The sequence below is a fragment of the Maniola jurtina genome, chromosome 15 (genome assembly GCF_905333055.1).
Source record: "Maniola jurtina chromosome 15, ilManJurt1.1, whole genome shotgun sequence".
Classification (NCBI taxonomy): domain Eukaryota; kingdom Metazoa; phylum Arthropoda; class Insecta; order Lepidoptera; family Nymphalidae; genus Maniola; species Maniola jurtina.
In genome coordinates, this window is record NC_060043.1 from 9,618,996 (window position 1) to 9,673,920 (window position 54,925).

Below are 54,925 nucleotides of genomic sequence, written 5' to 3' on the forward strand. Positions count from 1 at the left end.
AGTACCTACATATTTCATCATCATCATCAACTTATCACCGGCTCACTACTGAGAACAGGTGGCTTCTGGAACAGGTGAGAAGGATTTGGCCATAGTCTATCACGCTGGCCTAGTGCGAATTGACAGACTTCACACACCTTTGAGAATATTCTGGGGAACTCTAAGCCATGTAATTTTCCTCACCTTTTCCCTTCACCGTTAAAGCAAGTGATATACTTAATAAATTGCTAACGCACATAACTCCGAAAATAGGTGGGTGCCTGGAATCGAACCCCTGACTCCCCCGACATTCCTAACTACTAAGCTATCACTCGCTTCGAAATTACTTACTTATTTTTAACCCCCGACCCAAAAAGAGGGGTATTATAAGTTTGACGTGTGTATATGTCTGTGGCATCGTAACTAGCTCCTAAACTAATGAACCGATTTTGATTTAGTTTTCTTTTGTTTGAAAGGTGGCTTGAACGAGTGTTCTTAGCTATAATCCAAGAAAATCAGCCGTTTGAAAGTTATCAGCTCTTTTCTAGTTACTGTAACCTTGACTTGACGGGGGTGTTATTTTTTAATTTACACTTGTTAATAATACTAACAGAATAAGACGTAATACTACGGTATTTTGAACTACTGAAGGACTGTCTACATGGTTGTTAGTACTTAGAGGAGCCTAAGTAGAGGAACTAAGGGTTAAAGAATGTTAACGAAATCTCATATTATTTTTCAATACCTGCCTAATTTTATGATATACCTACATAGGTACCTGATTTGAGTGAATTTTTTTTAGGTAGGGTTAGGATGGAAAATGAAACGCATAGAAATGTTGAAATTAGCCTATATTATTTCTTATTCAATCATAAAACTTAATTAGTAGTTATAGTTTGGTTCAGGCGGGTGGTGCGGGGGAAACGGAGGATGTCCAAACGGCGGTGGCCCGCGTGGGGGGAATTGGGGTCTGAAGGATGGTGGCGGAGGCCTCCACGGTGGAGGGGGCCTCGCGCCTGGTGGAGGTGGGGGCCCAAAGCCAGGGGGCCCGAATGGTGGAGGCGGGAAGTGGTGGAATGGTGGCGGTGGCGGAGGCGGGCCTGGTGGTGGTGGAGGCCCCGGTGGTGGCATTGAAGTTGGTGGTGGCGGGGGTGCGGCCATCGGCAGTGGTGGTGGTGGCCTGGCGTTCATTGGCGGGCCTGGCGGTGGCATTGGCGACGGCGTTGGCGGCAGCGGTGGCGCCATCAGCATTGGCCCCATGATAGTTGGCGGCGCATCTGCAAACAGCTGGTGAGGACGGTCTGCATGTGATAGCGGATTTTGGGCGGCGAGTAATCTGGAAGACGAGGTTAAAATATATTAAGAAGCATAATCATAATGTTGCCTTTCTATCACATTAGAAGAAAGAAGAACTAGTGCAGAAACCTCGAAGATCTATAGAATCTTCTAAATTCGAGTCGAAACTATTCAGCGTTAAAGTAAAATGGACCTTAGCTGTCTTGTATTAAAGCTCAAGTTCGTCCATACCGCTACAGTTGGCGCTCCAAGCTCAAGCCTTGCGAAATTAAAATCCATGGTACTGAATTTTTGACTTTAAAGCCAACTTTAGGTCTATTTTAATTTGACGTTGTTGTGTTCCGAATTTATATGCTAGAACTCTTTCAAAGTTGGCTCAGTATAAGGAGAGACAGGAAGTATTCCACTGCCTTTAGCCCTTGATCTCGTGGTAAATAAGGACTAGAACGCCATATCACCTATATGACCAAAATTACTGGAGGTGTCTCGGGTCGATCTCTGTCTAGATGGTTAGTTAAACTTCTGGTAGGTAATAACTAATAACATACTATCCTTACTCTGTGACGTTGGTCAGGTGTAAAATCTCATATAAGCACACTGAACCCTAAAAATATCATACCTCTCAGCCGCAGAACCGTGTCTCTCTCCCTTAACATCCTTCTTGAAAGCGTAGGATACAGATATGGGCCTGTTGCACAAGTACTGGTTATTCATCGCTTCAATGGCGGCATCCGATGCTTCGAACGACGCGAAGTTTATGAAGGCGAAGGCTTTCGAGTTGCCGGTCTCTGGGTCTCTCATGACCTGCAATTACAAGACAAATTATCAACTAGGTAATGCCAACGACTTCGTCAACGCGGATTTAGGTTTTTTTTGAATCCCGTCCACCCCCAGGATGTAAACTAACTCTGCACTAAACATACAAATCAGTAAAACTGTTGAGCCATGAAAAGCTAGCTGACAGACAGAGACAGATAGTCTTTAGATTATACAAATATTTGAAGTTTAATACAAGGTTTAATATTAAAGAACAGATTTGAAGTCCAACTTTCAAATGTAATTCCCTCGGAATATTGTTTTTGTTAGTTACACCTGCTTTACACCCACCCCTTCAATTATCTATGGAACTCTAAAAGATCGAGGCCCAACTCACACTTGGTGGGTTTTAAAAATCCTGTGGGAACTCTTTGATTTTCCGGGATGCAAATAAATTCTATGAATATTGTTGGGAGATGTAATAATATTAATTTCATACTAGCTACACAATACAGCATAAGAATATCTCTTGAAGATGAAGTAAACTTACCTTAGGTGTTTGTAATATAACCCCAAAAGCGGAGAATGTGTCGTACAGCAGCTTCTCATCAACCTCAGGGTCCAAGTTACCGATGAACACGTTTGCACCAACATCAAGGTTCTTTTGATGCGCTGATGCCTTATTCACTCTCACTGGCTTACCATAAAGTTTTATCATATTCATTACCTGTAAAGATTAATTATTATAACATCAAAAACAATAACATCTTCAGAATAATGTTGGGACTGCCTCAGCACTGTAGTGCATCCGGTATGTTTGCGGAGAATTGTGTTGATGGTTTCTCCGCAGTCAGACAGGAAAGGATCGCCTCAGTCAAAAGTAGGCTGGGGAGAAGTCTAACCCTGTACCGAATTTCGTCAGAATCGGTTAAACTGTTGGGCTGTGAAAAGGTAGCAGACAGATAAACAGACAGACACACTTTCGTATTTATAATATTGTATGGAGTATGGATATTTCGCAATAATATTACAAAATTCAGATGTTTTGTTTTTCTTGTCTCTGTACTTAAACATATTTTCATCATCTCAATCCATTGTCAGCTATCAAGAATGGTAACTAATGACTAGCGAGGCATCATAATATTATTTACTAGATGCTGCCTGAACGTTATAATGTGTGGATTTAGGCTTCGAAAAATCTTGTGGGAACTCTTTGATTTTCTGGGATAAAAAATTATCCTATTTTCTTCCCTGGGATGTAAGCTGATGCTGTACCAAACATCAAAATTGGTCAAATCTAAGGTGGTTTGTGAAAAGCTAGCAAACAGACACACACTTTCACATTTTTAATGTGGATAAGTATGGATTGGAAAGTCTAGTATGGATTATGTAAGTACTTACTTTTATAGCATAATCAGCATCCTCCTCGCCCATAAACTCCACAAATCCATAACCCTGATGAGTCTGTGTTACTCTATCTTTTGGCATGTGCACATTCACTGAAATTATAATAAAATTACATATTACATATAAAGATATAGCTTAAATAAAATATTGTATTATAATATCTCTTTGTCATTGCTGCTGCTGGTGAAAAAAAAAAAAACAAGAGGTAGGTTTGAGGGTGATAGGCCTAAATTTATGCTGGTGGCCAAACATTTTAAGTCAGATGAAATGTTTCCAACTTCTGATATAAGGAAGAGATAGGTTTGAAGGTAGTAGGTTCAGGTAGTTTTTCAAAAGACCCAGATCGTGTAAAGCATGGTTAACCTTAATTTAAGAATCCAAACTACAACTACAGTCTTCAAGAATTAAATAAGGCCTAAGTCTTAAAAAGGGCTAAAGCTTTTTTACTAGTAAACCTTTTTAAACCTCTTTGTTAAATGAGCTCTAAAAAGAACTCAGAAGGTAGAAATGTTGAGTTAAAAGACTCAAGTGTTTGGAACACTAGTAGTAGGCCTAATTTCTAGTGTTTGAACAGAGGTTTAAATGGTGTCACAAATTCACAGTTCGCGGATTTCTCGCTTTGCTTGTGCTATAAAGACATTAGCATGCCAAATTTCATGATTTTAGGTTAACAGGAAGTACCATGCATTGGTTTTGATTTGTTTCCCTTGATGGATCTTGGATAATTTCACGTAGCCTGAGGTGAGTCTAGCATACTATCTAGATTATCATCTTTCAAAGATTCTTACCGACTGGCCCAGATTGCACAAATAGCTCCCAAAGTAGACTTTCAGACACTCTGTCATCCAGACCTCCCACATAAATTGTTGCATCTGAAAATTAATCCAAAGAGTTTAGCCCCCCTCACTGGCTTCGAATGGATGCAATTTATTACTGTAATTTCATACTAAAATACCATTCTTTCTGCATCCTGTGCATCTCAAAAAATTTTCATTAACAAACAAACCTTGTCCTGACAATTATAATTATGAACACAACAAAATCGAATCAGCTAAATTGGTCAAACTGTTCTCAAGTGATCTACTTATATCGATTTTTAGGTTTTGATGCACTAACTAAAGAGTTAAAGACCACTATTCAGATATTATTATTATTAGCAGCGCATTTTTGCTCCAAGATTCAGCCTAGCTTTTCAATGCCACTATACTTGGCACCAATCAATGCAGGCAAGACTAATTAACTGTAAGATAAGGCTAATAAGTATTCTGACATTTTCAAATTAAAAAATGAAGCTAGGGCTTCGATCTCAGACAGACGCGGCAAGCCGTATAACCGATTGGTATAATGGCTATTGCAGTTTGCATATAACCCATTAACAGTAGGGAAAGTTGAATTTTGTAGTTTAATAATGTTAGCAATTTAGGCAAACTATCTATTTGATGCTTTAATTACCTCAAATAGCATTATATTATTTTGAAATACATAACCTCAAATTTAATTTGCGTTACCAACTTTTTGATATTATAGTACTAAAAACCTTATTCTTACCTTGATTTCTTTCGGCTATCGGTCCCGCAGCCATGGTCTTTATTAATTAGTGATTATTTTTCGCTAAAAATTATTATAAAGAGTTGTTATTGACATATTAACAAGCTATATCCAAGATTCCAAGCTGATAGGTACAAATCAAATTCCAAGCTATATCCATAGATTTATAGATTTCTTTACTCTAGTCTCTATAACTCGACTGAGTGAGACGGGAGACAGTGTTACCAAATCTTAAAAATATTTCCCCCAAACTCCTAAAAAAAAAATATTAACAATAAATTACTAAATTAATACCTAATTAACTCTAATGATTAAATAAAAAACAAAATTTTGTAATACAAGCATTCGTGAATAAGCATAGGCCATGGACGTATTATAACTATGGACCGATAATAAACTGAAAATGCGTGTCAATTATTTTTGTGTGCGTAAGTCATTTTGTCACTGTTGCACCATCTAGGGCTGGGACGGCGACTTTGGGTATATCGATACCACATCAAAATTAATTTTCTATGTTACTACGACGGACTACGTGCAATATATACTTATCCATACTAATATTATAAATACGAAAGTGTATCTCAGTCTGTCTGTTAGCTTTTCACGGCCCAGTAGTTTAACCGATTTTGATGAAATTTGGTACAGAGTTAGTTTACACTCTAAGAGTGGACATAGGCTACTTTTATCCCGAAAAAATCAAAGAGTTCCCATGGGATTCTTAAAAGCCCATCCGTTGTACCGATTTGTATGTACAGAGATAGCTTACGTTCTGGAAATTGACAACTTTTTACTTCAGAAAATTAAAGATTACTCACGGGATTTTTAAAAACCTAAATCCACGCGGACGATTATATATTCAGTAAAAACAAAAGTAAAATGAAACACTTTTCAAATAATTTAAATCAATTTATTACGTATTATTACTATTAACGTAGACATATTTTATGTACTTGCAATGTTATTTTTTGAGACGGAAAGTTTCTGGCAGCATTGAATATTAATTATTTACAATCTTCTGTAAAATATACATACATAAAATCTACACTCAGATGTTTTAATTATGTACCTTTAGCAGCCGATACCTGTAAATTGGCCATTTCTCAGAAAATAAGTAAGTAAATACGTTCTGGTGCTTCTGGGATCTTGCTCTATTATAAAATAGAAAGCTCTTTAAACGTCAAGAATTCTAGGTCAACAAAATTATAGAGAGCTAGACATTGAACTGACTGAGGGAAATGTTCAAAACCTTCCTTTTGTTTTATTACTAGCCAGCTCTCGAAGTGGTTTTCGTTTTTGTATAACCTGAAATTAAATGAATTTATTTATGTCTTGCTGTTACTAGTTAAAAATGCAAAATTCCTTACGATGATAATAAAATTTAAGAAAACATCAGTAAAACATGAGAAATTATTTAAACTCACTTGTACCTCAATCCTGAAAAATAATTGTTGGTCCCTTTTTGTTTAACTATTGTCAAATAAAGAAAAATGTAATATTACTATATATTTATTAGTAGATAGGTACCTACATACAATTTGAAAGTGCTTAGTGCTTACTGGTTGATGGTATATAAGATATCCTTCAAATATAGTTGGTATTGCATCTGATTTCAATTTATTTATTTTTAAACCAGAAATATGTATAACAAGACTCTTCGAAATGTTTGGAGCATAGACGAGAATATTCCTTTGGCTCCCAGTTTTTTCGTTTTATGGCCCTGAGCCACGCAGTTCTAAATTCAGGACATTTTGGAAATCTACAAAAGTATGCAAATGTTATTAAAACGATAAAAGACAAATTTGATTTTATCGATAAAGTGTGTACACATCACTAAAAACGAAGCCTAAAATAATGCATAAATTAATATTAGATTACGCTATAAAACGTGGTTTTTGTCAGTATTACACGAGATAATTACACTTATAACATGTAAATCTTTAATTTTTTGTGATTTTCGGAATAAAAATCGCGGTTGGTATCGATGAAATAGTTATTAAAGACTTACCTATGAAAAGGCAATTCAGGAACTTGGACGCCTCCTTTCTTATATCTGGAGGCACAAAACACAGCGTCACACATTTGGTTTTTAGTTTTTATCTTAATTTTAACCTAGACTTTTGTGATTTTTAAAATTTTATAAAAACGCAGCATCAAATCCCAATGTTTTGTCTCCAAATGCTGACAACTACTGTCACCAGTTACACATACAGTGCGTTGTTGCCAGACTTATATGAGCTATCGCTTTTACCCGAACGGAGGTTCCGTGAAATAGACCGAGATAACAATATCTAGTTGACAAATGGATGTACAAGAGCGGCAACAACCTATGACTACCTCTATTGTTTATACTATCTCTATGGCATAGGCTATGCATAGGTAAACACCCGCCCACACGCTTGCCAGTTTTTGTAGTTTGCTGTTTGCCACAAGTTTGTGGATCCGCCATTATGCAAGGAGTATGTATACCACATTATGCCATAAGGTGCATGACACGGGTCTGCTCGCGAAGTTCAATTTTAATTTGGGTTTTCACAATTTGTAAATTAATACGACAAAGTAGGCTGGCATTTTAATTCCAACATTGCCAGTATCATCTTCACAGGACTACAATAAAAATCTTTAGTTACTTGAAAGTGTTCAGTTTAAGAACTTAGTGAAATTAATGAGTTTGACATGAGTTAGGTACTTACAAAAATAGTCGATACTTTAACTAATTTCATAAACTGGACCCTTTCAAGTAAAGATTTTTTTATATAAACCTGTGAGAATGATACTGCCACTGACGCACTTAAAGTGCCTGCCTAATTTTTCGTATTTATAAATTGCGATAAACCAAATTACAATTTTGAATTTTGCGGGCAGACCCGTCTCATGCACCTTAATGCTGTTTGTCGCAAGCGTCTGGCGGCACCATAAGATGTAATGGTGATCCGCCGTGAATCCGTGAATCGTGATGTGACTCATAGGGTGAGATCTATAAACCGCACTCAGACTTTGCTTAGACTTAAGCCAGAGTTAAAACGAGACAGATGTATATCTCTCACATAAATCTGTCTCGTTTTAACTCAATCTTAAGTCTGAGCAAAGTCAAAGTGCGCTTTATAAATCTCACCCATAGAGTAGGATGTTATAATCCATTGCAATCACTAATGTGAAGTTTTATGTCTTTCAATCTTTACTTTAGATCATGTCATTGTCATGTCTTTTTATTTTGATTTTGACAAACCGAAGAAGTGCATGTTTTATGTTTATTTTTCTTGATGATGGTGATACTAATTTTATTGTATTTTTAAATTGTGGCTGCAGAAGTTAGATTCTGTCGTAATTTTCCATCAATGAAGGATTATATATAGATAGAAATAGGTTGAAAATGCAAAGTGCTGCAGACTTATTATCTTCATTGTTATGGTTTAAAGAGGATTCTTGCACAGAAGATGAAAATGATTCACAGAATAATATAATTGAACAATTTGTGCAGAATGTTGAGGATTTTAGTTCACAGTATGGAAGTGAAATAAGTGTGTCGTATACTGCATTTAATTTGCGTGGTCCGCCTTCAAATTTTCCAGATTATGGAGATTATCCTCAGGCCTTTGTTATGGTAAGCTTTAAAATTAGGTGGGTATGTCGAAACTCGAAAGAAAACTATTACGGAGCCATCAAATTCTTTATTCAACTCATTATGCATGTAAGGCATGTACAAACTGCCTTCTAATATTTTCTGCCTAAGTTTCGCGGTAATTTAGCACTTAGAACAACCAAAATTCTTTGCCTACAGTTTAAAATATTAGTTTTTGAACTTAAAATGAATAAGTTTGCTTCCTCTTTTTTAATATACAGCTACTTATGATAGTATTCTAACTCTTAATACATTTTATTAATTTAGGCTCTTCCTTGATCGAAATATATGCAAGTTATTTCTTATGAATAATACCTGTGAAACTTGTAATATTATAGTACCATGTTATGTAGTTTAATTTTTTTCTCTGAGAGTACAATTTTTTTTCCATCAATAGTACAATTCCTATTTCTTTGATAAATGTAAATCTATTATAGTATTGATTATTCATTGTATAGCAATATCATAAAGAGAATTAAATTTAAAATGGTAAATGTTTTTTTTTTCTGTACAGTCTATAAAAAAGTGATTAGATTTTCTGTAGCAGGAAATATAAAATTGTACCTACTATAATTGATTGTAAGTTTTTTACAATTAGTTTGTGCTCAACTGAGATTATTGTCTTGTTATTGTAAGCAATGTTGCTGTCTAGGATGGAAGGGGTATGGCAACTATTTATACAAAAAAAAAACCTTGTTTTCTATTTTCTTTATTTATTTATTATATATTATACTGTTTCTTTTGACCATATTGTAAGCAGCATTGCAGTTAATTTCAAGTTATTTTTCATTTGTCAACAGAGAACCTATGGTACTTGGTGGGATGAAGCCCCTTCAGTCCAAAAAGAATACATGCCCCAAAACAGCAGTGCTATTCCAAGTCAGGATTTCGTTGGTTTGTATGAATTTATTTTTATGGAAATGTTTTTATATGTTATGTTGAGAGTTAATTAATCATCATCATCATGATCAACCCATCGGTCCACTACTGAGCATCAGTCTCCTCTCACAATGAAAAGGGCTTTAACTGCAGTCTGCCATGCTGCCCCAGTATGGTTTGGCAGAATTTGCATACCTTTAAGAACATTAAAGAGAACTCTTAAGCATGCAGGGATGTTTTCCTTTACCTTAAAATACACATAACTCTGTAAAGCTAGAGGTGCATGCCTGGGATCGAACCCCCGACTTCCCGAATAGGAGGCTAATGTCTTAACCACTAGGCTATCACCATTAAAGGAATAAAAATAATAAAAGTAAGATAAGTGAAATATAACAATTCATTTTTTTAAACTAATTATCAACACAGAGGTGTCATTTGAGAGAGCAGTCTACCCATTAGAAGTGGCAGTGTTTGAGACATACAACCCTGGAGCTTTGATCAGGATATGGGCGTTGGGACCTACATCATGGATCTTACTATGGGAGGGAGAGCCGGAATATGCTGGTGACACCCCAAGGATATTTAATCCAACAATCAGGCAGATAAACTTTCCTACCAGGTATAATTTTTGTCCAGTTCTTATATAGGTTCTAGCTGTAATACTTCTAAACTAAAAATCTTGAAACTAAGTATACTTTTTAGTTTCAAGATTTTTATACAAATTACTTAAATTACTTATTTATGAAAATAATTATTGAAAAATCCTTATTCCTTTTCTACATTATAAAGCTTTTAGCTTTCAAAAAAAAAATTCAGCTTTCTAAGTCAAAGGAATTGGGATGAGCGTTGATAAATCAGTCAGTCAGTGGTTCAGTACATATAGAAATATTAAATAAAAAAAAGTCAATTTTCACATTTTGTATTGGTAACTTTATTTACTCTTAATTCTATTTTATGTTAATAAAAACTATACTTCAATTTCAACAGTTACCTGATAAAAAGGAAACTTACATCGCAAAAAAAAAAAACAGAATGACAAATCTTCTAAAATGTAGGGGTAGTTCATTTAGCGCCCAACACCCTTGTTGGGCGTCAAATAGAAATGATAATGAACTGAACGATGAGGAATGATGATGAACTGATGAATGATAAGGAAGGATGCTACAAAGTCGCATCATTGAGTCTAGCTTAAATCTGAATTTTCTTTTTTAAATAGGATATTAAGGTTAGAATTCAACCACAGACTACTGCCATACTACACAGAACTAGATGCAGTCCTGTTAAAGGGAAGAGTACCAGCAAATTTGGGCAACATGAAGAACACCTTTGCATATTCCACCTTATTTTACAAGAAGAAACCGCAGCCGGTTTTGGAAAAAGGTTTGAAATTTTATTATATACATTTGATTAAGTTTAGTGAGCTATGTGTGTGATCCTGCAAGTACCTATAATATTTAAGTAAAATCACAATACTCAATTGTGTCTTCCAAGTATAGGAGAGTACTCCACAAAAAGGTTTAAATAAATAGACTTTTGTTACAACACAATAACAATAAATGCAATTTAGCTTGCACAACGCTACAGCTTAAGATTCAATAAATGCCATTCTTTCTATCATATCTCTTATCTCTTTCTCATAAGAGATAAAAATGTAAGAATCCTCGAAGAGGTGCGTCGGCGTAGGTATATTTCTCGATGCGATGAGATGAGATGATGATGAAGTAGCCTATATTATGTCCGATTCGGGGATGCACGTTTATCTATATCGTCAAGATCAGTCAAATCCAGAAAAAAGTGTCTTTCTGTCTTTCAATATTTTGATTATTGGTATAGATTATATTATATGAACATTGTATATCCTTTGTTTGATATAAAAATTTGAAATAAAAAAAAATAAAAAAATCGGCCAAGTGCGAGTCGGACTCGCACACGACGAGTTTACACCATTGTGCAAGAAATAACACTTTAATTTTCATGGTGGCCATTTTGAAATTTTTGTAATAGGGTTCTGTCTTGTAATGGACGGACTGTGGAGGCGTGGTAGTAGGGTCGTGTTGTGGCATCCTTTGGGTAGGGTACCCTTAAAAATAGTTATCTTGAAGCAAAGTTATATGGAAGCAAGACAATGAAGTTTTGATGAAACACAGCCAACTAGGAAATGACTAGAGAAATGAACCTTAGCCTTGACAGTCAACGTCTATTACGTAAACTTTAACTACCTATAAACTAGCCATTATCTACCGTTTAATTGCACATTAATCTGTTTTCCTCGTTAGTGCGGAAATCTGCACTTTATGTACAGTATATTTTATAGTAACTATTGATTGTTTACACAATCTTCACCTGTGTGGTTAAAAGTCGCGACGGAATAGTTGTCAAAGGACAAAGAGTCTCAACGGTTATAAGAGCGGACTGAAATCTGAAAGGTCGGCGGTTCAAACCCCGCCCGTAGCATTATTTAGCATCAAAAAGTAGAAACCTGTTACCAGGGTTCTCAGAGGATATCCATACTTCCATACTAATATTACTAATATAATATTATAAATGCGAAAGTGTGTCTGTCTGTCTATCTGTCTGTCTGCTACCTTTTCACGGCCCAACAGTGTAAACGATTCTGACGTGGTACAGGGTTAGGTTATATCTCGGGACGGATATAGACTACTTTTTATCCCGGAAAATCAAAGAGTTCCCGTGGGATTCCTAAAGACTCATCCACTTAACCGATTTGTATGGGTACCAAAGTAGCTTGCGTCCCTGTAATCGAAATAGGCAACTTTTTATCCAGAAAATCAAACAGTTCCCACGGGATCTATAAAAATCTAAATCCACGCGGACGAAGTCGCGGGCATCCTCTAGTAAATAAATAAATAAAATTCATTTGTGTTTATTGTAACATGTAAACTATTACTAGTTGTAATAACTATGTATAGTGCGCGACAGGCCGAGATGGCAACCGGGGTCGTCCCCCCGCATCATATCCAGATTGCCATCTCAACCTGTCGCGTACTATATATGTAGGTATATGCGATTGCGAGGTTATCGTTGTTCATTGAGGAGTCTTGTTCTTTAGTTCCATCCTTCCAATTCCTTAGTTCCAAAGAATGTCTTCAAATCTTCAAACCAAGCAACCTTCTTGATTATAAAAAGTTGAAATTGGTTCTTTGGAAAAGATTCAATGGAGTAAAAATGATATATCATCTTTTTTCAGTCCAGTTAAAAATCCTATAAGAATAAGTTTAATGTTTGATTCTATTTAATGTTTTTTAATGAGGGGCGCTTCTGTCGTTACTGTTTTAATCTGTTAATTTATTGATTGAGGTCAAAAATTTCTCCATGTGAAAACATATACATAGTTTGGTACAGAAGCAATAGAATAGTCTGGTAAATTACCAAGCAAAAAAATTTTTTTTTGCAGGGATGCTGCTCAACAAAGTGTTAGCTTCAAATCTGCATGAGAAAATTGGTAACCCTGCCATACTGATGCAGACAGATAACCTCGACACGGGACCTCCGCTAGGCGATTTCCAGCGATTACCGGTAAGTATGTACTCAAGTTTATAAATATAGCGTCCAGTGGAAGTAAATATACATAAAACACGACGTACCACACTAATATTATAATGGCGAAAGTTTGTGTGTATGTTTGTTACTCTTTCACGCAATAAGTAATGGACAGATTTGGCTAATGGAGATAGATTAATTATACCCTGGATTAACACATAGGCTACTTTTCATCCCCGAAAAATTAAAGAGTTCCCACGGGATGATGGAAAAACCTAAATCCACGCGAATGAAGTCGCGGGCTTCATCTAGTCACACTATAATATTATAAAAGCGAAAGTTTGTATGTGTGTTAGTATGTTTGTTTCTCTTTCACGCAAAAAGTTCTGGACTGATTTGGCTAATGGAGATAGATTAATTATACCCTAGATTAACACATAGTCTACTTTTCATCCCGAAAAATCAGAGAGTTCCCACGGGATTTCGAAAAACCTAAATCCACGCGTACAAAGTCGCGGGCATCATCTAGTCAAACTCAAACTCAAAATCGTTTATTCAAAGTGAATCACTATTGTTACTATTGTACACCTTTTGATAGTCAGAATTGTTAGATTTGTAAGATGATACAGTGCTGATAAATAATTAATTACGTAAACTTAAAACTAAGGGTTAGAAACGCGCCCAAGTCTTAGAAGAACCCACAACAAACTCAGCCGGGTAATACGATAATTTTCTTTTTGTCGTGAACGCAGCTTTACCCAAATTTATTTTGCTTTCACAGGATGAAACAATACTAACGGTGATGAAATTCCTAGACATGCAGTCCCTGTGTCGCTGCGCGCAAGTCAACCGGCACTTCAGAAGACTGGCCTCAGACGCTATTCTCTACAGGAGTATAGACCTTAGGCCGTATTGGTACTGCGTGCGGTCTCAGGTTTGTATTTTTATTTTTTACCAACTTATTCCTGCGATTACGTTCGCTTAGTTATTCTCTTATGTAAACGTATCTTTATGCAGGACATAAGTAGTTATTTTTTTTTTTTCAAACCTATTTATACTTTTTAATATAGCCTATGTAACTTAGGGATAAAATATGTTTCTTAGCATTCTAATGGTGAAAGAGTTTTTGAAACCAGTCCAGTAGTATTGAGTTTATTTAAAAGAATGGAATCTTTCTTTGGTTACTTTCATTACTAAATACAATAGGTATGTTTAAAAACAATATACATGTTATGTTGTTACGTAATGTATGTATGTTAACAACATATATTAGGTTTAAAAACAAAATACGCTGCACATCGTTTAATCAATCATAAGAGTGTAGTTTATATCAATATATTTTAGCTTTTATTGTCCTATTGAATAGTATGTAAATGAGACATTGATTTTTTCATGTTAAGGTTGTTGACTTGGAATCTTGCCATAATTCGTTAAAGATCGCATCCAACAACCACTACATACTACGCACGATTGGCAGCCTTCACGCATTTTAAAAACCTTATGGAGAACTCTCAGGCATGCAGATTTCCTCAGAACTTCTTCTTGACCGTCAAAGTGAGATATTTAATTGCTTAAAAAGCACAAAACTCTCAAAAGTTGGAGATGAAACAGCATGCCGTTCCGTAAGGCATGCTGTATTAATAAGGACACCCGCTGGTCGATTCCGAAAAAGCTACATCAATCATTATTACAATCTCATTGTTGTGATTGGCTCAATTTATTATATTATCCTTGCAACAATGAATTGTAGCCAATAGTGAGTGAGTTTCAGCCAATCAAGTGATTGCGATCATCACACCGTGTTAAACTACGGTAATTTTTTTTAAAAATAAAAAATAGCGAGCAAACGAGCAGGCGGGTCTCCTGGTGTTAAGTGATTACCGCCGCCCATGAACATTTGCAGCACTAAAGGTACCGCCGCGCCGACGCGCCAATGCGTTGCCGGCTTTTCAGGAATTTGTTGGTCCGCCCCTTGAATAACCCTATGTTGTAATCCAGTGGGAACACCGCCGATGGGAGTTGATTCCACAGTTTGCGTGTGCGTGCTAAAAAAGATCGGGTACAACGGGCGGTCGATGAGCACCAGGCCATCCAGGTGGTGAGGGTGATATTGCTTGCGGTGGCGTGTGGTGCGGTTGTAGAAGAAGGGTGGAATGCTATTATATGTGCACCGCTTGACTGAGATGACTCGTGGGCTAGAGTATGGGTTGTGGGAGGGTGACAACGACGTTAAATTCCTTGATTTTCACGTCAACTGTCAGTCTCCTGCATCCAGCGCTCTACCTCACGAGCCATCTCAGTCAGATGGTATACCTTGAGCCGTTTGTTAAAAAATAACTTTATTATTTCCGACAGGTGTTAGTAACATTGTCGATGCGATGCAAATACCTACAAAAATTGGACCTGTCGTGGTGCGGAAGCCATTGCATGATTCAACCCCACTATGTTGTCAAGTAAGTATGGTATTTCATAGTTTTAGTAGCTAGAGCCTGTAACTTCATTTTCAACAGTCACCCCGCTGGCCTAGTACAAAATGGCAGACAGAATAGTTGGTATTACCATCCCAATAGTTTTTAAAACTAAATTTCATTACCATATATCGATTCTTATCGCTACCTAGCGATATTATTATACCTAGCAAATTGTACCTGTCTATATTTCTGTTTTGCTTTGTATATTTTTTCTGTACTAATTTTGTGGTGTACAGTAAAAGTATATTGATTAATTTTGTTAAGTAATTAATTCCTTCAATCATCGACTCTATATTTTTTCATATTTTGCAGTTTCCTAAAGAATAGCGGCGCTGAATTAACACACTTACGTATGAATTGCTGCAAGTTCGTGGACAATTCCGTGCTAAGAGCCATAGTTGACACCTCGGCCAATTTACAAGGTACATCTAATTGTTACTTTGTTATAGTGTTATCTACACGCTTGTAAGGTCAACAATGTCAAGAAGCTATAATTTTGTAAGTCTGTGTAGTAATCCATATCCAAACGCGAAAGTATTTCGTATGTTTGTATGTTACCTTTTCACGGTGATTAACCAATTTTGATGTAACTTGCTTCAATGCTAGCTTGCATCCCAGAGACGGACATAGGCTGGGATCACTTGGTCATGTGACCCGAGATAAGGCAGACGATCCCCTTCAATCTCATAAGACAGAGAGAGTAGATATATTCTAGAAACTGATATCTCTGTCTAGTTTGTTAGATTTCCATTAAAAGGTGTAGTTTCAAAGTCATACAAATTGTTAGGCCGGTGTTACTTTAACTGCACATTTTTATAAAAATATGGAAAATCACAGGCATAAGATATTCGTTTCTAGAACATGTCTATAAAATTTCATTGAGTATATTGGTATACAAAATGAGAACCAACCTACGTTTGTATGGGAAGTGTTGGGGAGTGCGCTAGGGTTACTTCTCCTAATAATATAACTTATGGAAATGCGTTGAACAAGTTTTTCTGTTGTGTGTTGTGTTTTTCAGGCTTAAAAGATTTTTCTGTTGTGTGTTGTGTTTTTCAGGCTTAAAAGTTCTTTCATTGTGCTTAAAGCTTACTGGCCATTTTATTTCCAGAACTATGCCTTCGTTCCGTAGTATCCTGTTCCGAGTGGTCCTGCATCGCCGCCCTTACGAAGCTAAAACGGCTGGACCTGTATAGAACCCATATAACGACATCTGCTGCCGTTTCCATCATCTGGTCCAATCCTGGACTACAGCACCTTAATGTTGGTAGGCGATTGAACATCTTTTTTTTAGACCCATTTATTTATTATTATCATATTACCTTATTTTGAAAAAAAAAATCACAAAAAAAAATAACATAACAGAAACAAAAAACAATAAAATAGCAGAAATAACAAAAAAAATAACAGAAACAATAAAAAGTAAAATAACAGAAACAGCAAAAAAATTAAATAACAGAAACAAAATAGAAAAAAATCTCAGTGGGCGTAAACCATTTTGAGTCACCAACTAATGACTCAAAATGGTTAACGCCTACAGATTTTTGGCTCTGTCGTTTGTATGGGATTTCGTAACAGAGAGCGCGCTATACTAATGCTGCTTTCTGTAGACAGTATAGATGATGCCCGTGACTACATTCGCATGGATATTTTAAATCCCATGTTATATTGTAAGTCCCATGGGAAATTATTAATTATTGTTATGAAAAATGTCACTATGTCACTCTCCAGTCACACTCTCTTTAACGATTTCTATGTAAAAAATCACGTCGATACCTTACTGCTTGACTAAAGGACAAGCTAACAAACAAACACACTTCCATATAATTATAGATAGTGATTATGATCTGCTCTCGTACAAACTTATTAAATACTCTTCTTTCAGGCTCCTGCAAAATGATCTCAGCAATGGATGAAGTAGCGTTAGCCCTGGGCGCCAACTGTCCAGATTTGATGTCAGTGGACTTTTGGAAGTCCTACTCCTTAACCGCAGTGGGCATACGAGCTCTGGGCAACTGCAGGAACCTTCAGGAGTTGGATGTTGGATGGTGGTAAGAGATTTGGGTTAATATATCGCGGCTTTTCTATTCGGAGAACCGGAGGTCCAGGACCTCTAATTTTTCGGAATTACGAGTGTTTAAAAAAATTAAATATTTACTTTGACGGTGAAGGAAAACATCGTGAGGAAATCTGCATGCTTGAGAGTTCTTCATAATGTCCTCAAAAATGTGTGAAGTGGTACACTATAGCTAAAATCATGAAAGACAGGTAGGTCTTATATCACACGTCAAGGGAAAAATCCGAAAACCGTGAATTTGTGGTTACATCACTCAAAAAATAATTAAAATAGGCAAATAATAATTATTATTTTCAACTTTTAAAGTAAGATTACTATACCAAGGCATCACGAAAAAGGGCTTTACCTGTACATTCCAAAACAGATTTTTATTTATTTTTATGCACTACAGTTTTTGATTTATCGTGCAAAATGTCGAAAAAATATGATCGTAGTACGGAACCCTCGGTGCGCGAGGCTCGTGGCTCGCACTTGGCCGGGTTTTTTGTCTGTACTAGTACTGCTAAGCTGGAAGTCAGCTTATCTTTTCATCTAATAAAAAAAAACTTACTTTCCAGCTTGCAAGCGGGCGGTTCGGGCGAATGGTTGGCATCGTTGTCAGGTGGTGAAATTCGCAAGCTGTTTTTGGGCGCCTTACGCGGTGTATGCGACAGGGACTTGCGGGTTTTGTTGCCGAAGATACCTAAATTGGCGCAACTCGACCTGCTCGGAGTGAGGGCTGTGACACCTGATATATGCTCAGAGTAAGTATAAGAGCATTGGAGAGAGCTATGCTTGGAATTTCTCTATGTGGTCAATTTTTTTTTAATTTATGGACAAGCGCTTGGCTGCAATCAGACCTGCTGGCAAGTGATGATGCAGCCTAAGATGGAGCGCGCTTGCCTAGAAGATGCCTCTCTTTCTTCTCTCTGGGCTGGTTTCCGCACTTAAACGTTTCCGTCTGCTGTGCGTGTGTTGCCCCTCCCCTATTCACTCCTGACTTGAAGGTACCCATATTAAAATTGGAGGATGTCTATCGTTTGACAATGATGATGATGAAAGTATAAGGCGCAACGCACACCAGTAGGACCAAGATGCGGCGTTTTAGAGCCCATGAAATTTACAGAGTTTCTTTTACGCTTCTTGGAAGATGCCTCAATAGCTCAACAATTAGAGCAGTGGACTGAATTCAGAGCGGCGGATTCAAAACTACCCGTTGCACTATTGTCGTATCTACTCCTAGCACAAGCTTTACTCTTAGTTGGAGGTGAATGGGGAATTTTAGTTTTGATTTTCATGGCTTTTAAAAAAAAATCATTGTTTTTTTTATAGTATACTGGCAGAATGTCGCGAGCTTAGGCTTTTGGACGTCAGTTTCTGCGACCAGATCACAGAATCTCAGGTAACGTTAATAAATTAAACATTTTGTTTAATTTGTATTTAATAGAATAGAATATAATATTTTTATTCAAGTAAACTTTTAGAAGTGCTTTTGGATCGTCAAAATAATTTACCAATGGTTCCGAATGCTATTCTATATTATAAACTACCCATATTATAAATGTGAAAATGTGTTTTTTTGTTGGTTTATCCTTCAATCACGTCGCAATGGAGCAACGGATTGACGTGATTTTTTGCATGGGGTATAGTTAAAGACCTGGAAAATGACACAGGCTCCTTTTTATGCCGAAAAATCAAAGTGTTCACACGGGATTTTTAAAAACGCTCCACGCTGACGAAGTCGCCCGCATCATATATTGAAAAATCAAATCTTGAAGAAATTATTTTATTCACAGGTACTGGAATGGCGAAAACAATACCCACACGTTAGTATAAAGAGGTCCTTCCAAGCCGCCAACCTGAGCGCCGCTCCGTACGCGTTGTTCCTAGCGCCGAGTTTTGACTAAAATAGCCGACTTTTAATTTTTACGATTACTACCTACACTTCAAGAAAAGGTGTCGAAGATTTTGGCCTACCTAACAGTCCGCCACTTTATTTTTTCCCCAATTATTAAAAAAAAGAAAACGGCGGCCATGAAGGTAGCCCAGACTCCATACAAAAATATTCAGTATACGTTTCCTTGGAAGTGTAGGTAAAACCCCTATCATAAAATGGTGGGGTGCAAAAGGTGAGATTGCACTCAAGGGCTAATGGAATAAAAACAATGAAATTACTAGATTGTGTGTCAAATTTTTGTTACAAAATTTTAATTTTACTATTACTACTAAAAGAAAGATAAAAATGACGCTTTTGAAATGAATTTAAATCCGTATTCCAAAAATAACCAATTGGTAAAATACAATTAAATGATATTATTATTGAAATTATTTAAAAAAACTTAAAAAATCGGCATTCCTATTAGAAACCCCTATATTTATTGTGATTTGTGAAACTAAACTTATCTATAAAATATGTAGATAGTAGGAACACATATTATCTAAGAAGACTGAAAAAATATGACTTGTGAAATGTATTACTCGAATTTTTGTCTTATCAAACTGCCTGACTTATTTCAGGCCTTTTAGGTTTAATGTCTTGTGGAATATATTATACTACGCGCAAAACAAGTAGTCCAATCTGAATATGAGGTGTATGACTGCACATTGTACAAAAACTCAGGCAGGCTTGTGTATTTAATCCTTCGGGCACTATCTCACTAGGACACCAGACACCAGTGCAGTGGTGGCGCAACCATTCGCGCTCGCATCTCAAACTCGAGCATTTATTCAAAATGGGTACCATTGTCATTTGATTGCCAATCGTTAAAGTAAGATAATGGTGATAATTAATTACGGAAACGTAAAACTAAGAGGGTTCCAAACGCACCCTGGTCTGAAAAGAAGCCTCCAACAAACTCGACCGGTTATTCTTTTTAGTACTACCATTTTACACTTATTGGAACTATCAAAGCTGTTAAGGCAACTCATTCCCAAGCTTTCTTATCAGTAAAATAATAATCCTTTACATTATAACGAAATGTATACAGCTCTATGATAGGTCCTCCCTGGTGTCCGCTTGGTTGAGCAACCAATTTTGTGGTGGCGGGTCGGGATCCATCGACTGGGGGTGCAACCCTAATATGTACAGAGCTATTTGGCGTCTCACTCACTCAACCCGTCCAACTGTCATTGTCAAATATCCTCCGACGTCCATTTTGACACTGATGATCCTGGTGTCTGCTCTGGTGTTTCACAGTTGGTAGCTCAGACACCATGGTGACGCGACCAGTGGCGCCACCATGGTGTTCTAGTACGATATTAGCCTTTGTCTGATCTGCCTGTTGAAACTTTAGATTGAACTACTACTATATCACTATATTAAGGGCACTGGTAGATGTGTAGCACGCTTCATGAAATAGCATTTACATGTCAATCAATTTGTTAGCTTAGGTCTATTTGTCAATCTTAGGGTATCTGCCAACTGAAGCGGAGCGGAGTGGAGATATGTTCAGCGTACCAATCTGATTATTATCAATAATAATTCACGTGATATTTTTATTGTACTAACTGTTTTAATATTGATTGTTCTATTTGATCACATCTCCTCTGTTTCAGTAGATAGGTACCCTAAGGCTAGTTTTTTTTTTCACGCTGATCGTCAGCGCTGGTAAGAAGTTTGTAGTTAGTGCCCAACTGTTAGGTTAGGCACTGAGATCTGTTAAAACGAGACAGCGTTATACGGCTGGCATAAATCTGTCTCGTTTTAACTGAAACTTAAGTCTAAGCGAAGGCAAAGTGCGCTCTATAGATTTCAACCTTAGTGTTATTCAGCAACGCTTCGTACTGAATACGTATTGGCCTGCCTACTGATTCGCTAACAAAATGTCCAACACTGAATGATAGCCACCTAGTTCATTTTACATCTATTTTTAATTCATTGAAGGTTTTCTACGAAAAATAATTTTAATATCACTCAGTGAAACACCATTGTAGAATCAACCAATGTCAAATGAGCTCGGTGGCTATTATTCAGTGTTAGACACTGAGTTAGCGAATCACCCCGCCGTGCCGGTCAGCGTGAGAAGTAAACTAGCCTTATTATCGTATGCATGTACTAAATATAAGCTCTATCCGTAGATTTTACTGAAGTGAAACTTCTATAGGCTCCACTTGAAAATAACTCAGATCTTTTCGGAAGGAAGCAACATCCAAACGTAATTTCCGCTGAAAACGGCAGCCAAACAGAATAGCTATGTTGAGGCCGCCATCTTTTATAGATGTATTTTTAGATGCCTAGTTTATAAATATAAATAGTTAGTGCCATAGATTAAAAGCTCTATTTTTTAATTGATGATATGATAAAAACCTATTGCCGTCTCTAATTAAAAGTTACATGCATAGTTTTTCGCATGTATCTACTGACGCTGTTTTCCGCTTACCGAACTTAAAACTGAGTCCCAAGCGATTTGATATAGCAAGCGGATGGGTGCTGTGAAGACTACACTTCTAGCTGTTCATAACAACTCAGCAAGCGATCGTCGCGTGCCCGTTTCGTTCCATAGAGCGCCATACATTTTGTCTTCACCATGAATATACAAGGTGTAACCAAGACGCCAGCAAAACCTTAGAGTTATTATTATATTACCTAAACGCAATCCTATGCCAATAACCATTGCCTTATCGTGTAGTTTAGTGGTTCATTATTATTTTTCAAACCCGCAATGTAAAGCGTGCAATACTCGCGTCAACGCCCCACCTACGACGCGGCATTGACTCGGACTTCCGAGTGACCTATTTACGTAACGTTCATTGACTTCTAGCGTCAGTCAGATGTTTTATTTGCAATTTATTGTGAACTTCAAAAAATGCAGGATTTAAAAAAAAAGTACCTTATCAGTAGGTAATCATCAGTACTATCACCTGCCTTGGTTTTTGCTAGCGTTCTGGTTACACCTCGTATGATAAAGGTGGAAAGAGCACTTCAGATACCGACATATCGCTATCCCACTTCTTCTTACTAATTAGAGCGAGAGGTTGGTTGGTCACTGGGACCACTGGTGTCCGTCCTCTGGCTCTAATTTATTAGTCGAAGTGGGATAGCGATAAGTAGGTATTTGCTTCAAGTAGGTATCAAGAAAGTAGAAAATTTTTGTTTATTTTTTATTTTATTTATTTTCTCATTCGTATTTAAAACATTGGATGTTATTACTTATTGTAACTTGTGCAATAATAGCTAAAAATATAATATATTTTGTGGTTATCTTTTATGTACTTACTTTTTACTGTTTTATATTGAATAGGGATGATAAGAGAATCGTTTATTATTTGATCTTTCTTTGACTTTCCAACAATGAAATAATACAATCATTCGATTGTGCCATGCCGGCCGAAGTTGGAACGAAAAGTAACGATAAATATCAGAAAATAAAGACAACTTCAGGACATCATCGATTCTTCGTTAGTTCTTCTAAAAATTCTAGTTAGTATAGTATCTACTTCTAAAAGTTCTAAAAATATTATAGTAATAAAAATAAGTCAATTTTGTAAGTGTTCAGAATACTATTATTGTTGATTTTAAAGGCTGCTTGATGTCAATTTTTATCATAATATTAGCTATAGTAATAAGGGATTATTTTACTTTATAATAGATATGCATTTGATATGTTCATTTTTCAGTCCATAATGTAATTCATATACCTACCTACATAAATTCATATAACTATACATATTCATATCTATTGTAATTGAAGGCTATTTTCTGAAATAAATGTTTACCAAAAATAGACCATTGTTTTATTTACAAATACTTTAAATACTTAAATATAAAAATTGTAACGAGGCAGGGTGCCCAGAACGCTGGCTGCGTTACCTCGTTGAATGGCCAGACTAATATGCTGACTGAGGTAACTGCCAGACCTCCGGTCACCGGTTTACTCCACGAGACGGGATGACAGGTCCTTAAAAAAAGGATCTGGCATCCTTGCCCCACGAACCCATTGTCTCCACCCCAAAATGCACAAATATGATATCATTTTTATATATTAATGTTTGCGCCTCTTTGCCCTTTCGGCCTTAGTGGTTGCCGCTCCGGCCACCACAGGTCACCTGTATGTGAGACAGCGCCAATGTATCAACGCAAATGTGGCATCCTATACAAGCGTCCTTCCTTGCTTCCACAGAACAAGAGTCATAACTCATACCGTCTAGTCTTTTGCCATCGCTGTGTGCCAAACAAACCAGGCATTTGGTTCTAATACCTACTGCAGGCACTTAAGCCGTGACAAGAGACGTATGACTCCGTTCAGGGAAGCATGACGGGAGAAACGACCATTGCTTGTTTTGCATAAAACATCAATTGTCTTTGTTTCTAATTTGTTCCACATTCACTTATGGTACGTTTCCACCATCGGAATTCGACAAATGATGCGGAATATTGTAAATTGTGTGACCGGCGCGGGTCGTGACGTGAAAGATTATTGTTACTAATGCGTCTAATAACTTCTATGCCGTGATAAACATAATATTATTATGTAGACATATTGTGTAAGATATTATCTTGTATGCTTTTGTCACGGTAATCCATACTTAATATTATAAATGCGAAAGTGTGTCTGTCTGTCTATCTGTCTGTCTGTCTGTCTGCTACTTTTTCCCGGCTCAACAGTGTAGGTAACCGATTCTGACGAAATTTGGTACAGAGTTAGCTTATATCCCCGGGACGGACATAGACTACTTTTTATCCCGGAAAATCAAATAGTTCCCGCGGGATTCCTAAAGACCCATCCACTTAACCGATTTGTATGAAATTTGGAATCGATGTAGCTTGCCTTTCTGTAATCGAAATAGGCAACTTTTTATGCCGGAAAATTAAACAGTTCCCACGGGATCTATAAAAATCTAAATCCACGCGAACAAAGTCGCGGGCATCCTCTAGTATTATAGTATTACCGTGCTTTTGTTGCTACAAGGTACATACTTCTATTATGGCTTTACTGCTATATTGACTTTATTATGAACTATGTAGATAATGCCCGCGAATTCGTCCGTATGGGTTTAAGTTTTTAAAAATCCCGTGGGAACTTTAGCTTTCGGGATTAAAAGACAGGTATTAGAAAACAAAAATCACGTCGATTCGATGCTCCGTTGCGGTGTGATTCAAGGACAACCCAACAAACAAACTTTCGTTTTGGTAGGATTTATTGATGTCAAGTAGGTAAGTACCTACCTACCTATTTACCTATTAATAAATTGTAGCTATTATTCCACGCTAGCTAATATATACCTACCTAGGCAATACACACAAGGCATTATTGTTCATTAGTTCTTGAACAGATTCACACGGCCGATACGACCTTCTGAAATTAATCACTAATAACTTTTTGCTGGATATTCAGTATGTATTATCTGTAGTATCCAAGTATCTAAGTGAGTAGGTACAGATAACCTATGAACTTTATTATAATAATAATAACTAAGTATATAGGCTACCGACTACGAGTGTTTATTGGTGTTGTTTGTTCTTTTTGTAGCTGAAGGAACATTATAGGTAAGTTATACTCTACCTAATAATATCATCATCATCTAAACATCGAAGGCTCACTACTGAGCACGGGTCAGAATGAGAAAGGTTTGCTGACCAAGTGCGGGCTTGCAGACTACACACATCTTTCAGAACATTATGAAGAACTTTCAGTTATGTAGGTGGGACTAACCAATATAATATTAATTATTTGCTTTGAACGCACTTAACGCGAAAAGTTGAGGTGTCTGTCTGCAATCGAACCCCGGACTCCCCGAATCGACCACAATCTCTGTACCAAATGTCAAAATCGGTAAAACTAACGGACACACTTTCGTATTTTTAAAATTATTTATTATAGTATATGGAAATATGGATCAGATTGTCCAGAACCGCTAGTTAGGTACAAGCGGAGTACGGTACCTAGGTATTTTAGAAATCTAAAGGAAAAGCCTTTTATTTAACTGAGTAGGTATTTTCTTTCAGAAATGAAAATCTACCTGATAATATTCTTCTTCAATCTAGCAAATGGTGATATTAGAAACCACATGTGGTCAAATAGGTCCACCATAGTCCATCTGTTTGAATGGAAATGGAAAGATATTGCTGATGAATGCGAAAGATTCCTTGCCCCTAAAGGATTTGGTGGAGTGCAGGTAATATTTTAATTAACGGCGACAAAATTCCCATTTAGGCAGGTACCTAGTTACTTAGTAGTCATAGCACAGTTATAATACTTAATAGCCTAAAGTGATATATTCTGGTCGAAGGAGACGGAAGGAGAGATCTATGCAAGACGGAGGAGGGAATAATAATATGGCATTATTGGTTCCAACTTTTAAATCATTGCTGTGGTCTTATAAGTAGAGGTTTTGGTTTCGGATCCCAGCAGGGGAAATTTAGGAATTTATATTTTCTAAATTGTCTCTGGTCTGGCCTAGTGGGAGGCTTCGGCCGAGACTAGTTACCAGCCTACCGACAAAATCGTGCTGCCAAGCGATTTACATTTGTTACCCGCTGCGATGCGAGTGTTCTGGCTCGCACTCTCTTTAGCGTCTTAGCTTGGGTCGATAACCGCAAGCGCGCGATTTTTTTCAAATTTTGTAAGATTTTGCTTCGTCATTATTCGTAGTATACCTACTAAGTATAAGTATGGTAGCAAGCATTGATTTTTTGACTGTTTATTTATCCTGAGATAAGTAGCAAGTGTTAGGTAGTTACATATGAAAAGAATTTTCATGTCATACCTACTTGCTAAAAATACGGTGAGTACCAGCTATCGTCCGTAGGTATATTTCAGGCTCAATAGCCACAATAATTAGTGTAGGTACCTACCATGGATATAATATACCTAAATGTATCTACATACCTAAGTATGGATTTGATAAGAAAATAAAAAAAATTAATCGACTGCAATGCAATTTCTCACGTTTGCATTACACATGTACCTACCTACCTATTATTATTTACCTATACCACCTACCAAGATTTAGTATTATCTGATAAAAAATACATGTTCTGCACAGTACGTGTATTTTGATAAAATCACATTAAAGGTAAGTAGGTATATTGTATGTTATACTATACTTCACTGGATGCATTATTTGCCTATAAGTACAGGACGTAGATAGAACGCTAGCAAAAAACTTGGCGTTCACCTACTACCTGTACACAAATCCAATAGCAATAACCATTTTGCCTTATCTTGTAGTTTTAGTGATTTAATAGTTTTCAAACTCTCATTATAGAGCGTGCAAAACTCGGATCAGTGCACCACCTATTTATCACCTACTAGAGGATGCCCGCGGCTTCGCCCGCCTGGATTTCGGTTTTTTAAATCTCGCAGGAACTCAGTGATTTTCCGGGATAAAAAGTAGCCTTCATCTTCTATTTCATCAAAATCGGTTCAGCGGTTGGGCCGTGAAAACGTAGCAGACAGACAGACAGACAGACACACTTTCGCATTTATAATATTAAGTATGGATTTGTTATAGCGAAAATTACACATTCTGTGAAAATTTCAACTCTCTGCTTATTAAGGTTTACGAGATACAGCCCGCTGACACACAGACGGACGGACAGCGGAGGCTTAGTAATAGGGTCCTGTTGGCACCCTTGAGTACGGAACCCTAAAAATTGAAATTTTAATGGACTGACTCGTTAGTCTAGCTAGTGGGTTAAACGTAGTGACGCGCGTGAATCCGTAGATATAACTGCACGCATTACGTCTACACGAACGTTCACGCCACGCAAGCGGTATGCCATGTCTCATACAGTTCCATACATTACAACGCAATGGTACGCGCTACGTCTACGCTTACGCGACGCATACGCGCCCTGTGTGCCCGGCGCTTAAAAGTGAAAAGGACGCTAATGATTTGATATACTCAATTAATATGCGATCTTGATCAGCTTAATAGGTACTTATTTCCTTTCCAGATATCACCGCCATCAGAAAACGTGATCATCCTCATAGGAGAGGGACGAAGACCATGGTACGAAAGATACCAGGTCATGTCATACAAGTTGACCACACGCTCTGGTAATCGTACTGAGTTTCTAGACATGACGCGGAGATGCAATAGCGTTGGTGTAAGGTAATGAAAATCCATCCTCAATATAAATGCGAAAGTGTACATCTGTCTGTTTGACTGTGTGTCTGTCTGTCCGTCCATCGGTCTGACCGTCCGCCCGCCCGAAACAACAATTAATAATAAAAATATATAGCAACTTTGCAAATTGAAAAAAAATGAAAGTAGATAGTGTTAGGTAGGTATATCTTGCACTATGGTACAGAACCCTTCGTGTGTGAGTTTGGCTCGCGCTTGACCGATTTCTTTTTTATTGTGCAGGATTTACGCAGATGTAGTCGTCAACCACATGACAGGTTCTCACCCTAGCAATAAAGGAACTGGAGGCAGTACGGCTGACTTCAACAACTATTACTACCCTGCTGTGCCTTACAATGCATCACACTTCAACTATCCCTACTGTGTGATAAATAACTACTATAATGCTAGAGAGGTTAGTTTAAAAATAAAAGCCTCTTGAAAATGTAGTTGTATCTATCTTCATTTCAAAGCAAAGGCTCTCTTAGGATCTAGCCCAGAAATAGAAATATCCCAGAATTTCTGAAATATGCAATATTCCATTTATTCCTTCAACTTTACTGACTGAATTTTCTAGACGGGCGTTTCAGATACACCGTAGGTATTTTTGGATCCTTTTTGCACGTTCGTTAGGTTCAATCTCGAACGAGCAATGATGTGGTCTATGTACCTACCTAGAAACACATCATACAAGTATCAAAATACTAATTACGCTGCCGTGTTGAAGTTAGTTGCGATTACACCTGCCCGGCTAGCATGGGCAGTAGATAAAAATGATATCCCCGATTATATCCACTGATTTCTATGACATCAGTGGATATAGTCGGGGGATATAATTTTTTTTTTTTTTTTAGGTTTTACTCACGATCCGAAGTAGCTTGTGATAATTGATTGACAACTTTACTTCTGTAAGTGTACTTATAAGAGTGTTTATATTAGTAAATATTATATAGTAAGTTAGTCACGTAAGCAACTTACGTGAGTAAAATTTTCAAGTGTAGGTAATTGAGGCTCCAAAACGGCTAAAACGAGTCGAACTTTTGTAAAGCGTAGGTATTTACTTGTGTAGCTGGAGTGGCATGCAAATTCCTTCTTTGTTCCAGGTCCGGAATTGTCAATTGCTCGGATTAAAGGATTTAAACCAAACTGAAGAGTACGTGCGAAATAAAATAGTCCGATATTTCAATAAGCTCATCAAGCTCGGCGTGGCTGGATTCAGGTAGCTTTTAATTTTAAAGTAAAGTACTTATTTAAATATTTAATTCTTGCTATCTTAGCCGTTGACTGCAATCTCACCTGGTGGTAAGTGATGATGCAGTCTAAGATGGAAGCGGGCTAACCTGGAAGGGGTATGACAGTTTTATTCAAACCCATACCCCTAATTTCTACACGGCGTCGTACCGGAACGTTAAATCGCTTGGTGACACGACTTTACCGGTAGGGTGGTAACTAGCCACGGCCGAAGCCTTCCACCAGACCTGCCCAGAAATTTTGATACTATAAATTTCCGAACCTCTGCCAGGAATCGAAGTTCGAACCCGTGTCCTCCCACTAATAAGACCACAGCGCTTACCACTTCGCCAAGGAGGTCATCAAAATCAAAGGTGAAAGGAAGAAGGTGTAAAAATCAAAGTCTGTAACTCTATGGCCCTATTTATTACCCGACTGCGGCAAAGCCAAAAGGAAGGGTTATGATTTTAGCAGTCTATGTATGTTTCACACAATATTACACTATAATTAATTACTTAGTGCGCCTCTCGTGTGCACTCGAAAACGCCAAAATTCGACTACATACAAACTGCATAATTTCCCGGCGGCCCGACTCGCTGACCAATCGTACTGTGACGTAATATACTATGTACCTACGAGTATACTGTATACATAATATGTTCCTATAAACATGAGATCTCATTGTGAGTTAGAATCTTCACCATATAACAGGAATCAGAATTTCCCTATCAAAAGGAAAACAATCTAAATCATCAAAATAGATAAAATCGTCAAATAGATTCATATCTGACGGAAATATAGGGTAGGTAACTGTAATACGCGACAGGTTGAGATGGCAATCGGGGTATGAAGCGGCGAGACGCCCCGCATACCCGCACGTCACCTGCGCTTGCAGGTAAGCGCGGGGGCTGGTCGGTTGCCATCTCAACCTTTCGCCCACTATAGATCCATTAACATTCCCAGAAAATAACAGGTATAACTCATCATGATTAAACACTAAAGAGCACTGGTCTCTTCTCACAATAAGAAGAGCTAGGCCGTAGTCTACCACGCTGGCCAAGTGCGGATTAAGAGGGCTCTCTCCGTCACTCGTTTCATACAATCGTAGTTCCAATTTCATTTGAATATTAAGCAACCAAAGTCCATGAAATTTTGCAGACATATTCTAGAAACTAATATCTATGTCTGTGGTTTTCCAGATTTCTGTTAAAATATTCGGTTTCAAAGTTACGCGGTCTTAAAAATTCACATACAAATCTTTGAGCCCCTGTAATTTTAAAACTACATATTTTTAGAAAAATCTAAAACACCACAGACACAGATATTGGTTTCTAGAATATGTCTGCAAAATTTCATGGACTTTGGTTGCTTAATATTCAAATGAAATTGGAACTACGATTGTATGAAACGAGTGGAAACGAGTGACGGAGAGATCCCTGTTAATCAAATGAAATTGGAACTACGATTGTATGAAACGAGTGACGGAGAGAACCCTGTTAATAGACTTTACACACATTTGAAAAAATGATGGCGAATTCAGGCATGCAGGTTTCCTCATGATGTTTTCCTTGACCGTTAAAGCAAGTGATATTTAATTGATTACAAGTGTAAATTAAAAATTTATATCACCCCCGACAAGTGAAGGTTACAGTAACTAGAAAAGAGCTGATAACTTTCAAACGGCTGAACCGATTTTCTTGGATTATAGCTAAGAACACTCTCGATGAAGCCACCTTTCAAACAAAAAAAAATTAATACTTAAATCGGTTCATTAGTTTAGGAGCTGGGATGCCACAGACAGATACACAGATACACACGTCAAACTTATATATAACACCCCTCTTTTTGGGTCGGGGGTTAAAAACGCTCATACTCGTAATTCGGAATAGTCGTACGTGCCCGGGATCGAACCCCGAATAGGATTCTTAACCACTAGACTACTACGGATGTTCTAACCACTAGTGACTAGGCTATCATGAATATAACTCGGGGAGCTAAAAATCTATAAAAAGACCAATATTTCAGAGTAGACGCCGCCAAACACATGTGGCCGAGTGATCTCAAAGAGATTTATAAAAGGCTCGACAATCTCAACCCCGCGTTCGGATTTGCCGCAGACGCGAGGCCCTATATCTACCAGGAGGTGATTTATTACGGCAATGAGCCCATCCGTCCCGACGAGTACACGCCCCTGGGAGACGTCACTGAATTTAGGGTAAGTATGCTTTATGGGACTCCAGTATATTATAACAGATGTACCTTACCACGTATCAAAATCAAAATCAAACCATTTTTATTCAATTAAACTTCTACAAGTATTTTTGAATCGTCAAAATATGCATCTACTTATACTGGTTCGGTTTTTTTAGTAAAATAGTATAATTTCGTAAGGCAAAAAGTAAAATACAGACATTAATATGATAAAGGGAAATTTACTCTTTTTTTTTAGTACTGATCTTACCTGATATTAACTTGGAACTTGGAAAAAGCTACTTACAAGTATCTCCAAGGTCCCTCCTTCTTCTGTCTTGGGTTTCTTTACCACACTTACTTATGTAGATCGTGCATTGTACGTGATACTTTTGTGGTGTGGCTACAATTAAATTATCTATATTCATTCATTCATTCATACTTTCGTTGAGAAGAGAGATAACGAGTCATAGTAAAAGCTCAGTAGATAAGTTTTTTGACCAAGCTTCAGCCGTGTTGACACCCTACCGTCAAAACCCTTGCTTATTGTACCTATGTCAAAACTTTTAAAATCTTTTGCCTTCATCATCATCATCATCATCAACCGATAGACATTCACGGCTGGACACAGGTCTCTTGTAGAGACTTCCACACGCAATGGTTTTGCGCCGCCTGAATCCAGCGGCTCCCTGCGCCTAGTTTGATCACCTAGTCTGTCCACCAGTGATGAGTAATTATCACAATTTTTCTTTATTATTTACTAGCTGATGCCCGCGACTTCATTCGCGTGGATGTAGTTTTTTATAAATCCCGTGGGAACTTTTTGATTTTCCGGGATAAAAAGTAGCCTATGTGTTAATCCAGAGTATAATCTATCTCCATTCTAAATTTCAGCCTAATCCGTCCAGTAGTTTTAGCGTGAAGGAGTAACAAACATACACACACACACACACACACACACACACACACACACACACACACACACACACACACACACACACACACACACACACACACACACACATACAAACTTTCGCCTTTATAATATTAGTTATTTATTAATAACACCCACAAAGTAAATTCACCTATTGTTAGAATAATTTCATAAAAGCTAGGTATAATGATTTTTCCTCATTAGCTACCAAGGAAGAGTCAATTTTCCTTTCTCTTCAACAAAGATGATTATGACTTTACTAAAAACCAGTACATTGTAAAGATTTCGAAGATGACAGGGCACTTTTAAACGCACGAATCACGATTAATCAATTTAGTAAGTAAGTCGTGTGAAAATTTTGTTTTGTTGTTGGCAGGAATAATAAATCTCCATCAAATCAAGATAAGATGATTAGGCGATAAAATAACTTGTGATAATGATGAGATTATTTTTAAATTCGTTGTCCAAGGTCCATTTTGTAAATTAAACTATCTGACTACTTAACAAGTGTAAATTAAAAATTTATAACACCCCTGACAAGTGAAGGTTACAGTAACTAGAAAGAGCTGATAACTTTCAAACGGCTGAACTGATTTTCTAGGATTATAGCTAAGAACACACTAGATCAAGCCACCTCTCAAACAAAAAAAAACCAATTTAAAATTGGTTCATTAGTTTAGGAGCTACGATGCCACAGACAGATACACAGATACACACGTCAAACTTGTAACACCCCTCTTTTTGGGTTGGTGGTTAAAAATAAAATAACTAGACGATGCCCATGACCACGTGCGCGTGGATTTGGATTTTTAAAAATTCCGTGCTAACTCTTTGATTTCCTTGATAAAAAGTAGTTGGTGTCTATCTCTGGAATGCAAATCGTCTCTGTTAAAATTAGTTGAGCGGGTAACAGACCGACAGACAGATAGACAGACAGGCAGAAAGACACACTCTTAGATTCCGGGATAAAAAGTAGCCTATGTCACTCTCCAGGCCTTTACTTATACTTAAGAATCACGTCGACCTAATTAGCCATTAACTTTATCACCGTTTCATAGTAAAGGGGCTGGTAAGCCAGTAGATAAGCTTTAGTGCTAACTTGAAAAGCCACTGTCAGTTATTAATAAAAACACTAGCTAGGGGAGCTTTAAATTTTAAACGGGGTTTCTAAAGTAGCTGGGTGTTATAAAGAGGAAGTATCTTACGTAAATAAATAGCTTAGTTTATAGCTAAAAGTTGCCTCTAAACTTCGTGTGAAGAGAAGTTTAATATGTAGGTACTACAGATAATATAATATTATGTTAAAAGCTAATAATATAAAAAAGCACAGCTTTTGATTTATGATTGCATAATTAATTGCAAGACGCTAAATTTTTCAAGGATAGAAAAATGTTGCAGGTACAATACTGTTCCTACACTCAGTTGTAACTTGTATCGAATGTCACTACAAATTAGAAAAACCAATGCTCCTATGGTTTTCCTGGAGGTTCTTGCGTTATCTACTTCGTGTTTTCTATAATAAGTATAATAAGTAAGTAGCGAGTATCCAAGCGTTTCCCCGGGAAAAAATATTAAACGTTTTAATGAACCCATGTTCCTACGACTCAATAAATCAAAGTGGTTCTTCTTTATAAAGATTTTGCTTTCCAGGTTGGTATAGAATTAAAGAACGTGTTCAGAGGTCAGAACGCAATGAAGTGGCTGAAATCTTGGGGCCCACAGTGGGGTCTGTCTCCAAGCGAGACTGCGCTGGTCTTCATCGATAATCACGACACGCAAAGAAGCAACGATGTCTTGACTTATAAAGAAGCTCGCGCTTATAAGGTAGCTAAACTTAAATGGAAATGCTTTGCACGTGTCCTAAGAATTATAAAAGAGAGACTAATCCTCAGGCAATGCTGTTCTAGACAACCTTTATGAAAGACAACGATTAAAATTGAATAACTTTTAAATAACTGGACTATTTTCTATAATTACTTATTTAAAAATATTATCTTAGTTGTTAGATAGACTTGATGCTTGCCTAGATTAACTTATAGCTTAAGACTACTTTTCCACCAGGATTCCACGAGTAAGAGCAAAGTTTTTGTGAAATCCACCAATTTGTGCATAAGCCATGTTTTCAACATTCTTGACGCAAATCTTCTTTCTGCTTGGATTTCAGATAAATATGCTAATTGCTTAACAATTTAACAGTCTTATTTTGCTGGATATAGGCCTTTCCGAACATTTGTCACCACACCCGGTCCTTAGTCTTCCACATCCAGCCAACTCTTATCATCCTCTTTATATCATCTATCCCTTGCTGGATAGTACCCCACACTATGCGTACCTTCCGAATATTTGCCACCACACCCGGTCCTTAGTCTTCCACATCCAGCCAATTCTCCTCATCTTTTTTATTTCATCGATCCATTGTTGTAGAGTACCCCACACTATGCGTACCTACTACAAGTGATAAACACAATCTTCACTCCAGGGTCTCCAGGACTGGTTTGCTCCACCGGTTATCACTCCTACCACAAGCATTTAGCTTGCCTTTTTTCCTCGTGAGGGGAAAATCCGTCACGAATACCACCGGCCACAAGGGAGCACAGTGGTTGTGTCAGAATCCTACCGACTAAAAACCTTACGAAGTTCTATCCCAACGCTGGCGACGTAGCACAAGGGATCGACAACGCCTCGTTACTGGGCCACTGCAACTTCAACCGATTGATAGTTTAAGCTATGTCAGTAAACTTGGTTCTTCTGTCTCCTTGATGTCTTCGTTTCGAATCTTATCCTTCAGGGAAACTTCTATCATAGCTTCTATAGCTCGTTGAGCGATTCTGAATTTTATGTAGCAAGGGGTTTATAAGTGACCTTTTGAGGGCTATAAGTGACGACGGGAAGGGCACACTGCTTGAAGACTCGACTTCAGCTTTTAGAAAATTAAGTCAAGTCTTCTCTTCGTCAATACCTCAATGGAATGCGTGTTTGATTCTATGTAGAATTTAATGATTAATTTATATTTTATAATCATTTTAGGCAGCCATAGCCTTTATGCTAGCACATCCATATGGCAACCCTCGACTGATGAGCAGCTATTACTTTGCTAGTAGTGATCAAGGCCCACCAAGTGATGACAGCGAGAACATTGTATCACCGAGTATTAACGATGTAAGATCATTATTTTTTTATTTTACCATAAATGATTTATTTATCACTGATACTTTATTCGCAATAGGTACCAATTGCTATTGCTATTTGACCTCCCTATTACCGCCAATAATATTTTAAGTCTGTATGAATGCCGTGTAGAAACCGATTAGAAAAACAGTCAAATGCGAGTTGGTCTCACACATGAAAGGTTCCACACCATCGTACAAGAAGCATTAAGTGCTTTATAATCATTATATAATTTTTAAATTTTGCATGACAGCCAATGTTTTGAATTTTTTATTATTTGTTGTTATAACGGCAATATAATATCTGTTTTCACTGAGTGTGAAAATTCCAACTCTTTACGTATTACGATATATGAGATACAGTCCGCTGACAAATAGACAGACAGACAAATAGACCGATGGGCGGACAGATGTATGGACAGACGGACGGACTGCGGAGGCTAATAGGGTCCCGTTGGCACCCCTCAGGTACGGAACCCTAGATAGAATTTTCCTTATTTAAAAAAAAAACCTGTAGTTCGCTACTTTTGAGTAGTTAAATATTTCGGAGTTAGGAGTTGGGACATGTAATTTTTATTTGAAAAACTGTTTTAAATGATACAGGATGATACATGTGGCAATGGCTGGGCATGCGAGCATCGCTGGCGTCAGATCTATCAGATGGTAGCATTCAGGAACGCAGTGGACAAGACTGACATACAAAACTGGTGGGATAACGGCAACAAGCAAATTGCCTTCGGTAGGGGCGACAGGGGATTTGTCGTGATTAATGGAGACGGAGCCGACTTGAATCAAACGTTACAGGTATTTTATTGCTTCACTAGATGATGCCCGCGACTTCGTCCGCGTGGTTTTAAGTTTTTTGAAATCCCGTGGGAACTCTTTGATTTTTCGGGATAAAAAGTAGCCTATGTGCTAATCCTGGATATTATCTATCCCATTTCAAATTTCAGCCAAATTCGTCCAGTAGTTTTTGCGTGAAAGAGTAACAAACACACACACACACACACATACAAACTTTCACCTTTATAATATTAGTGTGAAGTGTGACTATACTAATAAATCCATCATGGTCAACCCACCACCGCCGCACTACTGAGCACTGGTCTCCTTGTAGAATGAGAAGGGATTTGGCCGTAGTCTAACACGCTGGCCAAGTGGGGATTGGCAGAATTCACACACGTTTGAAAACATTATGGAGAACTCTCAGGTGTGTATGCAGTTTTCTCACGATGTTTTTAGCAAGTGGTATTTACGGACTTAAGTGGTGTTAGATCTAATTCAAGTCAAGAAATAATTTCCAAAAGGCAAAATATAACTATGAAAAAAGATATCAATGTAACATTTACTATCTTGTGGCTGCTGAATACAAAGCTAATAACTTATTATATTCAACTTTGTCATTAAATCAATTATACATATAACCTAGTGGTTAAATTAAAAATGGTGTTCCATAGTTACTCATTTTATACTGTAATTAAAACCTACTTTTTGCAGACTAGTTTACCAACTGGTAAATACTGCGATGTCGTCTCAGGCAAGAAAGTTGGAAATCGATGTTCGGGGAGAAAAATAGCTGTCGATATGAACTCTAGAGCTCATTTCTTTGTATCTCAAAATGCTGAAGATATGCATTTGGCTATACATGTTGGACCAGAGGTAAAATAAGCCGAAATAGTCCATGACTATGCAGTGAACGACAAAGCATATAAACCGCGTTTCTAACAATAATAATTATTATTGTTAGCGGCCACAAACTCAAAATAATAATTAAAATATCTTTGTCGTTCACTGAGCATACATGAATGATCTAGCTTTCAAATTTTTATGTAACTTTTTTTATTGTACCTAGTATTAATGCGATAATCCTTATTTGTTTCAGTCGAGACTATTATAGGATACGTGAAATTAAAAACGAAACAGCAGCACAAGCTTCTAAAGAAGAAAAGCCAACAATAATTAAAGTTGATGTACCTAATTATAAAACCGCTTTTAAAACAAAGTGTTTTATTTAAAATAAAATAAGTACATTTTCACTGTGATCTAGTGTGAATAAGTAGTTTTATTTTTATTCTATAAAAATAGCGAGCAAATAAGCAGGCGGGTCACTTGATGTTAAGTGATTACTGCCGCCCGTGAACATTTGCAGCACCAGAGGAACCGCCGATGCGTTATCGGCCTTTCAAGAGTTTGTTGGTCCACTCCTTGAATAACCCCCATGTTGTAATCTAGTGGGAACACTCCGAAACCGCCAATGGGAGTTGATTCCACAGTTTGCGTTTGCGTAGGAAAAAGGATTTGGCACAACGGGCGGTCGAAGTGCACCAGGCACTCAGGTGGTGAGGGTGAAATTGCTTAGGGTGGCGTACGGTGCGGTTGTAGAAAAATGACGGTGGAATCATGGTGGAATGAAGTCAAACAGCTCTTCAGAGCACTCCCCCTTATAAAGGCGATAGAACACCCAAAAAGAGCTTACGTCATACGATAAACACAAGTATAAACATTCGGAGTTCGAATATTAAGAGGGCTCTCTCCGTCACTCGTTTCATACAATTGTAGTTCCAATTTCATTTGAATATTAAGCAACCAAAGTCCATGAAATTTTGCAGACATATTCTAGAAACTAATATCTATGTCTGTGGTTTCCAGATTTATGTTAAAATATTCAGTTTCAAAGTTACGCGGTCTTAAAAATTTACATACAAATCTTTGAGCCCCTGTAATTTTAAAACTACATATTTTTAGAAAAATCTAAAACACCACAGACACAGATATTAGTTTCTAGAATATGTCTGCAAAATTTCATGGACTTTGGTTGCTTAATATTCAAATGAAATTGGAACTACGATTGTATGAAGCGAGTGACGGAGAGAGCCCTGTTAATCTAAATCCCTATCATAATGATAATAATGATAATGCAGTGAGATACAAAGATTTCGATATCTCAAAATAAATATGATTTAAATAATATTAATTGATGATCTTTGATAGTGAAATTAAAACAGTAAGGGGGATCGTCCACCCGAGATATGTTATCAAAATGAGTAGTGACCTAGAAAAAATCAGGCAGTTAGTTAGTAAAATCTCGTATCTCAGATTGCATGCTGTTACACTTTATGCAGGCGATTAGGGAGATTCATAACTGAAATTAAACATTTGATCATTTCTAGAGTGTTTTTAAATATATACCTATCGATGAAATTTATAGACCAGCACTTGGCTGTACAGTTAGGTACTGATGCGATGAGCATGCTTACATAGAAAATGGTCATTCACCCTGTATTTGAAGGAACCATACCAATATTGATAAGCTTGATTGACGTAAGCTAAAGCGATGCTTGTCTAGGTTCGCTAAATAGTACCTAAACATTTGAGAAACATTTTGGCCGTTTAAACATAGCCTTAATCAATCAATTTTGTTTCAAGTCTGATCGATGAATATCTCGGATTAGGGTTGATAATTATAATTGAGAAATTAGGTAGATAGCTGATTGTTATCCTTGGACACCTATTTATTAGCAATATCGCGGTGGGTGGGCTCAGTTGAGTTGATAACCCTCACGGGGGGAGAAAACTTCAGGTTAGTTGTTTTTTGTTACGTATTTTATCCTTTTATAGTATTATTAGTACCTGTAAGTACCTTACTTATTGTATTATTACGTATCTACTCAAGCGCGATCGAAAATCGCTCGACTTTTTAGATTTGATTGGTGAGATCCCTGAATTCCCGTGCGAACTGAGGGATAACTAGATAAATTTGGGATAAGTATAAAACATTATCAATGTCTAAGTATCCAAATCGTTAGAGCCGTTTTTGAGAAACCATTTTATCCTTGGATTCCCGGGACAAAATGGTGGACGACAGACTAGATAAACTACATTTCATTACAAAAATGTCTAATGCATCATACCTTATATTATGGGCAATAAAGCAATTTGAATTTGAACAAGGTCGCTCAGAAAGTGAGGTCCAATCTGATAGAGATCATATTATGTCATATTATGTCAATATCAGACCTGACCTTGACCATGGTCAATTACAAGCTTTGTTATCAATAAAACACATTTTGGAAATCACGATCTGATAACTGTTGAGTAATTTACTATCCAACAATTAAGATAAGACAAAAATATAATAATCTTTTTGTTTGTTAAAATTTTGTATAACTGCAGGTGAGCCAATATTTAGTATTTCTCAATGAATTAGATTAGTAATGTACGACAACAAAATATTTTCCAACAAAACTGTAAAACAGTTGGAGCCAAAATATGAAGACAAGGGTTTTAAGTCTGTTCTACATCATTTTTATTAATATCTATTCTTAATAAGAAAACGAGTCCTGGAAACATGTTCATATCCCACGCCTTTTTTCCTCACTTTTATCAAAAGCCCTTTAGCCAAAAGTAAGGAAAGCGCTACGTTTAAGTTTGCCTACTCTTCATGATCAAAGATAAAGTGAATTGTAGTAGGTACTTAGATATTGAACACATAAGTACCTATCTACTACAGGCCAACGTTTTTTACTCAAAGACCTCAAAGTTTCCAGTTCCGATGGCAAAAAATCAAGAGTTATAGGCGAAGGCAAGCGCACTCCACGTTAGGCTGCATTCTACTTGCCAGCAGGTTTGATTGCAACTAAGCGCTACTCTACAACAAATTAAAAATCGGCCAAGTGCGAGTCAGGCTCACATACAAAGGGTTCCATGCAATCGTACTTGAGCAATAACACTTTTTATTAATAATTTTCATGCTGGTCTTTTTCAATTTTATTAAGTACATATATGTTGTTGTAGTTATAGCGCCAATAGAAAACCTGTGAAATTACGATTCACGAGATACAGCACACTGACAGACAAACGAACGGACGAACAAAGGGATGGAATGGACGGACGGACAGAGGAGTCTTAGTAATAGGTTCCAGCTGGGACCCTTTGGAATCCTAAAAACACGTATTAATTTGATTTTAAAGCTTCAATTTTATTTTCAGAATGTTCCGATATATCCTTCTTCTGTCGGTCGTCTGTCTGGCTGTGGCATTCAAAAACCCGCACTATGCCACCGGACGCACCACCATGGTCCATCTTTTTGAGTGGAAGTGGAACGATATAGCGGATGAGTGCGAGAGGTTCCTTGGCCCACGAGGATTCGGTGGCATTCAGGTAAGGAATAATAAGAAGAAAAACGTTTATCTTGACATATGTACCGCACTAGCTTATGCCCGCTATTTCGTCCGCGTGGACTACACAAATACCCCTAAGGGGTTAAAAGTAGGGGTTTGATACCCCTATTTTTTCCCCTTAGGGGTCAAATTATCAAAAACCCTTTTTTTTAACGGATGAGTATGTCATAATAACTATCTGCGTGCCAAATATTTTGCCGGATCCGTCCAGTAGTTTGCGTAGTGCGTTGATAGATCATTTAGTCAATCAGTGTCTCAGCCAGTAAATCAGCTTTGCTTTTATATATTAAGTATATAGATTTAGATAAAAAGTAGTACCTAGCTACCTACAAATATTCTGTCAGTAGGCACCTATACCTACATAATTTCAGTTAGTTACTGTTCGAAAGTGAATCTCTCATAATACAAGTGTTAATTAAAAATTTATAACACCTCCGATAAGTGAAGGTTACAGTAACTAGAAAAGAGCTGATAACATTCAAACGGCTGAGCCGATTTTCTTGGATTACAGCTAAGAACACTCTCGATCAAGCCACCTTTCAAACAAAAGAAAACTAAATTAAAATCGGTTCATTAGTTTAAGAGCTACGATGCCACAGACAGATACACAGATACACACGTCAAACTTATTACACCCCTCTTTTTGGGTCGGGGGTTAAAAATGAAAATGCAGGCTAGAAACATTCCGAAAAACATTTTTACTATTAAATTCTCTTTTACTGTTCTTATCTGGTTCGCTAACTTACTCCTTTTTCGTTCGTAGTATTTTCCTCGACCGCCACTGTATTTACTGCAATCCAATAGTTAATTAAAGTGAAGGTGGGATAAAGGTATCCAGTAACCAGGAATCAATTTGCTGAATAAATGGTCGGAAATTTTATTTGCTGAAAAAGGGTGCTTCTTTTTCAGTGAAAAGTAATACCGCTAAATCTGGTGTAGAGAGAGCTTCTTTGATATATTAAAGGAGTAAATTTAATCCGGTGTAATCTCCTGCGACTTTTCAATTTGAAATCCTGTAGGTTACTTTAGGTATTAACAAAGTCTGACGGTGTAATACGGAGATATATTTATTAGAATGTTTATGGTTGGAATATTTATAGTTTAATACTTAATATCACCCGTGGTTCTAATTTTGTCAAGTCTGTTATGGTTTCATGATAATTACGCTATGGCAGGAGTCATATTTCATTAAAAATGCTAATGTTATATTACTTACTCTATTCCATAAGCTAGCTAGTATCCTCTACCAATATTTACTAGCCCACTCCGACTTCTCTCGGTTGGAATTTCAAAAATACTTTCTTTAACGAGACGGGAACTCTATATTACTATGCATATTATAAATACGAAAGTGTGTTTGTTTGTTCGTTAATTGGTTTGTTCTTCAATCACATCGCAACGAAGCAAGGGATCGACGTGATTTTTTGCAGACCTGGAGAGTGACATATGTTACGTTTTATTCCGGATAATCAAAGAGTTCCCAAGGGATTTTTAAAACCTAAATCCACGTGGACGAAGTCACGGGCATCAGCTAGTTATGTTATAAAGGATACCTACATATAGGTACATATTCAAGTTTATAGGTCCGTAGATATACCTACTAGTTTGTGTCGCAGGAGTTAGTTTCCCTTTCGCACATTATGTACCTATCTATTTACTAATTTATTGATTGACTGATCTAATCTGAACCCTATGGCCGCGTAACTGTTTTTTTAAATTTTCTCACAAGCAAAACCGGGGCGGGTCAATTACTATATACCAGTTATAAATGTATATTCACATAATATACTTTAACAATAATTCATAAAAAAATGTTTTGCCTTTTGGTTGTCCCATATCCGAATCTGCCTATAGATTCTGAAAGTGTTTTCAATTTCCCAGCAAGAACCACGCCGCGTGGTCCCGAGTATTCACATGCACGTTTTTTCAGATTTCTCCTCCCAATGAGAACTTGGTGATCCGCTCCAGAAACCGTCCATGGTGGGAGAGATACCAGCCTATGTCCTACCGTCTGGTCACCCGATCTGGTGACGCGGCGCAGTTTGCCAGTATGGTGAGACGCTGCAACGACGTTGGTGTCAGGTAAGGATGGAAATTCTACATTTTAATTTTTTTTAGTTCACGCTTTTCAATATTGAGGCTAGAATAAAACAGGATTTTCAATAGAATGAGGCGCTTAGTGGTACAATAAAGTGTATTGTGTAAAGTATTTTTAAATACAAGAACCGGAGTAACCGACAGTTGAAAGTGGAGTATGAATATTTTTTCAAGAGACCGTGTAGTAATCAGTGGTTGACTGGTTGAGAGGAAAAGATGCCTAAATATACTTATTTGACCTATTCCTATAACTAAGAAAAAACTAATAAAATCGCATGAGTTGATGGATTAGCAAGCTGAAGGGGCAGAAAGCAGACCATGTCTGTCCCAGAACCGATGGCCGCTGGGGCAGATGTGCGCTGGAGTGAAATTGCGTACTTGTACTAAGTACGGCATAGGACGATCTCCTGCCTGCTTAACTGAGATCTTAATATTGTAGCACTAAGTGTCTAGGTGAGGAAGGCATAAGATCGTGTGTGGTAGCGCGCTTTTGAGAAATGTAGCAGTGAAGGTAAACGGGTTAATTGATTTTTGTAGTGAAAATGGAAACCAAAGAGCATTAAAAAACCGTCAAGCTAATATATTTGCTTGAGCTTTTGAAGAATCTAAAAGTTTTTCTTATTAATTGTAGAATCTACGTGGACGCTATCATCAACCACATGACGGGTACCTGGAACGAGAACGTCGGCACTGGAGGCAGCCAGGCCGACCTCGGCAACTGGCACTACCCCGCTGTTCCGTACGGCAGGAATGACTTCAACTGGCCTCAGTGCGAGATCCGATCTGAAGATTATAGAAACAACGCTCATAGAGTAAGTTTAGCTTAAGACTGCTTTCCCACCAGATAATATGTACCATGCTACGTTGCTATGGATGAGTGTGATATCCACCAATAATTTTCGTTGCTCCACATAAGCTTAGCATTGGTGGAAACGGTTCAACGTTGCTTTATGGACTACTAGAGGATGCCCGCGACTTCGTCCGCGTGGATTTAGATTTTTATAGATCCCGTGGGAACTGTTTGTTTTTCCGGAATAAAAAGATCGAAATTTCGTCAGAATCGATTACACTTTTGGGCCGTGAAAAGGTAGCAGACAGACAGACAGACAGATAGACAGACAAACAGACAGACAGACACACTTTCGCATTTATAATATTAGTATGGATGGAGGGGTGCGTGCTATGGGTGAGAACTACGAATAGCTACTTTGCTACGGAGCTACGGACGTGCGAGTGGCGTAGGCCGTAGACCCCTTCCTCTCCCTACCGTCGCTACATCGCTTAGTTCGATTCGCACATCTACGTCGCGCAGCTACCTTGCGGCGGCGCATCTTCATAGCACATCTAACCCGTTCCCCAGGAAACGGTCACATAGTTTTGTAGCTTAGAGTGTAAAGGAAAAACTGATTCTTCTTTTTAATCATTGAAACTCTTATGAGTCATTAACTTCAAGTCCTTAGTTTTAACTTTTATTATTCGAATGGCGTTGAAGCAACTTTGTCTGAAACTGTTGCCTTAGTGACACTGAGCATAAAATACCTCTAAGTATAAAGTATGCCTGTTGTCATTCTATTTTTTATGCGCGGTATATCAAACAAACTAAGCCTTCTTCCATTACACTTGTAAAATAAGCTATAAGTATGTAGATAAGACATATTCTACTTGTGTAAAATCAACGAATTATCTTACTGAATGCCGATTTGGATACTCCTATTTAGTTAAAAGTTTTAGAGATAAGCTCCCCATTCTCCTTACATATCTACATCTAATGACCTTTACGAATAATCTGGTAATATTAGTACACCAAATAACCTTTAGGCTGGCTAATTAGCCATTAGATAGTGACATTCCGGAGAGACACAGGCATTTAATGAGGCACTTAACTGGGTCATGGTCGAATACGGGCATATTCGGTTAATAATGTCTTCATCAAAAGCTACCACACATTTTTAGGGAGCCTTTAAAGGTTTTCGAGGTTAATTAGCAGACCAAATGGAGATGCTAAGTGACAATAAAATCTTTTATCCAGTGAAAACTACTTTTTACTAGAAAGAGCAGTCGAAACTAGTTTGAACTAAAAATAATAACAAAATTATAAGGGAGTTTGCCCTTCGGTTCTACGCAGTTTTATCTGTCTTACCCCTACATTGTTTTTAAATAGGCTACACTAAAATACTCGCCTGGTCGCCCCTTCATTCAGCTTCACCTACTTGACATTCGTTTCGCTCCTGAGGTTACCGGCTTGCTTCCTGCTTACTCTCCACTCGACTACTACTTCGCTTCATTTAGCAATCACTGATTGCGATTGTGACATTGTAACTGTCATTTTACCGCAATCGAGCACCAGACATTCTATCTGGTCAGAAATCTATATGAGAGGAGATAGATAAATAAAATAGAAATAAATTTTAAAGAAGAGGAAATAGATTTTAATAATCTCAGAAATAGATTTTCTATTGTAGATATACATACCATGTTTAATTTGGTGTTTTTTATCTGCCGATATTTCGACTCAGTTGCAAGTTCACCTAGTACCTATTACTATAGAAACACTCATAGTATTTCCCTAACGTACAGTTATTACTCATTAAACATGCCAAAAGTTCGTTAACAAAATGCGAAAATAATACTGAACGCTATAATAATGAATAAGCGTAGGATTTCTTAGTTCCGTCATACTCGTACAAGTTCAAATTCAAAATATTTTTATTCAATGAGACTTTTACAAGTACTTTTGAATCGTCAAATCTACCACTAGTTCGGAATGCCTTTCCTACTGAGAAGAACCAGCAAGAAACTCGGCGGTTGCTCTTTTTAAAGATACACTGTTCTAATATAGTATACCTACTTAATACTCATACTCATCTTCAATCCATCACCTTCCCCTAACTAGGTACGGATCTTCTCTCAGATAAGGCGGATCATGAGAAGGATTTAGGCCATATTTAGGCAATGGCCCACCATACAAGCCTAGTGTCACTTAGTTGACTTCACACATTTTTGATAGTAACATTATGGAGAAGTCAGCATGCAAGTTTCCTCCACCGTCAATGTTTTCCTTCACCGTTGAAGCAAGTGATACCTACATATTATTTGATTGCCACACATAACTCGAAAAAGTTACTGGAATTGAACCCCAGACGCCCAAATAGGCTGAAGTCTAACTATAGGCAGCCTTTATATGTAAATTGAAATTCTTAGTACCTATTAGTTAATATTGGGTAGAATAATATGTCTAAGCTTGGTCTAAGCCTTCATTTGATTGAATTATATTCAGCACAATAGTAATATACACACGTACCTAATCATATTTTCTCCACATACAAATACAATGGGTCTTTATCTAGCTAACTAGTAACTACATAGTAGGTACGAGTAAGTATATGAAAATTAATAATTACAATCAATCTGCCTTTATGATTGGCAAATCCAAAATACACGGGTTATGTAATCATTTGTGATATAACATTGTAGTTAATATTAATTAGGAGAATTGTAAGCTTTCAGAGGAATAACTTTGTCTTTAGGTAGTTCACCTATTCTTAAAATCGCTGTGCTCGTCGTTGAATTCGACGTCGAAACTTAATAATTACCCAACTTCAATTATCAAACTTTTTGGGGTTATGTGTTTTTTTAGCAATTAAATATTATTACTATGACGAAACCTGCATGCCATGAGTTCTCCATAATGTACTCAAAAGTGTGTGATGTCTGAAATTGCTTATTGGACTGTCTAGATTTCTCCATCAACCTACTGTATGTAGGATCTTTTCATAATTCACACGAACATTGGTTTCAGAAAACCGTTCATATTTATCAATTGCAAACACATAAATAATAAATACCGCTTATAACCGCACGTGTTATAACACGTAAATAAATCGTAAGCTAATATTAAAATTGAGGTAATAAATCCAAATGTGATTTACGAAATGGATTTAGGGGATTTGCGTATTTGGGTATTCACATTGTCATTGTAATATCGTCATATCTGATTTAGACGGGAGCGAGAGCGAATTGAAGGCTTTCATTCTGAGATTCGAATTAGAACATCGTTGAATATTAATCGGGCTTGTAATCCTTTGACAGCCGTTTTACTTATTGCCAAGGCAAACTGTGGTGATAGAACTAGGCTTCAAAGTTTCAAGAGAGTCAAATACGAAAAAATTTAAACAGTTGACTTGCCAATTTCTGATAAGTATCCCGGGCTATCTGCTATCTATAGGTACCCAAGGATCAACAAGTTAAATATTATTTAGCTTTAATCTGCTACACACAGACAAAAATATAATACGAAGAAACTCATAGATTATTTTTAATGCTTCTTCTTATCTTAATGTAATATTTTTTTATCTTAATTAAGTATTTCCAGTATAATCTCATTATTACTATATTTTAACAAAATTTTTACAAAAATAAACAGAAATAACGAAAAATTAAATAACAGAAAAAAACAACAAAAAGTAAAATAACACAAAAAACTAAAAATATAATAACAGAAACAACATACACTAAGGTGACGAAAGAAAATTAACACAATATAATATAATTAATAAAACCTAAGTGGCGTGGCGCTTCCAAAATCAATGATGTACCTATCATTACATTATTTATTATAGGTACGTAATTGTGAGCTGTCAGGCCTCAAGGACTTGAACCAGGGTACGGCTCATGTACGAGACATGATCGTCAACTTCATGAACAGTCTCATAGAAATGGGTGTTGCTGGATTCAGGTAAGCAGTCTTCTTGTATTTTAGGATTTAGGTTTTTAAAATCCGTAGGAACCTGCTGTCCGTCAGCTGGGACCCTGATTACCTTGCCTACGTTGCTAAAAACTGCTATTTGTGTACTGTAAGGGCCGGGGCACATATGGCGGAGCGCAGCGCAGAGCATTTTTCACAGTCAAAATATAATCGACATTGTCCTCATTGAAATAATGTCTAAAATCAATTGTGTATCCCTGCGGATAGTCGCGCATCCGCGCGCAGTCCCGCGCGTGCTCGCGCATTCCCTGGTACAAATTCGCATAATGTGTCACGCGATTAGAAAATTTCTCGGGCATGCTCTGCGCTGCGCTCCGCTCCGCCATATGTGCGCCGGCCCTAATTTGTAGGGTTCCGTACTTGAAGGGTGTCAACACAACAGGACCCTATTACTAAGTCTTAGCAGTCCGTCTGTCCATCCGTCTGTTCATCCATCTGTCTACCTGTTAGCAGGCTGTATCTCATGAATCATAATTTCAGCCAATCACAACAATTGCGATTGTAATAACGATGCAGGTTTTCGGGAATCAACCTACTGACCTGCTTATTAATAATGATGTGATATCCGGCTGAGTTTGTACATTGTTGTGGGCTCTTCTCAGACCTGAGCGCGTTTGGAACCCTCATAGCTTTAGTTTTAAGTTTACGTTTAATAATTCAGATGATCAAAAGGCGTACAATGAGAAGAACAAATTCGAGAGAAAAAAGGTAGCATAAATTATATGAAATTAATTCAAAAATTGAAAGAGATATATTTGTCGGACTGCACTTTCGAAGAAAAGATTAAAGCATTTATTGGTTTTATTATTGGGGAGATTATGAAGTATATTTCGGTTTGGTTTGGGGATAATGACATCTGCACATGGCTGCTTTCTAAATCAAATTATGGATAGTGAGAAAGACTTATTTTGTTAGATTAAGAATTTTGTTGTATTGTTGTATTTAATTAGATTATAATAGGGCTGACATGTACTTTTAAATGTATCAAAGCCCTTAAATAAATAAAGAAAAAAAAAAAAAAAAAAGGCGTACAATGGTAACTACGTTGAATAAATGATTTTGATTTTGATTTGAATGTCTCATATTCATAGGATTGACGCAGCTAAGCACATGTGGCCCGGCGATCTCAACGTGATCTACAACAGACTGAGGAACCTCAACACTGCTCACGGCTTTCCCAACAACGCTCGTCCCTACATTTACCAAGAAGTCATTGATCTTGGCGGTGAAATCATCTCCAGGGATGAGTACACTCCTTTGGCTGCAGTCACTGAGTTCAAATACGGTTTGGAGCTTAGCCGTTGTTTCAAAGGAAATAACCAACTTAGGTTAGTACTGTTATTTTTTTAAAGAATATTAGCCATGCTAATTAATCATGACTAGTACTCCCCTTTCCCCTCCAACTAAGCGCTAAGCATATGCTAGGAGTGGGTACGACAATAGTGCAACGGGTGGGGTTTGAACCGCCGACCTTTCGGAATTCAGTCCGCTCCTCAACCGTTGAGCTATTGAGGCTCTTTTTTTAGGACTGTATGACTGTACTGATTCTGTCCACGTGGACTATACAAATTTCTAACCCCTATCTTACCCTTATAGGAGTAGAACTGTGAAATATCCTTCCTTAGCGGATGTCTACGTCATAATAGCTATTTGCACGCCTTACAGCCCGAGCCGTCTAGTATTATGAGCTTTGCGTTGATAGATCCGTCAGGGTGCGTTGATAGATCAATCAGTCTGTGCGCTAATAGATTAGTCAGTTAGTCAGTCACCTTTTTTACATTGATATATTTGGATAGTACTAAAAGTTTTACCTATTTACGACAACGCATATTGCACCAAACACACAAAACGTGACCAAAAGCGACTTGCCTCTTCGTTTCTAATTATCGAAAATGACAAACAAAATGAGACAATCACTCGAGTGAACAATAACTCCGAATGACCCGTCTGATTCCATCTTCACAGAATGGAACGAACGAACTTGGCCGTTAGCTTTCCTCCGTGCCTCAAGGGCATGGAGGAAAGCTAACGCAGAGCAGGGTAAGGGCAGGGTTAAGCTATCTGTACAGAACTACCCGTTACACTAACATTTGATATTAATAATATAATTAACCTTAATGGGTACTTTTCTAAAAGATTTGGATGCAAAATAATCTGGGACTATTATCTCAAGTATCATATAACCATGTTTTTTTTGCAATAAAAAAACCATGGTTTTATGACCAACTCATGGTCATAATCTCCCATTAGAAAAATTCTAACCTACATGCATTCTTTCTTCTCCTGTCTTGTTCATCTGTATTTTCTATGTAGGTTTCATACATTGTGTGTATTAAAGTTTCTCTTTTTATTCTACTTTTTCTTGCTCCTGCAGGTGGTTGAGCACCTTCGGACCGAGCTGGGGTCTCCTCGCCTCAGGTGACGCTTTAACCTTCATCGACAACCACGACAACCAAAGAGGCCACGGTGCTGGAGGTGCGATCCTCACCTACAAGAACGCTCGGCAATACAAGGCAGCCATCGCCTTCATGTTGGCCCATCCCTACGGCAAACCGCAACTAATGAGCAGCTTCGCCTTCACGGATACTGAGGCTGGACCTCCTCAGGATGGCTCTGGAAATATCATCTCCCCATCCATTAATTCTGTAAGTTTTATTTCAGCTAATCATGATTAATGCTCCCCTTTCCCCTCCGATTAAGCGTAAAGCTTGTGCCAGGACTTGGTACAATAATAGTGCAACGGGTGCGGTTTGAACCGCCGACCTTTCGGAATTCAGTCCGCTTCTCAACCGTTGAGCTTCTGAGGCTCTCATAAAAATTATAGAGACGATATCAAAGGAGAGCCATTTAGTAGTGACTACCAGTAGGCTCCTAACTGTATGTTGTTAATTTGGCAGCTCAAAAAATACCTAAAACCTTCTCCAAACAAGACATATTTTATTCAAAAAAACTTGTTTACAGGCCATCTTGATTCATCAGTTCGTTCATTAGTAATGAATCTAGCTTTCGAATCATTATAGGACCTTTGATTAGGAATGAGGGCATTAAAAGGCTGTACCTATTCTTTATTCATGATTGAACGCTTTAAGTACTAATATGGCAGGTCAACCCACCTAGAAGTACCATTTTAGGTTGATGACATGCACGTTTTGCCAAAAACTGAGATGCCCCCGATTATGTAACATGCATGCTGATAGAAAAAAAAACAAAAACCAGCTATATTACAATGTACATGTCAAATAACAGTATCACTTCATAACATCAACAATTCACGCTTATTGATTTTTTCCCTAGAGTATTCTAACCATAGAGTGTGCTTTAAAGAGTATGAAAGATACGGGTTCTACGATCGTAATCCTAATTAATATTATACCTAATTATACTAGTATTGATCATAATGATTATTGATTACAATACTCAAGGCTCAAAAGCTTAACGTTAACTCGTCCATGATCACTTTATCAATGTTAACTTGACACCAAAATAATGGCGCAGCGTATTTTCTCAATATTTTGAATTAGTAATTTAGAGGATATTATATAAGTACGATTAGCATAATGTTACATGAGCAGTGTTAGCCCTCTGTATCTTCCTTTTATATACTCTAAGATTTGGGCCTATTTGAACTGACCATTGGTCAACTTGCCCAGTATAAATAATGTAATATTGTATATATTTATATATATATTGTTCCATTCTGTAGAACGATGGTGTCAGTATACGATTAAATGAATTTATTATTTATTCCCTTTAAAAACGGCGGATGGCTTAAAATGGTCTTAGTATTGTGAACACCCAGTTTAAAAGTTAGGAATCCGAATTTTAAGTTCAAATGCCACTGTGCACTCTAATATATCCTACGCCGGCGGCTAGACTCTGTTGTTATTGGCTCCTGACCGACCAGGACATTTATTATTTTTATATTTCTCGATTATTAATTTTATATTTTACTTCTTTATAATAGGACGGTTCATGTGGTAACGGATGGATCTGTGAACATCGCTGGCGTCAAATCTTCTCCATGGTAGCTTGGCGTAACGTTGCTGGTAACGCCAACTTAATCAACTGGTGGGACAATGGAAGCAACCAGATCGCCTTCTGCCGTGGATCCAACGCTTTCGTTGCTTTCAATAATGACAACTGGAACTTACGCCAGGATTTGCAGGTATATTATATTACGGCACTTACTTATTTTATGCAGCATTTTGCGAATACCGTGCCAGAAATGCCAATCAACGATTCAAATTCTGTATAAACATAGAATTGTTATATCACACAATGTGAAATTCAACATTTAAGACGTAATGATCACAGCATTTGGATCCGCTTAGTAGTGAAACTGAATATTTAACTAAAACCCCTCATTATACCTACCTTAGGCCTGCAAGTATAATATTGTGATTAAATAAGGATTCATGAATATCGTATTCGCCAGAGGTCTCTAATTAGTTCTCTGTTAGAATTAGTTCGGTGTCTTCACAGGTTTCAGAGCTCCTATGGGCTCTGCTAAATACCTTTGAAGTCACCCGTTTTTGTGACGCGATAATACTAAGTATTTTTGTTCTTTTTTTCTAATTTCAGACAAGAGTAGATGTTTTAGACCTTGTTTTAGACTATGAACACACAGTACATAATAGTACCTCCCTATGTATAAGATGACATTGATGAATTACCTAAAACCATACCACCAGTTGAATATCGAACGTTTATCATAATACCGAATAGTAAAGCGAAGCAACGCTTACACGTATACAAATGAGAGAATGAGAAATTGTATTCTTCGTTGTATTCTGTCTTGCTCACTCATATTGGCAACAATTTGCGCTGCCCAGGCGATGAGATTTCATCGCTATGTTCATTCGTTTCAATTTTTGCAGTTCTGGTAGATTTCCCATCACAAAATTCCTTTAATAAGCTTCTGAATTGATGATACCTTTTCCAACAGACCTGCCTCCCAGCTGGTAACTACTGTGACGTCATCTCAGGCTCGAAGGAGAACAACCGTTGTACTGGGAAGACTATTACTGTTGGCTCCAATGGCCGCGCTATTATCTCCATCAATGCTGATGATTACGACATGATACTTGCTATCCACCGTGGCAGTGAGGTTAGTACACCCTTAAAATATTTTTATGACGTGAGTTCTTATATAGGGCGTAATTAGAACGCTAGCAAAAACGAAGACAGGTAATAGTAATGATGATTACTGATACGATACCACAAAAAAACATGAAAAATATATTTTAAAAGTGCGCAATGTATTGCAAAAAACCTGACTTAAAATAGAGGTCAACGAACGTTGCGTAGGTACTAGATGCCGCGTCGTAGGTGGGTCATTGACCTCGAGTTTGCACGCTATACATTGCGGGTTTGAAAAATATTAAATCAAGTGTAAATGGTTATTAGGATTAGGTTGTGCTTAGGTAATATGATAATAGCGCTAAAGTTTTGCTAGAGCTCTAGTTACAGCCTGTGTATACTTCGTCTAGCTAAGAGATTAGCGTTTCGGTGTGATATCACCGCATAGAAATCAATCAGGGGTATGAGTTTATGGAAACTGTTATACCCTGTTAAACTATCCCGCTTCCATCTTTTATCTGAATCCAAGATATGGCTTTATCCAAATTTTATCCAGGCGAGGCCTCAGGAAATCCTCTAGTGTAGGTATTATTACAAAAATTCACGTGGTTCCTAATGAAACAACGTGACACCGTTATCACGTATGATCCTTGTCAAGGGAAATTCGGACAGCCAATTTTCCGTGAAAGCTTTTGCTATTTAAAATGGATCTGTATGCAATAGGTAGGAATGAAAGCGAATAATTTCCAAAATAAATAGAGGCGCTAGAGTTATAAAGGGAACTCTATAAAATATTCTATACTATAGTAAAAATCACAATGAAAGAAGTTACACACGAACAAACACGGATTATAAATATGTGTAATCTTTTACTGTACATCTATTATGATGTCTTCAACTTCATACGCGTGGATTAAAAAAATCCGTGGAAGGAACTTTTTGATTTTCTTGGTTAAAAAGTAGCCTAGGTCCGTCTCTGGGAAGTAAGCTATCTTTGTACCGAATTTCGTTAAAATCGGTTAGCAATGAACTTCAAACAAGAACATTAGATACTTATTAGGTACTTAGGTACCTACCAACCGACTTCAAAAAAGGAGGGGAGGATTCGTCGGAATCTTTTTATTTATTTCTTCTAATTTATTCTTATAATTGATCGTTTGTTTCAGTCCCGTCTGTAAAACATCGAGATTGAATATGCTAATGAAGAATGCAGGAGAGGAGAGCGACACAAAGACTATGAACACTATCATTGGTAGCGATAAGTTATCATTTTTGTAAATAAAATAACAATATATTCCATGAATTTGTTTAATTTATTTTATTACTTGCCCGATTTGAACTTTTGTACGACGCTAAGTTGAGAACTTTTAAAATGATTGTGATAAATAAATAAGTACCTAGTAGTATTATGATGAAGTCTCTAATTCACGTAGAACCTACTGTTTCAAGCTTCAAATTCAAACTCAAAATGTTTTACTCAATTAAACTTTTAAAAGTGCTTTTGAATCGTCAAAATAATCTACCACTTGTTCGGAATGCCGTTCCTACCGAGAAGAACCGGTAAGAAACTCGGCGGTTGCTCTTTTCAAGTGTTCAATTTACAATAATATGTCATATGCCTCCATCTGCTAGGTGATTTGCTAACTCACTGTCTAACACTGAATGAGCCACCGAGGTTGGTTCGTTCTACATTGCTGCTTCACCGGGTGATAATGAAATATTTTTCGTAGAAAACCTTCAATGGATTAAAAAATGAGCTCGGTGGCTATCAATCAGTGTTAGACACTGAGTTAACGAATCACCCCGCTGCTGGGTGCAAACTAAGTCACCATCATCAACCATATACGTTCACTTCAGGACATAGGTGTGTTGTAAGGACTTCCACGTGCTACGGAAATGCTGCCTGAATACAACGGCTCCTTGTTACTCATTTGATGGCATCTGCCCACCTAGTGGGCAATCTTTCAACGCTGCGTTTTCCGGTCCGAGGTGTTCATTTCAGCACCTTAATAGATTAAATGCAAGCAATCAGCCTGTTTGCGTCCACTGCTGGACATAGGTAGGCCTACCCAAGAGCGTGCCACCACAATCGTTCCTCCGCCTTCCTCATCCAGCTACTTCCCGCTATCTTCTTAAGGTCATTAGTCCAGCGGGTTAGAGGTCGTCCCACACTACGCTTGCTGATACGCGGAAGTTCGATGCACCAAGACAATAAATGCACAAATATATTACACCCACAGGGTACACCCACAGGGTATATACACCCACAGGGTACACCCACAGAAATCTTAATAACAAGGCAATATGTTATTAAGTTTTATGTGCGTACACCACTAGCTGAGTAATAAAATGGGTAGGCAATATCTAAAGTGAATCAGGCCGAACAGGTTTTAAAATTTTTAAATATATTTTTCAAACTAAAATAGCCGTTGGATGTCAAATTAAACTAGTCAGCGCAGCGTTCCATTGTTCAATTTTCATTACTAGGCTAATCTTATTTGAAGCTTTTACCGAAACACGGTTTTGGAATACAGAATAAACATTTTTGATTTTTTAAATATATTTTAATCTTGTTATAGGCTAGGCTTCAATTGCTTTTATCACGGCTTTGTCCGTGTGAAAGTCAGAGTACATAAACTTACTACTGTACTTATCTATTAGCGGATTTGAGAGTCAATGTATGTTATAAAGAGAAAGGTTTGC

The 54,925-nt window shown here is 37.4% G+C and overlaps 4 protein-coding genes across 7 annotated transcripts; 3 read left to right on the forward strand and 1 right to left on the reverse strand.

The window, feature by feature from the left end:
- Positions 1 to 812: 812 nt before the first annotated feature.
- On the reverse strand, positions 813 to 5,150 carry LOC123872350 (splicing factor 3B subunit 4). Its single transcript, XM_045916572.1, has 6 exons — positions 4,987 to 5,150; positions 4,227 to 4,310; positions 3,433 to 3,530; positions 2,582 to 2,758; positions 1,895 to 2,079; positions 813 to 1,315 (listed from the first exon to the last, which is right to left on the reverse strand). Exons 1-6 carry the CDS (start codon positions 5,018 to 5,020, stop codon positions 862 to 864), a joined length of 1,032 nt encoding a protein of 343 aa, XP_045772528.1. The 5' UTR covers positions 5,021 to 5,150; the 3' UTR covers positions 813 to 861.
- A 3,064-nt stretch (positions 5,151 to 8,214) lies between these two features.
- Positions 8,215 to 23,235, forward strand: LOC123872339 (F-box/LRR-repeat protein 4). Its single transcript, XM_045916556.1, has 13 exons — positions 8,215 to 8,587; positions 9,406 to 9,499; positions 9,911 to 10,103; positions 10,701 to 10,864; positions 12,900 to 13,021; positions 13,767 to 13,919; positions 15,341 to 15,438; positions 15,769 to 15,878; positions 16,568 to 16,723; positions 17,342 to 17,507; positions 18,091 to 18,276; positions 18,845 to 18,914; positions 19,309 to 23,235. The coding sequence occupies exons 1-13, from the start codon at positions 8,357 to 8,359 to the stop codon at positions 19,417 to 19,419; spliced, it is 1,854 nt and encodes a 617-aa protein (XP_045772512.1). The 5' UTR covers positions 8,215 to 8,356; the 3' UTR covers positions 19,420 to 23,235.
- A 1,506-nt stretch (positions 23,236 to 24,741) lies between these two features.
- On the forward strand, positions 24,742 to 37,097 carry LOC123872342 (alpha-amylase-like). Of its 4 annotated transcripts, none has more exons than XM_045916561.1 (11): positions 24,742 to 24,998; positions 25,441 to 25,627; positions 27,411 to 27,568; positions 27,824 to 27,995; positions 28,684 to 28,799; positions 30,836 to 31,025; positions 33,585 to 33,758; positions 34,962 to 35,093; positions 35,705 to 35,905; positions 36,599 to 36,760; positions 36,984 to 37,097. In XM_045916561.1, the coding sequence occupies exons 2-11, from the start codon at positions 25,460 to 25,462 to the stop codon at positions 36,996 to 36,998; spliced, it is 1,488 nt and encodes a 495-aa protein (XP_045772517.1). In that variant the 5' UTR covers positions 24,742 to 24,998; positions 25,441 to 25,459; the 3' UTR covers positions 36,999 to 37,097. The 4 variants fall into 4 exon arrangements, with proteins under 4 accessions (XP_045772517.1, XP_045772518.1, XP_045772516.1 ...); XM_045916562.1 differs by having other exon boundaries at positions 25,444 to 25,627; XM_045916560.1 differs by having other exon boundaries at positions 24,743 to 24,998; positions 25,458 to 25,627.
- Positions 37,098 to 38,487: 1,390 nt separating this feature from the next.
- Positions 38,488 to 53,521, forward strand: LOC123872341 (alpha-amylase 1-like). Its single transcript, XM_045916559.1, has 10 exons — positions 38,488 to 38,681; positions 40,090 to 40,261; positions 42,212 to 42,363; positions 43,010 to 43,190; positions 46,998 to 47,113; positions 48,235 to 48,471; positions 49,518 to 49,788; positions 51,108 to 51,308; positions 52,089 to 52,250; positions 53,389 to 53,521. Exons 2-10 carry the CDS (start codon positions 40,091 to 40,093, stop codon positions 53,398 to 53,400), a joined length of 1,503 nt encoding a protein of 500 aa, XP_045772515.1. The 5' UTR covers positions 38,488 to 38,681; position 40,090; the 3' UTR covers positions 53,401 to 53,521.
- Positions 53,522 to 54,925: the final 1,404 nt, after the last annotated feature.

Bases quoted from the DNA above. Each gene is read 5' to 3' on its own strand.
- LOC123872350 (XM_045916572.1), bottom strand. From the start codon at position 5,020: ATGGCTGCGGGACCGATAGCCGAAAGAAATCAAG. The intron at 3,531-4,226 runs GTAAGAATCTTT...TTATAATTTCAG, and splicing joins TGTGCAATCTGGGCCAGTCG to TGAATGTGCACATGCCAAAA. The intron at 2,080-2,581 runs GTAAGTTTACTT...TTGTAATTGCAG, and splicing joins TTATATTACAAACACCTAAG to GTCATGAGAGACCCAGAGAC.
- LOC123872339 (XM_045916556.1), top strand. From the start codon at position 8,357: ATGCAAAGTGCTGCAGACTTATTATCTTCATTGTTATGGTTTAAAGAG. The intron at 13,022-13,766 runs GTAAGTATGTAC...TTGCTTTCACAG, and splicing joins GCGATTTCCAGCGATTACCG to GATGAAACAATACTAACGGT. The intron at 17,508-18,090 runs GTAAGAGATTTG...CTTACTTTCCAG, and splicing joins GAGTTGGATGTTGGATGGTG to CTTGCAAGCGGGCGGTTCGG.
- LOC123872342 (XM_045916561.1), top strand. From the start codon at position 25,460: ATGAAAATCTACCTGATAATATTCTTCTTCAATCTAGCAAATGGTGAT. The intron at 25,628-27,410 runs GTAATATTTTAA...TTTCCTTTCCAG, and splicing joins AAGGATTTGGTGGAGTGCAG to ATATCACCGCCATCAGAAAA. The intron at 31,026-33,584 runs GTAAGTATGCTT...TTTGCTTTCCAG, and splicing joins GAGACGTCACTGAATTTAGG to GTTGGTATAGAATTAAAGAA.
- LOC123872341 (XM_045916559.1), top strand. From the start codon at position 40,091: ATGTTCCGATATATCCTTCTTCTGTCGGTCGTCTGTCTGGCTGTGGCA. The intron at 40,262-42,211 runs GTAAGGAATAAT...ACGTTTTTTCAG, and splicing joins GAGGATTCGGTGGCATTCAG to ATTTCTCCTCCCAATGAGAA. The intron at 51,309-52,088 runs GTATATTATATT...CTTTTCCAACAG, and splicing joins ACTTACGCCAGGATTTGCAG to ACCTGCCTCCCAGCTGGTAA.